Source organism: Mustela lutreola, chromosome 3 (assembly GCF_030435805.1).
Source record: "Mustela lutreola isolate mMusLut2 chromosome 3, mMusLut2.pri, whole genome shotgun sequence".
Taxonomy (NCBI): domain Eukaryota; kingdom Metazoa; phylum Chordata; class Mammalia; order Carnivora; family Mustelidae; genus Mustela; species Mustela lutreola.
Genome location: NC_081292.1, coordinates 101,905,666 through 101,977,754, shown reverse-complemented (window position 1 = coordinate 101,977,754; position 72,089 = coordinate 101,905,666).

The following is a 72,089-nucleotide window of genomic DNA, read 5'->3' as shown; positions in this document are numbered from 1 at the left end:
CGCAGCATCATCTTCCTAGGAACAACGCCAAAGGCAAGGGAAGCAAGGGCAAAAATGAACTATTGGGATTTCATCAAGATCAAAAGCTTTTGCACAGCAAAGGAAACAGTTAACCAAATCAAAAGACAACTGACAGAATGGGAAAAGATATTTGCAAACGACATATCAGATAAAGGACTAGTGTCCAGAATCTATAAAGAACTTAGCAATCTCAACACCCGAAGAACAAATAATCCAATCAAGAAATGGGCAGAGGACATGAACAGACATTTCTGCAAAGAAGACATCCAGATGGCCAACAGACACATGAAAAAGTGCTCCATATCACTGGGCATCAGGGAAATACAAATCAAAACCACAATGCGATATCACCTCACACCAGTCAGAATGGCTAAAATCAACAAGTCAGGAAATGACAGATGCTGGCGAGGATGCGGAGAAAGGGGAACACTGCTACACTGTTGGTGGGAATGCAAGTTGGTGCAACCTCTCTGGAAAACAGCATGGAGGTTCCTCAAAATGTTGAAAATAGAACTGCCCTATGACCCAGTAATTGCACTATTGGGTATTTACCCTAAAGATACAAACGTAGTGATCCAAAGGGGCACGTGTGCCCGAATATTTATAGCAGCAATGTCCACAATAGCCAAACTATGGAAAGAACCTAGATGTCCATCAACAGATGAATGGATCAAGAAGATGTGGCATATATACACAATGGAATACTATGCAGCCATCAAAAGAAATGAAATCTTGCCATTTGCGACAACATGGATGGAACTAGAGCGTATCATGCTTAGCGAAATAAGTCAAGCGGAGAAAGACAACTATCATATGATCTCCCTGATATGAGGAAGTGGTGATGCAACATGGGGGCTTAAGTGGGTACGAGAAGAATAAATGAAAGAAAATGGGATTGGGAGGGAGACAAACCATAAGTGACTCTTAATCTCACAAAACAAACTGAGGATTGCTGGGGGGAGGGGGTTTGGGAGAAGTGGGTGGGATTATGGACATTGGGGAGGTTATGTGGTTTGGTGAGTGCTGTGAAGTGTGTAAACCTGGTGATTCACAAACCTGTACCCCTGGAGATAAAAATATATGTTTATAAAAAATAAAAAATTATAAAAAAAAAACAACTGAGGATCAGCTCTATTGAATAACTCTGTGGAGGTCATAGTTATACTAATGGTAGAGGAAATACTTGAATCCACATCTGACCAATATTGTGTACATTCCAGTATGCACACTTCATAGTACCATTTCCCCACCAACAGAAGGGTTGGATATGGATAGGCTGAGAAAAGAGGAAGAACCATTCATGAAATGGTATATAAACAATACTTCTGAGGTGGAAATGGCCATGACAGGAGAGACAGGAAGATATATTTGAGTACAGTAGCAAGCCATGGGAAGGAAGAGAAGATATAAATTGGATTAAGCTCATCAATGGAATACCCTGACATTTTTGATATTTGGAATAAGACTGGATTTGTTCTGATAAAGAAATGCAAAAACATAAAAGGTTTTACTCTTTTAATTAAAAAAAAAAAGAAAGATTTTATTTATTTGACAGAGAGAGAGACAGCAAGAGAGGGAATACAAGTAGGGGACGTTGAAGAGGGAGAAGCAGCCTTCCCCTCTTCTCCTCAGGGAGCAGCCTGACATGGGGCTCAGTACCAGGACCCTGGGAACATGACCTGAGCTGAAGGCAGACGCTTAAGGACTGAGCCACCCAAACACCCCGGTTTTACTCTTTTCACCAATATTATGACAAAATAAAGATGTGAACTGAAAAAATGCATTGAGAGAATGCCCACATAACTGTTTGGATGAGAAAGCTACAAGTTTTGGAGAGTTCAGTCTTTTGAGGCAAGCGCTAAAATTAGGCTTATTTAAGGACAAGAGTAAAGGAAAAAGTGAAATTTGAAGGATCCAGACCTGAAAACTGATTGGCCATTAGGAGAAAGAGAAGGTTAAGTGAAAGTCCTTTTTGAGAATAAGAGCTTAGCTTGTGATAGAACAATGTGGTCACTAATAGAAAAGTGTCTGAAAAGGTTCAGTCCGCACACACATTAAACAAAAATAGTAATTATTTTTTCCATGGCCAGATGCAGAGAAGCAGTAAGTCAGCATTAACCAGTCATTCTTGTGAAAGAATCCAGCCTTTCATATATATTGGGAGATTTTCTCTTAATTCCTGAAATTGCTTTTGATCATAAGTGCCATATTCTGAACCACTGATTTAGTATTGCAAAATAACTTGACTTTTGGAACAAAGGCTATATACAAGATATCAATATCATTATTACTATAATTTTAAATACATTTCTTATAAATAATTGATGGCTGTTATTTATTCATCATTGAATTAGAAATTCATATTGAAGCTGAGTGAGCATCTGAAAAGAGAATTTCTATTCTTATGTCAGTTAAGATATTTGGAAAATCATAGGAGATTATGACTGATTGATTGTCTTAATATTCATAAAATGACCAAACTGTGTATATCCTCTAGAAGAGTACATTAAAAATGTAACAGCAATATTAACAAAGCAACTAATATAAAACATTCACTTCCTTGTGGGTGAAAGCAGTTGTCAAAAAAACAGCAAGTCATAGTTAGACTTAAAAAAAAAAAAAGAAAATCCAGGACCCAGATACTTATTTCTCAATAATTACCTTTCTCTAATTACTGCATGCATCTTAAAGACACAAAACAGATGTACATTCTTCATTATTTATTAGGAATTTGATCTAAATCTGTATTTAAACTCCAAATCTGTTTAATAAGATCAGACACTATAGAGAACAATTCTGTTCTCAATCTTGTATCCCTTTAACTCTAACGTATAGTTGGCAGTCAGACTTGATACCCTTTTTTCTGAATAGTTTGCTAATGCTACCTCCAGTGCCTCTCCATGACCTAAGCAACAAGAAGGTACCCAAGACCTCTTCTTGAGGCACTTGAATGTGGTTGCTAGAAGCATGAGCCATGGAATTAGGAAATAGAAGAGAGAATTTTGGTTTCACCATTAATTTCTTGAATGACTTTGATAAAATCACTTAAACCTCATTTTTTCTCATTTGCATAATGGAGCTATTAATAGTGCCAGAGTGTTAGAGCGTTTTTGTTCCAGCCAATAGTGTACTTAGCAAAGCCCAGCACTTAGAAATATTAGCATTAGTATTATTTTAAAGATGTATTTTTGTTACTCCTATAGCTGCATATGAGCTTTCTGCCAACCCAGGTGCAGGCCTAACTGTTCTTATCCCATTCCTTCTTGTCTCCAGCAAAGGTTCTCTTTGCATTTCTGACCTGCCAACTCTAAAAGAATGGAAAGAAAAAATGAATAAATATTCCTTTCAAGGAAAAAAGGGAACTCTACTCCATCTAAACCTGATTCCATACAGTGAGAATTCTTTGAGGAGTGACCACTGAGTATCCCAAAGCCCTTCACCTTATAAGAATTCTTTCTTCAGAGTTCAGGGGCTAAAATGGGACTGGTTTACACTTTGAATAAATACCTTGTAGTTAGAATACATCCAGCACTGGGTGGAGAGAGTCGTTCAATTCAGTTGTGATTTGGCTTTGACATCACTTTTCCAGGGCAAAAATGGTGCCCAGAAACAGGTCGGAATGAATACAGGTAAAAATCATAAGGGGAGTGTAGAACAGAGGTTCCCAAACTTTAATGTGCATAAGAATCTCCAGGAGAGTTTAAGGATTTTTCACTGCCCAATCCCAAGAGACTCTGATGCATGGGCTAACACCCATAAATTTGCATTTGCAAACTAGGGTTGGTGAACAGTCTTTGAGAACAACTAATTGAAGGACAAAATGACCACCCAGATGCCCCAGAATGACCCATCCTCCACCCTTTCTGTTTAAATAGTCTACCAATGCTTCTATGTAATATATCAGACATGATATTAATTAAGAAAAATAAATAAGAAAAACAAATATTCCTATTTAGAGAAATATTTTAGGGTAACCACAATCATACAAGCAATAGCTATTATTCATTTTGTGCCAGCCTCTTTTTATACATGAAATTTTATATGACAAGTCTCTAAAGAAGGTATTAAGGAACACTTTTTGAAGGGCAAATATTGAGATGTAGACAATTTTAGTAATTTGTTCAAAGTTACACAGCAAATAAACAGTGGAGCCAGGATTCAGATTCATGCTTTTCTGATATTAAAACTTACCCTTTCCAAACTGAGTAGTTATAAGTTGGTCATACTACACATGAGATTAGGATGGAGGAAATGAAACATTAAAGAGTCAAGGTGGTACACCACATTTCATGAAAGCTTCCAGTATCTGCCCTTCACAGACATTCTTGTTTATCTCAAAATCCCATGAATAGATGTCATAACATGCAGAAGGGACACAACTCACTTTTCTGATGTGTGTGTGTGTGTGTGTGGCACTGGACACTTCATAAAATATAGTTCTTTCACATCTATTTGCTTCTGGATGTATGGTTTGTGTGTGCATGTGTGTCTGTACAACTTTTTTAGGTAAAGTATTAAAAATCCATAAGGTATTTTATTCAGTTGTTTAAATCAAACAAATATATATGTATTTAACAGTGTGTAGAAAGTGAACGTTTCTGGTTTTCAACTTTTCCTCTAGAAGTTTTGAGAGAGTTAAGTCATAAAATTGTGCTTCCCCCCCACCATGCCTAAATTCCTTTAGATTTCTATTTAAATACAGGTGCCATGTCTATAACTATTTTTTCAGGATAGTGGCCAGCATATAAAAGTGACTTAACTGTTGACTGAGTAGACAAATAACTGTGTTAGCACTGCTAATGTTTAAAATGAATGAAATTAGATTAGTTCTTTCTTTATAAAAACAAAACAAAAAAAAAAAATCAAGGCCTACTTTATACTTTAGTTGAAAATCTCCATGGGGTACCTGGGTGGCTACTCAGTTAAATGTTCAACTCTTGATTTCAACTCTGGTCATGATCTCAGGGTGGTAAGATCCAGCCCTACACTGAGCACAGAGCTTGCTTAAGATTCTCTTTCCCTCTCCCTCTGCAGCTACTCCCAACTCACTCTCTCACTCTCTTAAAAAAAAAAAAAATAAAAAAATAAAAGGAGAAGAAGGAGGTAAGTAAGGAGATAAAAAAGAGAAGAGAACAGGGAAAGGAGAATTCATATTAAAACATTTGTTTTAATTAGTAGAAACCTATAAAATAAAAGCATATTAAAGGTAAAACATGAGATTAAGAGTCACTTAGAGTTTGTCTCCCTCTGGATCCCATATTGTTTCATTTATTCTTGTCCTAGCCCCCAACCCCCCATGTTGCATCTCCACTTCCTCATATCAGGGAGATCATATGATAGTTGTCTTTCTCCAATTTATTTATTTCACTAAACATGATACCCTCTAGTTCCATCTGTGTTGTTGCAAATGGCAAGATTTCATTTCTTTTGATGGCTGCATAGTATTCCATTGTGTATATATACCATTTTTTCTTTATCCATTCATCTGTTGATGGACATCTAGGTTCTTTCCATAGTTTGGCTATTGTAGACATTGCTGCTATAAACATTCGGGTGCATGCGCCCCTTTGGATCATTATGTTTGTATCTTTAGGGTAAATACCCAGTAGTACAATTGCTGGGTCATAGAGTAGTTCTATTTTCAACTTTTTGAGGAAACTCCATGCTGTTTTCCAGAGTGGTTGCACCAGCTTGCATTCCCACCAACAGTGTAGGAGGGCTCCTCTTTCTCCACATCCTCACCAGCATCTGTCATTTCCTGACTTGTTAATTTTAGCCATTCTGACTGGAGTAAGGTGATATCTCATTGTGGTTTTGTTTTGTATTTCCCTAATGCCAAGTGATGTGGAGCACTTTTTCATGTGTCTGTTGGCCATCTGGATGTCTTCTTTGCAGAAATGTCTGTTCATATCCTCTGCCCATTTCTTTCTTTCTTTTTTTTTTTTTTTTTTGATTTCTTTTTTATTTATTTTCAGCATAACAGTATTCATTATTTTTTCACCACACCCAATGCTCCATGCAATCTGTGCCTTCTATAATAACCACCACCTGCTACCTCATCCTCCCACCCCCCCACCCCCCCCGCCACTTCAAACCCCTCAGATTGTTTTTTAGAGTCCATAGTCTCTCATGGTTCACCTCCCCTTCCAATTTCTTGACTGGATTATTTGTTTTTTGGGTGTTGAGTTTGCTAAGTTCTTCATAGATTTTGGACACTAGCCCTTTATCTGATATATTGTTTGCAAATATCTTTTCCCATTCTGTCAGTTGTCTTTTGGTTTTGTTAAATGTTTCCTTTGCTGTGCAAAAGCTTTTAATCTTGATAAAATCCCAATAGTTCATTTTTGCCCTTGCTTCCCTTGCCTTTGGCAATGTTCCTAGGAAGACATTGCTGCAGCTGAGCTCAAAGAGGTTGCTGCCTGTGTTCTCCTCAAGGAGTTTGATGGATTCCTTTCTTACATTGAGGTTTAATCCATTTTGAGTCTATTTTCTTGTGTGGTGTAAGGAAATGGTCCAGTTTCATTTTTCTGCATTTGGCCATCCAATTTTCCCAACACCACTTACTGAAGAGGCTGTCTTTTTTCCATTGGACATTCTTTCCTGCTTTGTCGAAGATTAGTTGACCATAGAGTTGAGGGTCTATTTCTGGGCTCTCTGAGAGTTTCTGGGGAGAAGGGGGTCGGAAGAAGGGGGTGGGGTTATGGACATTGGGGAGGGTATGTGCTATGGTGAGTGCTGTGAAGGGTGTATACCTGGTGATTCACAGACCTGTACCCCTGGGGATAAAAATACATTATATGTTTGTAAAAAATTAAAAAAAAAAAAAGTAAAACATGGTACTGTGCTACACAAGATGCCTTTTTTTTTCTTTTTTGAGGATAGACATAGTACTACAGCCTTCTTCTTTCCAGCTTCATTGAAATATAATTGATGTGTAGCACTGTATAAATTTAAAGTGTAGAATGTGTTGATTTAATTTCCTTATATATTGCAAAGTGATTACCACCATAACATCAGCTAACATTTCCATCATAAAACACAACGACTATTTCTTTTTTGTAGTGAGAACATTTAAGGTCTACTCTATTAGTAATTTTGAAGTATATAATACAATATTATTAACTATGATCACTGTTCTGTACACTATATCCCCAGAATTTATTCATCTTATAACTGGAATTTTGTGCCCCATGATGAGTATCTCCTCATTTCCTCCAACCCCCACCCCTTGAAACCACCATTCTACTCTCTTTTTCTAACAGTTTTGCTTTTTAGGTACAAATATAAATGAGATCGCATTGTACTAACCTTTCTCTATCCAACTTATTTCACTTAGCATAATGCCCTTCAGGTTAATCTATACTGTTGCAAATTACAGAATTCCTTTATTTTAAAGGCTTAATAATATAATATTCCATATATTACCCATATATAAAATAATCATATTCATCCATTCATCCATCAATGCACATTTAAGTTGTCTTCATACCATGGCTACTATGATTAATGCTGCGATGAACACAGAAATGCAGATACATCTTCAAGATAATGATTTTGCTTCCTTTGTCTATAGCCCCCAAGAAAGTAGGATTGCTGGATCCTAAGGTTTCCATTTTTAATTTTGTGAGGAACCCCCATACTGTTTTCCATAGTCTCTGTATAATCCCCAAAACAATACACAAGAGTTCTCTTTTATACAAATCCTCAATAGGACTTGTTATCTCTTGTTTTATTGTCTAATAGGTATGAGATGGTATCTAATTGTGGTTTAAATTTAAAGTTTCCTGATGATTCATGACCTTAAGTATCTTTTCATGTACCAGTTGGCCATTTGTATGTCCTCTTTGGAAAAACGTTTATTTGGTCCCTCTGTCCATGTTTTAATCAATTATTTGAGTTTTTTGCCTTTGATTTATATAAGTTCTTTATGTATTTTGGATATTAACACTTTATCAGATATATGGTTTGCAAAACAACAAGATATCATCTCCTATCTGTTAGAATGGCTATTCTATTAAAATGTGCAGACACCTATGCAGGTCTACAGAGATAATAAGAAGGAAACATGACTCCACCAAAGGAATATAGCAAACCTCTAGTATCTAGTCCCAAAGAAATGGAGAGCCAACTATTGCCCAATAAAGAACTCAAAATAAATTATTTTGAAGGTAAGAGTAGAACATCTAGGTGAGAAAGAGTTAACTCTTTCAGACTTTATGGACTGACTTCAGTAAATAGAAGACTTTAATTTCTCCTATAGGTGGGGCATGCTAGAGCATGCTTTGACCCTGGGTCTCATGGTACAGGGCATCCAAATATAGGCGGGTACAGAGTCTGATGGGGCTTTATGTCTCTTCAACTCAGTCTGCTGGGGTCCATAGCACTGACACCTGTTGAGCACTATAGAATTTCTCTAATAGCTACAAAGGCCATTGGGGTCCTCAATGGCACCTCCAGGTCTGGAGCTAAGGACCAGGTCAGTCAACGGTGGTGGCTGGAGTCAGCAATGTGTAGGAGTTTAACTACTAGATCCAGTTACAGGTTCCTATGTGGTGGCAGAAGCCAGGAACAGACACATATGTAATAGAGGGATCCATACAGACTGCAGTGAAGAACCAGGGTCAATTACATGCTTACTGGCTGATGCAGGGGCCCTACCTGTCAGTGTCAGCTTTAGGGATGATGCATGGGGATGAAGCTGTCTTATCCCCTAGTTTTTTGTTCCACTGTGCCTAAAGTTTCTTGAGTGGACTCCACAGTTCTCACAGATGTACTTGTTCATGGATAGCTGTCTAGTTGTTCATCTTTTGGAGGGATGATAGCTGGGGTCCTATGTTGTCATGTCGATGGCATCACTCCACAAAATGAGTTTTGAGTTAAGATAATGAGAGTCTAATACCCTACTCAATCTTGGGTGATTACCTTGGGCAACTATCTTAGGTTTTTAAACATCCTCAATTTCATTATTTTTATTAAAAATATGGAAATATTATTCTCATATAGATTGTTGTAAAGGCTAATGAGATAATTACTACAGCACCTGGAAAAGTTGGCAAGCTTGGTACCTGTCTGATGATGATGATGATGATGATGATGATGATTAATTGTTATTATTTTGAAGTACTCAGCCTTATACTCATCCCTATTTTCATCCTGTAGATCTTGGGCTCTCTAACTCTGTCCGTCTGTATTCTTGAACTAGACTCTCCTGGCTGACCTCCTACTTCTAATCACATGTGTTTTCAATTCCTGGTAGACTATTTTAAAACATAAATCTGATCAAGATAGTTTTGGGCTTAAGGAAGGGAGCTATCAGTGTGTCATGTCACTCACTACCCTGAGCACCAGTACTCCTAAAGTGTGTTCAGCATAGCCGCATAATAGCCCTTTTTCATTATCAGCCTAGAAAGAAAAAAAAAATCAGTGCTTATACTGAGAGATGAAGATACCAAAATTTAGATAAGTTAAGCAAAGATTACCACAAGAATGGGAGAAGTGAGATAATAAAAATGTGGAATTTAGTAATTACAGAATGAAGCTTAAATTCCTTAGAAAAATGTAGACAGCATCTCTTGCTCTGACCTCACTTTATAATTATCACACTCTCTAGCCACTTAGGGCCTTGGGATAAATTCAATGGTGTCTGTGTTCTTGCAAATGGTGCTTTTCCTGTAACCATGTCCCTCCAACCCTTTTACCTGAATACCACCTATTTATTCTGTTTAGATCCAGCTTTGGATGCCTCGATGGCTCAGTCAGTAAGTGTCTGTCTTTGGCTCAGGTCATGATCTAGGTGTCCTGGTACTGAGTCCTGCATCTGGCTTCCTGCTCAGTGGGAAGTCTGCTTCTCCCTCTCCCTCTACACCTCCCCCACTTATGCACTCTTTGGAAGTTTCTTGTTTCTGGCTAGGTATATCACATAGGTTGTATATATACAACCCACAATTATTCTAAGTCACACTACAATTGTGAGTTTATGTCTCTGTCCCCCAATGAAACTTTGTGCTTTGTGACCACAGAGACTAGAATAGTGACCAAACTTGAGAGTATCTCAATAAAGGTGTGATTAGGAATCAACATATGAATACATGAAAACTGCAGAAAAATAAACTAGGCTCAGAGTTCTACTGAGATTTACCCAGATTTTAACAAAATGTGAAATTATGTCTCTGTATTCTTGGAATTTCTTTTTTTTTTTTTTTAAGATTTTATTTATTTATTTGACAGAGCGAGTTCACAAGTAGGCAGAGAGGCAGGCAGAGAAAGGGAGAGGAGGAAGCAGGCTCCCTGCCAAGCAGAGAGCCTGATGTGGGACTTGATCCCAGAACCCTGAGATCATGACCTGAGCCAGGGGCAGAGGCTTAACCCACTGAGCCACCCAGGCGCTCTCTCTATTCTTGGAATTTCTAATTGAGAGATGCAACTTACAAAAAAGTAATCTAAAAGATAAGATAAAGTAATTCAATAAGAACAGGCATTATTTTGTTACAGTTGTAATATAGTTTTAATTCATAGCTTCATTGCATAGATGACTAATTATTATATTGTAAGTTTCTCCAAATATTATAAAGCAACTAATTAAAAGTGGTTCTACAAATTCCTAGTTTAAGAGATCCTTTTATGAGCTGTATTTACAACTAAACACTATAACTGGGGCACCTGGGTGGCTCAGTCAGTTAAGCATCTGCCTTTGGCTCAGGTCTCAAGATCTCCTGGTCTTGGGATCGAGCCCTGCGTAAGGCTCTCAGTTTAGCAGTGAGATTTGCTTCTCCCTCCTCTCTCTGTGATCTCTCTCATTTTTCACTCTCTTTCAAATAAATAAACATCTTTAGAAAAATAAAAAACAAACACTCTAACATAGGAAACTGAACTGTAACTAAGGAAATCTTAGTAAAAAGTATATTCATAAACATAGATGAAAAATATGAAATGAGTAATAGTGATTATCAAATAATTTATGGAAGTAGGTTTAGGAGAAGGGAAAGCTCAGAACCTGGAAATGCTGGGGAGGGAAATCTTACAGCAGCATCTGAATCTGATACTGTTGGCCACTTAAAACTTCTAGGGGCACCTGACTGGCTCAGTTGAAAGAGCATGTGGCTCTTGATCTTGGGGTTCTGCGTTCAAGACCCTCATTGGGTTTAGAGATCATTTAAAAAATGAAATCCTAAAACAAACAAACAGACAAACAAATAAAAAAAAAAAAACCCTCTAAGAACAGTTCTTACTTCCCTTTTTTTAATGTAAATGGTTTGACAGACCCTGGAATCTGCCACTCTGCCCTCACTGGACTTTACCTTCACCTAGTGTACATTGTGGACCTTCTAAGCATTTCATCCACATAGTTAAAAAATCAATTTATCCAGTCTGCAAGGAATAAAGCAAATTAAGTGTTTCTTTTTTCTCAACAAAAGTAGGTCAATCTTCCTTGTCTAGAGGCTATTGAACTGAGCAGATCATACACCAAGAGCAGGAACTAATCTCTATGGATGCAGGTTGAGTTAGGAGAATAAACTTAAATAGTGTTTAAGAAAATTGACTTTATTTTCCTCCAAAATAATTTCTGTGCTAAGTAGAAATGCCTACATGTCAATAAATATACAAATGCATGCATATTAATAACTACTTTTTCATCTGCTGATTCATTCCTGGTTTCCTACTTGGGTCCATGGGTCCTAAATATCAAAATTAAAGCCATAATTTTTAGTAATAAAGGGCTAATGTTTTCAGATTAAGTTTAATTTGACAGTATATCTTTATCTCAGTGGTTTTTGCCAATACTGGGTTCTTTTTGGAAATAATGACAGATCTCCACATGGTGGTCTCTGGGGAAGTGATTTGGCTCCCAGTGACAAGAGAGAAAGTAAATGAGTGGAGTCAATCAAACAGGAAGTAGTCAGAGACTCAGCTTAACAGGGTATATTTTTTTAAGATTTTATTTATTTATTTGACAGACAGAGATCACAAGTAGGCAGAGAGACAGGCAGAGAGAGAGAGGGGGAAGCAGGCTCCCTGCTGAGCAGAGAGCCCGACGTGGGGCTAGATCCCAGAACCCTGGGATCATGACCCTAGCTGAAGGCAGAGGTTTTAACCCACTGAGCCACCCAGGTGCCCCAGCTTAATAGGGTATTAATCAGAGAGCATTTTTTCCTTCATGCTAGCTTATGATGATGCTGTGGTAACTGGTAGATTTATCATATTTTAATACCACTCTCTCTCTCTCTCTCTCTCTTTTTTAAAACCCTTCACTATTTTTCTTTCTATTCATGTTGACTACATGCATAATTCTTATACAATGTGCTTCTCATTATAATATGACATTCTAGTTACTGGTACTTCTTTAGTTGATAGGACAAAAATCAAATTAGGGGCAGTGAAACAGGATAAATTAAAGAGGAAAAATTAAATATTCTTGTCTGTGTCAAGCAAGAAGTGGTTTTCCAAAATGAAAAAGATAGAATTAAAGAAATATAAAAATATGGGAAAGAAAAAATAGAGAGGCAAGAGAAGGCAGTCATTTGATGTTGGTTCAATGAAGTGAATTAGTATGCTTGTCACAGGGGCAGTTAAACACAATGAAGCTTGAAATAGACCATGATCCCTACTGCTAAAATGCAACCACGCATTCCTGTCCCCCTTAATCACAGAAACCAATAATGTTCTCCCACGTTAGACTTAATAGCATTCTTAGTACATTTAAATAATCAAAACTCATGTTGCACTTATTTGAAGAGAGATAATAATAAAAAGCTGATACAGATATTGTTGATATTGGAGTTATTTGCCAAAAATTGATATGGAATTTTTATATCACCTCTGCAACAAGTGTTGTTAATGAAGTTTGGCATATATGGAGACAAAATTTCTCTATTAAAAAGAAAAAACATGGCATTACAAATACTACATGAGCCAGTATTGCATGTACAAGGGAATTTGATGTTCTTGCTCTTACTATAGTATCTCTGCAGTGGTGGTGAGATTCTAGACCATAGGTACTATTTCACACACTCATGTCTTCACATTTAGACCACATCAAAGGCATCAAAATCTTCACTGTTGCTCATTAGGCATCACAGACATCATGAATTAGGCACATCACTCTTTCTCTAAGTCATGTTTAACCCTTCAGGTTTTGATAACCGGGCAGATACTATCAACTGATTGGATATGGTAGTGAGATAAACTGTTTTTGCTACTTTGAGCCTCCAGTAATGACTCCTTGAGGTCAAGCACTGTTGTCTCCACGCCTTATGTTAAGCTTCCCAGCAGTGATAGTGGTGATGATCATGGCAATGAACAACACAATTCATCCAACATCTGTTTTGTAAGAGGTATTAAGATAAGCTGAAATAATTTCAAAAATAATATGATTTCCCCTTATGGAATTTATGAATCTTACTAAACAGAAATAATATATATGCATTTTGATTTTTTAAAATATTACAAGGCAATATTTTTCAAGTTACCAGAGACAGAATCTCATAGTACCTACTATAAGACACATAATCCTAGTTTAAGAAATCATCTAACAGTACCTTGAAATAAATATACGAATTCCTAGAAAGTCAAAACTACCAAAACTGACACATGAAGATACAGAAAATCTAAATTGAAATATAAGTGATATCAAATTGGCAATTTTCAGATGTCTCAGAACTGCATGGCTTTATTGGCAATTTCTAGCAAATTGCAAGGTAAATTAATACCAGTTCATCAGAAATGTTACCAAAGAATAGAAAAAGAGGTCTTACTTTCCAACTCAGTCTATGAATGACTATTAGTATTATTCTGATATCAATACCAAAGAAAGCCATAACAAGAAAAAAAACTATCAACAGATATTTCTTATGAATAGAAATCCTCTACAAAATATTAACAACCACAATTCAGGCAACATATTAAAATATGCAAGTAATCAAATAAGATTTATTCTAAGTATGTAAGCTTGATTTAACATCTAAAAAATCAATCATTATCACAAACTATATTAATATTGTAAGAACAAGTTTAGAACCACAATAAATAAAGAAGGAAAAACATTTGACAAAATTTGACACTCAAACTGAAAACTGTCTCTACGTGATAAAAGGCATTTTTGGAAAATATACAGTTAATATTATACTTAGTGGTCAAAGTATGAGAATTTTCTCTATAGTTGTCCATTCTCAATACTTTTATTCAACATCATACTGGAGGTTCTATCCAGAGAAATTAGGGAAGAAAAAAAAATTCAGATTAGAAATAAACAAGCAAATTCTCTATTCTCAAATGGCATGATCTATATAAAGAAAATCCCTTTTAAAAATCTTTTAAAAAACTAATAGAACCAACAAATGAGTTAGAATGGTGGCAAAATACAAGATAAGCAGAAGACCCTTCATCAAAATCAAAAGCTTCTGCACAGCAAAGGAAACAGTCAAAAAAACAAAGAGGCAACCCACAGAATGGGAGAAGATATTTGCAAATGACAGTACAGACAAAAGGTTGATATCCAGGATCTATAATGAACTCCTCAAACTCAACACACACGAAACAGGCAAACATATCAAAAAATGGGAAGAAGATATGAACAGACACTTCTCCAATCAAGACATACAAATGGCTATCAGACACATGTAAAAATGTTCATCATTATTAGCCCTCAGGGAGATTCAAATTAAAACCACATTGAGATACCACCTTACACCAGTTAGAATGGCCAAAATTAACAAAACAGGAAACAACATGTGTTGGAGAGGATGTGGAGAAAGGGGAACCCTCTTCCACTGTTGGTGGGAATGCAAGTTGGTGCAGCCTCTTTGGAGAACAGTGTGGAGATTCCTCAAGAAATTAAAAATAGAGCTTCCCTATGACCCTACAATTGAAATCCTGGGTATTTACCCCAAGGATACAGATGTCATGAAAAGAAGGGCCATCTGTACCCCAATGTTTATAGCAGCAATGACCATGGTTGCCAAACTATGGAAAGAACCAAGATGCCCTTCAACGGAAGAATGGATAAGGAAGATGTGGTCCATATACACTATGGAGCATTATGCCTCCATCAGAAAGGATGAATACCCAACTTCTGTATCAGCATGGACGGGACTGGAAGAGATGATGCTGAGTGAAATAAGTCAAGCAGAGAGAGTCAATCATCATATGGTTTCACTTATTTGTGGAGCATAACAAATAGCATGAAGGACAAAGGGTGTTAGAGAGGAGAAGGGAGTTGGGATAAATTGGAAGAGGAGGTGAATCATGAGAGACTACAGACTCTTAAAAACAATCTGAGGGGTTTGAAGTGGTGGGGGTGTGGGAGGTTGGGGTACCAGGTGGTGGGTATTATAGAAGGCACAGATTGCATGGAGCACTGGGTGTGGTGAAAAAATAATGAATACTGTTTTTCTGAAAATAAATAAATTTTAAAAAATTGAGAAAAAAATGGAAAAAAAAGAAATAAAATATTAGAAATGAAAATCTAAAAAAAAAGAACAGAGGAAAACAAAATCACCAAATTTTATCAATTCCAAGTTGTCGATATATGTAAACACACACACACACACACACACACACACACATTTATTATGATTAAATAGAGTTAACCTGGGGGGGACGCCTGGGTGGCTCAGTTGGTTGGGCAGCTGCCTTCAGCTCAGGTCATGGTCCCAGCGTCCTGGGATCGAGTCCCGCATCCGGCTCCTTGCTCCGCAGGGAGCCTGCTTCTCCCTCTGCCTCTGCCTTCCACTCTGTCTGCCTGTGCTCGCTCTCGCTCTCTCTAACAAATAAATAAATAAAATCTTAAAAAAAAAAAAAAGAATAGAGTTAACCTGGGGTATTCAATATTAGTTTAATATTAACTACTCAAATAATTTACAAATAATTTACAAGTTACCAAATTAAGAGACTTAAAGAAAAAAATCATATTATTTTCATATAAGAAGAAAATAACTTTTGACAAAATTCAACAGACATCTAAGTCCCCCTCCTCCAAAAAAAAAAAAAACCAAACTATGAGTAGCAAGGATTTTTCTTAACCTGTTTTTTTTTAAGTATCAGGTAAAATCATCATTTTCTACTCAGGTCAGGTATAAGGCAAGAATCTGTATTTTTTCCTCTTTATTTCAACAATAGCAGTTCTAGTCAGTTTAATAAGGTGTGACAAAAGAGAAAAAGCATTCAGATAGAAAAACAAGAAACTGAAACTCAATCTGTCAGATGACAGATTGTCCAAGTAGAAAATACCAAGGAATTTACCACAAAACTACTAAATATAATAAGTAAGTTTAAGGGTACCTGGGCGGCTCAGTTGGTTAAGTGTCTGATGTTTGGCTCAGGTCATGATCCCAGGGTCTAGGATGGAACCTGTACTGGGCTCCCTGCTCACCAAGGAATCTGCTTCTCCCTCTGCCCCTCCCCATGGCTTGCGCTCTCTTTTACTCTTTCTCTCTCTCTGACTGAAATAAATAATAAATATTTAAAAAAAAATAAGTGAGATTATCAGATGCATGAATTTCCTGTGATGCATAAAAAATTATCTCAAAGTTAGTAGCTTAAAATATAAACATTTATTGCACCACAATTTACTTTAGATCAGGAGCACAGGAATGGTTTAATGGGGTTTTTCTGTGTAGGGTTTCACGAGGAGGCAAAGAGTCATTAGTGCTGGATTCTCATCTAGGGAAATACCCATTTCCCTGTTCGTGTGATTGTTCACATTCCATTTCTGTCAGTTGAAAGATTTGTGGCAGTTTTCTCCTTCCAAACTAGGAAAGGAGAGAGAGACTAAGGTGAGTCAGCTGACAGAAAACAATCTTAAATAATAAACATAATCACGGGAATGACACTGATCATTTTTAACACACCCTATTGTTTAAAAGCAAGTCATAGGTCCCACCCATGCCAGAAAATGAAGTCAACTCAGGAATCTTTAAAATGACAACTTATGAAAGGAACTAATTTCTTGAAATATGCAACATCTTCTTTGAATCTTTGTCTTCTCAAGAATCTCTCCTGACCTATTGCAGATGATGGCAAAGAGTAAGAATCTGGGTGTCCCTAAGCCTTTTGGGCTCAGATGAAGGGCACCTCCTGCTTGAAAGAAAAGATCTGCTAGTTGCTAAAGCTTCTGGGATTCAACTACACCTTCACTAATGACTCTGACTGCTACCTGACTGAATTTGGTGATTTATGTGCCTCTGCGCATCAATCACCATTCAACAGTGTTCTAAGTCAGTGTCTATTTGGAAGGCTCCATACTCTTTTTTTCCCCATCCACCTTTGTCACTCTGTATCTGGAGGGTGGCAAACGCCTCTAGCTTGAACCCCTTGGAAAACGTCTTCAGCTGAGAAGTGGTTACTCAGTATCCATTAAATTTGTAGCTGTTCTGAACACACACACACACACACACACACACACACACAATCTCAAGACCCTTTAAAATTGCAACTTACAAAATAAGCTAAAAAGTTATGAATAAACTGAGCAGCCTTGCATCTATTAAAGTCATTGAATTTATAATTAAATCTTTCCCCCCAAAAAAAAACTCCAGGACCAAATAGAATCACTGGAGAATACTCCCAAATATTTAAGAAAGAAATAATACTCATCTTAAACAAATTCTTTCAGAAAATACAGGAAAACATAACATTTTCCAACATTTTATGAGGCCAGTATAAATAGAATACTAAAATCAGAAAACAATAAGAAAACTTCAGGCCAGTATTCTTCATTAATATGGATGCAGAATAATCTTAACAAAATATTCAAAACATTTACAAAAGTGATAATGCATAATAACCACACTGAATTTACCCCAAGAAAGTAAGAGTTCAAATTTTAAAAATAGAATAATTTAATATAAGAAAACTTTAAAAAAAATAATGAGTATCTCAATAGGTATAAAAATCACCAGAACCACAACATGATAAAAATCTTTAGCAAGTTAGAAATAGAAGACAATTTCCTTAATGGGATAAAAGGCATGTACAAAAACTTCCATCTGACTTCATACTTAATAAGTGAAACATTAAATATCTTGCCTTAAAGACCGAATAAGAGTAAGAATATCTGCTGTTACCACTTTTATTTCATAGTTTTGCTAAAAGTTCTACTGTAATAAGGTACACAGTAGAAATAAAAGACATAAAGATCAAAGAAGAAAAATCGTCTTTATTTTCATATGACTTGATTGTGCTCATAAAAATCCAAAAGAAGTTGGCAAATAACCAATAGAACTAATTTAATGTAGCAAGATCATAGGATACAGTGATAATAAAAAAAATCAACTGCATTTCTAAATATTTGCAACAATGTTTAAGAAAATGAAATTACATTTATTTTTAAAAAACATAAGAAACATTAAGTATTGAGGAATAATTCTAATGAAACTCTACCAGGCCTCTACATTAAAAACTATGAAAGATTGCTGAGAGAAGTTTTAAAAGGCCTTAAATTTCTTTTGATAACATAACATTAATATGAATACAGAAAGAGAGAAAGTCTTCTGATATTTAAACAGGGCATATATATACAATATATATGAAACATGGCATATTTGTGTGTGTGTGTGTGTGTGCGCGCATGTGCGTTTGGATATATATGCATATATATATATATATATATATATATATATATATATATATACACACACACACACACGCACACACACACATATAGTTAACATGCCTATTCTTTCTAGAAAATATGGCTCAGTTGTAAAATCTATATGGAACTTTTACAAAGAATCTACAATAGCTAAAATGTTCTTAAAATGAACAAATTTGGAGGACTATACTTCCTGAATTAAAATTTGACCTTAAAGTCACAACAGTCTAGACAGCAAGGTATTTTAGAGAACAACTAGATTAAGAGAAGAGAATAGGGTCCAGAAATAGGTCCACCCAAGATCCATCACCAAAACTCATGAAACTGAGCAGTGAAGGTGGCCACAATGTATCATATGTAATTGATATCTCAGTACAATAAAAGGAAAAATTAAAGTGAGAAATACTGAGTTCCCGAGGTAGGTCAGTTATTATTCTATTTAGTACTTTGATTTCAGTGACTATTTTGTAATTTTACTTCTATTACTTCCACAACCAGTAACCTTACTTGAAGTCTATCCCAACTTAACCTCCATAGTCATCTTCTCAAAAACATTCCCATGTCTTCTCCTGGCCTTCAGAATGAATCACAAATCAGTGGGAAACAGGATTTCTGGATCTGGATGTATGACTCTCTTTCCAATCACCACACCCCACCCATTTCTTTTACTGTATATTTGTATATACTTAGAGTCAACTCCTTGATTTTATTGCTCTATTCTGTGATACCCCACTTTCTCACTCCCCCCAATATGCATTATTGGTGCCAATTTCGTTCTGTTTCCCCAGCACAGTGCCCAGAACCTAATAAATGGGTCCTCAATGTAAAACTATCTGTCAGACAAAGCAGATCCTGGGATATAGATGAATTCTGATGTTGTATCTTCTGATCCCTTCTATCATGTCCTACATTGGTGTTACACACACAGGCAACAAAACTGAGCAGATCCAAGTTTGTACCTGCCTGCTCCCTTTTTTTTTTTTTTTTAACCTTTTTGGTTCTGAGCATTTGCAGTATGAAACCCAGCCTTTGTTTCCACTGATAAAACAATATTCCACTGTCAATTAACAGTGCCTACTTATTTCTCAATTTCCCTCTAAACATCTGGAAATTGGTTCCCAGGATAGAAGTATAGAGCAGAGAGTTAGAAGAAAAACAGTGAAATAAGGCTTTTCTTCAATTTATAATTATAGAAAAGTACTAAGACATGAGATACATTTCAGCTGCATGAAATTCTTTTTTCCTGCCAGAAATTCCCTCACTAAAATTTTACCCTTTGCTACTTATGTCAAACTGCTTTCCAAATCTCATCTCAGATGCCTCCTTTTCCAAGGAGGCTTTTTAAAATTACTATTATTATTTTAATTTCTCTAGATTAGATTGGGTGCCCTTCACAGTCACAAAGCTGTGCCTTATGATCAGAGTCTCATCTCATTCCATAATAATTTCTTCCTTGTCTACCTTCCTCACTGAACTATGAAGTTCTCCAGAGCCTGGATGCTGCCTTTTTCATCTCTGCATTCCACTGCCCAGCACAGAGCCTGGTGCATAAGGGACTCAAAAAAACTGTGTACCAAGTTAGTGTTCAAAAGAGTAATGATTACACACTGTCTGATTGCTACAACAATATTTTCACACACTTTCTGGGAGTTTTAATACTAATCAGGCTTGGGTAATCACTGGCATACCTAACACTCATAGAAAGATTTTACAAAACAGCCATAATACGCATATCCAAAAAAGGAGCTATCTAGGAAAAGCATTTTCTCATTTATAAGATTTTCAGGGTCATCCTATAAGTCAATTTATATGCATTTCTAATTAAGTTTTCTGATAAAAAGTAGATGATTTTTGAGCTTCCACTCTTATGTTTAAATGCATCGATTGCTTTAATATCTTGAGATAGCCCTCCTATGTAATCCCAGGTAATGCAATAATCTATTGCTTCTAGTTATGATGTTCAAATATGTAATTACAAATATTGAAAAAGAAATAAAACTCTGAATACCACACTATATTTATTTCAAATTCCCCTGTTTGTCTCATTTCAAGGATTATACTGCTTAAAGGCTCATAAATAGTCTTTCCTCATTTCCTCTGCTAAGATCTGGGAGGTAAGGGTTTGATTTGTACTTCTTGACACCTGAATTTCTTCTAGTACCATTTCAGTACATGTGTCTTCTTAATTTGTTCTTCTTTGTATATTTAAGCTTTCTGACTTGATGTGAATTTGCTGTCTGTATATCCATTGCTCTGTCAGAGACAAAGCCAGGAATATTGAATGTGCTTCACAGGATAAACATTTAGGAAATATTGTTTGCATAAAACTTTATTTTATGATGGGGATGCACAGATTTTATTTTCTACTTTCTTTAGTCCCCCCCCCCCTGGACTTACCTGCAGAACTTCCTATTGAAAATCCAGTTAAAGAGAAATAGAAATGAATGCAAATAAACATGGGGATTGCTATAACAAAAATATCATAGACTTATAAACCATGGAGATTTATTTCTCACAGTTTTTTTTAAAAGATTTGTTATTTATGTATTTTATTTGAGAGAGAGAGAGAGAGAAAGAGAGCAGGAGAAGTGGGAGGGGCAGAGGGAGAGAATCTTAAGCAGGCTTTTTCCCCAGCATGGAGCCTAATGGAGGGCTCCATCTCAAGACACTGAGATCATGACCAGAGGCAAAACTAAGAGATGCTAAACTGACTGAGCCACCCAGGTGCTCCCTATTTCTCACAGTTTGGGAGCATGGAGAGCCTGGACATCCAAGATCAAGGCCTAGGTAAATTCAGTGTTTAGTGAAGACCTGCTTCCTACATTGGTAGATGGCAGCTTTTTCCACATAGCCTGACATAGCCTAAGGAACAAGGGAGTTCTCTGAGGTTTCTTTTATAAAGGCACCAACCTCACCATGAGGGCACCATTCTCATGAATGAATCACCATCCAAAGCATTCACCTCCAAATATTATCACTTTGGGGATTGGGTTTCAACATAGGAATTTGAGGGGAAAACAAAAACATTTAGTCTAGAGCAACTGGTAACTGAGTATATATTGATCCAGAATCAAACTTGCTAATTTTGTAAGATGTTTCATACTTGGCTGTCATCATCCAAACAGTAAATTATATACTGAAAATAACCAATAATTGATGAGGTATAAGGCAATGGTTGTTGATTGATTTTGTTTTGCTTTTGCCGCACTTAGCTTTATTTGAAAATTTTATGTAAAACAATATATCTATTAAAGACTTAAAATTGACAAAAAGATGCTTTTTTTGTAAAATATCTATAAATCTGCCACATCTAAACACTATCTGTGCTATACTATAGAACATTTCATTCATATATATATATATATATATATAGTATTACATTATATGTACAAACTACTTTTTAATCAATTAAATTTGGAAATGTATATGTGTCATTAAAATATCCCACTGAAGTATAGATGAAGTTTTAGAGTATTAGTGAGGTTCAGTGGGGTAGAGTCTGGAGCCAATGACCAAGAAAGAATTCTTGAGACATCTTTGGTGTAAATTGGTAGTTTATTAAAGCAGTGACAGGACCCCTGGGAAGAAAGAGGTGTTGCACTGGGGTTGTGAGGGGTGACTGATAATATATATGGGGTTGGAGGAGGTAAGGAAAAAGGAAGGTTTCAAAAGAACTTTCATATGCTAAAGAGGACCTATGGGATTCCTAAGGAACAGAAAGATAGTTGGGAGCTTCTTGGAGGAATGTCACATTCATGCTATCACAGGTCCTTGGCAATGAGCTTTAGGTTTAGAAGAAATATAACTTCATTTTCATTTCCTTCTGCCTCAGCCTCCCTCAGTTTTGTGGAGGGGAAGATGGTGTTAAGGCTTCAGGAACTGAGTTATGAGTCTTTGGAAGTAAGGTTGTTAATAAGAAAGCTTCTTCCTTGTAAATCATTAGGACATTTGTAAACTGAGGGCCACTCAATTCTTGCAGGATTGTGATATCTATGAGTTAACTATTTGTTTTTCCTTTAGGGCAGCCAGGAATTCCTGAGGAGTGTCACTTATATCCCATGGGGTGCATGGGGAGTTGTGGGGTGTCAGCTTCTGCTTTGTCCTCAGCTTGCCTTCTGTTCCCTCATAGGTATCATTATTTGGCATTTAGATTTTTTTAAATAAACAAGTACACACATCTGGGTTAGAGCTCCACATTGGGCTTTCTGCTCAATGGAAAGCCTGCTGCTTCTCCCTCTCCTTCTGCTGTTCCCCCTTCTTGTATTATCTCATTCTACCAAAGAAGTAAATAAATAAAATCTTAAAGAAAAAGAAAGAAAAGAAAAGAAAGAAGGCATCGTGACTCACTTTCTACCTTTATTCATTTGAATCCTGTTGTAGGATATCAGAAAGCTACTGATGACAGCCTTAGCTGAAGTGGTTTACAAGGACCACGTTGTACTTGAGGGGACAGCATTGGTACTGGATGTACTAGACAGTGCAGTGGTAAGGATTCAGACAGGCCCGAGTTCTCATAGATGTGATATTTATAACTATGTAACTTAAGTTCTGGGACCGTTAGAGTCCCAATTCATGAAACAGAAATCCTTCCCTCATTCTTTGATCCACTCATTCTCTCAAACATTTATTCAAAATATGTAAGTGGCTTGTACATTCCAGGCACTATTGTAGTAGTGAGAAAACACTCAAATGCTTTGCACTCATGGAAGTTACACTGCATGGGGAGAAATAAACAAAAAAAGATAAACAAATAAAAAATAGTATGCCATGAAGCAAAATTTAAGAGTGAAGAGGTAACATGACGCAGGGTACTTTTATCCATGGTGTTGAGGTAAGGTAGTTCTGAAGGGCAAGAGCTACATGAATGGGATAAGGAAATGAGGCCATAGGCCTAACTAGAGTATCTGACATGCCCACCTCTGGATTTCAATTTTGCTTTAGTTTCAGTTGCCGAAGAAAAAGCTCTTGGAGAAAAATGACATTCACTCATACTACAGGCCTATGAGAGGCTCAACTTAAACTGGCTGAATTTTCTCGCTAGCCATTTATTTTTCTTTCTCTGTTGGTGCCTCCAGTTTCTGAGCAAGAAAGTAAATGAGCTAAATGGAGAAAATCACCGAGAATCCAGCTTATTCTCCTTTAAAATATATTAGAAAGTAAGATATCAGGATTCAGTACAGACTGATGGACTCCAGACACGGAAGGCAGGACAGAGGGTGGAATTAGGGTCTAAAGGTTGTTTGTCGGAACTGGGTTTGTTCACCGATGAGGATAAGGCCAAGACAAAGTGATCTCTCCTTTCCTAACATTATTTCTATTATCTACAGAATGGTGTCAATAACTGCCCCTTTTCACGGCTGCAATGGAGATTAAATAAAATACTGAGCGCTGACACATGGTGAATGATAAAAGATCATTAGCTACAGTTATTGTTGTTATGAATAAATTGGCCTAAGTCTGTATTTCTCATTGTAATGCCTCCCGAGTTCCTTTTTAGTCATGCGAAGGATGGGCTTGGAGGCCTTGGATGCCGTCCAGACCAACCACCTTATTTTGCCTTTGAGAATGCTGGTTCACAGGGGATGACCATGGCCCGTTGAGGGCCTGAAGGTCTCCTTCTTCTTGCCGCAGCTACCAGAGATTATCACTTTCCTAGGTGTCCCTTATCTGTTCTAATTAGGCCTTCATTTGGTATTCCTACTTAACAACTCCCAAAATGTTAAATGCTTAATTTCTAGTTAAAACAGTACAGTTTGCTCAAGCTGACAGCCTCACCTCTGCATATGGTTTCTGTCAGGATTCTTAAGAATATCTTTCTTGCTGCCTTTTGATCCTAATTATGGCCAGCTGTAAACTAATTAACCTCTCCAGGTGTCTCCCAGGAGGTTAGAGTGCCCGGCAGCCTGGGCAACAGCAGCACTGCAGCTGAGAATAAATGATAACACAGCATATTGATTCGCAGGCCTGCCAACCACATGGTAATTTCCTCACAGTCTCCTTGCTGGCTGAGATAACAAAAGCAATCAAGAGAAAGGCTTTTGTGATGGGGAAGACTTTAAATGTTCTTATTGTTTTAACTGTTTTCCACAGGCTAATGTCTAACCAGAGAAAACTGAATGAATGAAAGAATTAATTGATAAGTGAGTGAATGAATGAATATAGGTGAGTGAATAAAACAATACACAGCCATGGCATAAAATGAAGTAATCAACTCAAAGATATTGGTTTTTGTGTTGTCCACCATGTTGCAAGAGTTTTGCCTGGTCCCGGGGCCTCGGTGCTGGGGGGAAGAATATAAGGATTTTAAGGATGAACTGCAACCCTCAAGGAATGTGAAATCTAATTAGTGGGATAAGGGAATTATTCCTCTTAAAACTTCCACATTTATATTTTAAGACTTCCTTTGGGTTTTATGTTTTGATTTTAATCTCTCTCTCAATCTCTATGTGTCTCTGTCTCTCTCCCTCTCTCTCTATATATATACTATAATACACTGTAATATATATTTATACAGATATATTAACTTTCTTTTTCTTTTTTAATGTGTATTTCTCTCCTACCAGCTATTTCTAAAAAAAGCCATGTCTTTTGCAACATTGTATCTCCAGTGAATTTACTGGTATTTGTTCCATAGAGGTACTTGATTTGAATCACTGATTAAAGAACAAAAACAAAATATTCCTCTCTGCTGAATACAAGACATGAAAACGAAATTTCAGGGTTATTAGAATGAGAAGCATTTTAGGACAAACTCCCAAAGAATGAGTCTAACTACATTTCTGTCTTTGAGGAAATATGAACATCATTTTTTGCCCTCAGTTTCCATGGTATTTAAAACTAGGGCATGTCCTTCTTGTCCCTTTCCCATCTTGGAAGAATGAGGAAATTGAAGGAATGATTTAGAAAGTTCTTACTTCAGTAAGCCCCCAATTCCCACAGATATCACTTAATCTTTCTTTCTGCAACATGAGACAAATATAAGCCCAGATGACTTACATGAATCCTGCAAAATCACTAGGCTACATGGCAAATAAACTTCTTGAATCTAATCTTCCTTGTGGTATTCAGAAACTAGAACCTATAGTAGTGTATAACTGTTAGTTAAACCTTAACAAATAATGAAAATTTTGTTTTGTTTTGTTTTGTTTTTTGCTTTGGGCATATTGGCTGTATATTAGCTTGGCTATGCATATTATTTCAAAAGAACTTTTCATAAGAAAAGGTCATTAAGAAGATTTTAATCTTGTGATTCATTTTTATAAAGCTAGCCTTTCAGACTCACTCTCTTAGATATGTTCTGTAAAATTGATGTCACCAAATGCCTTAACTGTAGACAGTTAGACAGACTAATTGTCTGAAATATTTACTAAAATACAGAAATATGATTTTATACATATATACACATAAATATATATCAAAATGGATAGTAAAGTGTATAGATAGTTTATTATATGCATTTTAAAGGAATGCAAACCACCTAGCAGAGTTAACAACTCCTCATTACTCCTCAATGTTTATCCATCATTATTTAATGATTCTGCATAAGGATTCCTTTCTAGGCTGGTTCTAAGACACATTTTCACACTCAGCAGTTTCCCAAAAAGCTAGGTTTTCCAAGAACACAGGTCTTCAGATTGTTATTAAATATATATAAAGTTAGAAGTACCAAATCAGTTTAAGGCATGCTGGATTAGAGAAATGTAAACATATCTGATCAGATCATACTATCAGATCTTTAGTCTGATTATTGGTATTGCATATTGCATATCCTCATAAAGAGTGTAATTTCCAAACTTATTTGACCAGTATTCTCTCTTCCCTTGGCATACCTCATAACATTTATCATTCTCTTAAAAAAAAGAAGCAAAAAAAAAGCTCTCAAGGGGGAAAGCCTGTCCCAAATACCCCTACAGTGTTCAGGTTATTTGAAGGTCTAACAGTCTAATTCAAATAGACAGAATTTATTTTGCGCAACTTCCCTTTCTTCTGTCTAGATAAGAAGATGACGGTGACACTCCTATCCATTGCCTTCCTTATCTTGAGCATGAATTTTATTGTCACTCCCTGCATGAAAAACTACATCTTATTTAAATCTCTTGCAATTCTTAGGAGAAACCTTATGACTTGTTCCTTCCCTGTGACTTCACTAAACTATGTAATTTCTCAGAATTCCTAAGGTGTCTTCTTCTTCTTCTTCACTTTTGCCATTTTTTTCTTCTTCCTCTTCCTTCCTTTCTCTTCTTCCTCCTCCATCTCCTCCTTCTCCCTCTTCTTTTCCACAGGAAGGAGAGTGAAGAAGACAGAAGCATGGGGGCATCTGCATGAGCAGCATCACTTCCCTGTACCTTTTAACCAAAAGCTCTCCCAGCCTGATTTGCATATATTGCATCTGTTGACCCCCTGAGCACTACAATGAGGATTTTGATATTTGATAAAACTTGCTTCCTGGGAAAGCCTACTTTTCACCTAAGGAGGCAAGGAATTAGTAAAATTCCAGACTATACTGGACTTTTTCATATTATAAATACAAAACCAAGAGCTAATGATTTAACTATTTTTTCTCTATGAAAGATTACTTTCAAGCATTCTCTTATATTTTGCTATCATGTCAGTTTTGTTTTGTTTTTTTTTAATATCTCACATCTTATGCTACTGGAAGGAAAATGTACTTCTGAGTGATTATATTAACATAAACAAATGTTTAATAAAAAATAAGTATGGGAAGAAATCTTGGTTTTAATCATTAAAGTTGTTATTAAATGTAACTTAATTATTTGTAGGCATATTGCTAATGTCAAGTATTATTAAAAAATCAGTGACCAAAAACCTCACAAATATTGTTTTAATATGCACACCTATTTTCTTAATTAGCATGAATTCATATGCAAATTGTTTTTCAAGTTTTGTTGTTTTACTCTGCTTCCTAGGTTGGGTAAATATCCCCTTTGCTGTCCTTTTTATCTTATTAATTTGTTTAGTAAACTTTTTATATATAAAATGCTAAAATAAAACTCAGACTATCCTCAAATTTAATTTATTCTGATGCTCAGAAGCACAGTATTTGTTTGTGTTGTGCTCAACCAAAACGAGAATTAAATCTCCGATAAAATGATGTCTGTAGATATTCCTCAAATTGAATACAGGGACAACTTAGATATAGGAACAAGAAAGGCATTCAAGGACATATTATAATTTACTGACTTTATGTCAAATTTTACTGAACTTAGTCTGAGCATGCCTTGTGCAAGCAGAGGTCTAAAAAACTGTTTCTTTGACAGTCCTTTCTATTCATACACCTTATTAAGTGGCGCTGTAATTCTTTGGTTTGCGTATCTCTGATTCCAGTAGATTGGGCTGCTGGAAGATAGAGTCAGACGAAAAGAGATTCTTAGGAAAAGTTTATGGAATAAATATTTAAATAAATGAGGAAGACTTTTAATTAGAACTTGTAATCAAACATGTCCCTATGAGTCCCCCAAAGTTATCATTAAATATATATGGCCCAAATCATCCTGTAGTTGAGTTTTGTATATTTCCTGCTGTCAACTCAAGGAATTGTCATAGAAATAAGTGGTTACTTTTCCAAAAATGAGGAATTTCTACATGTATAGGCAATATGTGTATGTGTGTGTAGGTAGATACATAGGTAAATATATTCTGTATATATAGTATTTATATATAATTTTATATATTTTCATATTCTGTGTATTATATATCTATTTATATGCATCTATCTATTATTAAGGGACTATTTTCAATTGAAATAAGGCAAAAGGGGTAAAAGGAAGTTGGAAGAGAGTAAGAGAAATTCTAAAAACCAAAAACTTAAGAATTGTGCAAAACTACCGGATTTCCATTCTCACGAGAACTTACCAAAAGACAATTTTCCTACATTAAGTTTCTAGGAATACTTAATATTTCAAATATAAAGACTCACTTGAGCCTCAATATGAACATAAAATCAGACTTCAATTTATTACCGCCAATTAAATTGAAAGAATCAAAATGTAAATGAGTAACATTTTTCAGTGTCTCATATGTCAAAGCCAAAGCCAAAGACATAGCTTCATAGAAAAAGACATTTTGACCGATTAACTCATTTTACTGTGCTTCACATAAATAGGTAAGAACCTGGAAACTGCAGGACCTTGATCAGTTAATATGACTCCATAGTACTGGGTATCAGTCTGTGTCCAGACTAGGTTATTTACACTTACTTTGTGGTAGTATTCTACAAGGCTTAGTTGAACACACAAAGAGGATAAAGCTTAATCCTTAAACTGCTTGAAACTGCAAAGACAATATAGTGTGATATAAATATTTAAGAGAAAATATTTGCAAACCATATACATTATAAGAGATTACTATCCATAAATAGAGAGAACTATTAAAACTCAACAACAACAACAACAAACACAAACAACCAAATTCAAAAGTGGTCAAAAGACTCGAATAGACATTTCTCCAAAGAGGATATATACAAACAGCTAATAAGTACACAAAAAGAGGTTCGACATCACTAATCATTAGGGAAATGCAAATCAAAACTACAATAAGATATCTCCTCACAACATTAGGATGGTAAGGATATAGAGAAATTGGAACCCTTGTGTACTGCTGATGGAAATTTAAATTGATACAGCTTCTCTAGAACACTGTATGTCAGCTCCTCAAAAAATTAAAAATGGGGTTCCCCTGGGTGGCTCAGTTAAGCATCCAGCTCTTGTTTGTGGCTCAGGGGCGTGAAATCAAGCCTTGTGTCAATCTCTGCTCTCAGTGCAGAGACTGCTTGAGATTCTGTTTTTCCTTCTCCTGTCCCCCCCATCTCTCTCTCTCTCTCTTCCTTTCTCAAATAAATAAATAAATAAATCTTTAAAAAATTTAAAAATGGAATTACCATATGATGCAGCAATCCTGCTTCTGGGTCTTTACCCAAAGAACTGAAAACAGAGTCTCGGAAAGATATCTGTATATCCTTGTTCAGAGCAGCATTATTCAAAAGAGCTAAAAAAGGGAAGCAGCCCAATGTCAACCAAAGGATAAATAGATAAACAAAATGTGATAAATACATACAATGGATTATTATTCAGCCTTTTTTAAAAAAGGAAAGAAATACTGACATGTGTTACAACATGGATGAAACTTGAGGATATTAGGCTGAGTGAAATAAGCCAGTTGCAAAAAAAGACATAGTGTAGGAGTACACATGTATGAGGTTCTTACAGTAGTCAAAATTATAGAGAAAGAAAGCATAATTGTAATTGCCAGGGACTATGGAAAAGAGACGCAAAGATATTTTTTAACAATTATGGAGTCTCAGTTTTACAAGATGAAAACAGTTCTGTATACGGAGGCTGGTGATGGTTGCATCACATTATAAATGTATTTAATATCACTAAACTATACCGTTTGAAATGATTAAGATGGTTTATGTTATGTGCATTTTACTGCAATAAAAAATGGCTGTTCCATTTAGCTTAACCCAATAATAAGTGCTCAATACATTTTAACAATCATTATTAACACACTACCTAGAAAAACTGATTTTTTCAACAAATAATTAGAATATGAACCAATATTTTTACATAAGCTAAGAGACAAAGATATTAAATATTTTAAGTATTTACTGACATGAGATATGTATTAGCTATATCAAATAGTAAGAACACATTCAGCAAGAGCAGCATTTCTAAGCTTTCCTGTGCACCTGGATCACAGGGGTATTTCTAGAATGCAGATTCTGACCTTGTAGGGGTGGGTAGAGTTTGGGATTCTGCATTTCAAACCAGTTCCCAGGGGACACCCATTCTGCTTTTATAGGGCCACACTGAACATCAGGAACCAGAGGACACAGAGGAAAGAAGAAAGTGACTCTGAACTATTTGAGAAAAGGTGAGCACAACTTGAGGGCAGCCAGACACCCTTTCTTAACCACACTGGAGGAATAGAAAGGAAAGAGATAAAGAAGTTAGACAAGAAAAATCTGGTAGTTCCAGGAGAACTGTCATTTTATTTTATTTTTATTATTTTTTAAATGTTTTATTTATTTATTTGACAGTGAGAGAAAGAGAGAGAGAGACAGGGAGTGCACAGCAGGGGAAGAGCAGGCAGAGGAAGAGGGAGAAGCAGAACCCCACCAAGCAGGGAGCCAGACTCTGGGATTGATACCAGAGCCCCATGATCATGACTTGAGTGTAAAGCAAACACTTAAGGACTGAGGCATCCAGGTGCCCTGAGAAGTGTCATTATCATGGCCATGGGCAAACGGAGGAGGATCTTGGGCAGAGTGCATTATGATTAACTGTGTGGGACTTAAACTCTGGAAGTATACAACCCGGGTTTCATGCAGTTTGAGGTTTATTTTTCTAAGGAGGGTGGCTCCTTCAGAGGAAAACAAACTGTCCGTGTGAGATTTATATATCACATATAAAATTAGAATGAGAAAAGTAGATTTACGAAATTTGAAAGCTGTATATCATGAATATCACAATATAAAAATAATATAATGCAGAAATTAAACTACATAAATCCTCAACAACTTAATTTTTAACCCACAGCCTTTCCAGTAGCATAGGACATGTGGAAAAGTGTAATGGATAGAGAGTTGAAGTAGACAAATGTCAGTTATTTTAACCTTCTGTGGGCAGTATATCTTACTTTTGCAAATTCTGTTGGATATATGGCCATGTTAATACAGAGATAAGTAAAGAGTTTATGCAGATGAGGGTCTGGAAGTTTAAGTTTCATGGCTTAAGGAGATACGTGGTTCAGGTTGGGCTACGGTATTTTGCCCTCCCAGCATGTCCCCCAGTCCAGGTAAAGATGTGTGCCGGGAGACAACTGGAAAAATCAGAGTATTGGGTCTGATGTTTATGGCCATCATGTAAGTGACCAGAAGACAACTCTATAAAATGTGCAGAGAACATAATTGGAGAAAAACTTTATTGTGGATGCAATATTTAAAAGAGAACAGAGGGAAAGAGCAGATGGACTAAAATGCAAGGTAAAGCAAGTTGGATAAACCAGGAAAAGATGATAAGGTGATGCCCAGCATGGAGTTAAATCACCTTGCTTTTGTGTGTGTGTGTGTGTGTGTGTGTGTGTGTGAATTTTTTCTATTGATTTTATTTTTAAATAATCTCTACACCTAACATGGGGCTTGAGCTCAAATACTCAAGATCAAGAATCACATATTTTTCAACCAAACCAGCCAGATGCCTCTCTACTGACTTATTTAATGATTGAATGAAATAATGGAATTGCCAATGTCAAGGAATTTACTGGCAAAATACTGGCAAAACCAGTTTCTCCAATTATCATAAAAGCTATATAGATATATATGTATCTACAACAATATGTATATTGTTCATTCTGTACTTTTTTACCCCCTAAAAGGCAGACTTTATGTTGAATATGGCTTAACATGAGGCCCTTACATAAGATTTGTCAACTATATGTGTGTGTGTGCCTGTGTGTAAAAACAAAATAAAGAAGCACAGGATGGGTAGCCTTCTGTGTTTTAGCTCAGTTTCTTGATTACAATGTCTAGACACACTGGTTGAGTTGAATCATTATGAGTTGTATCATAAATAATTTGTTACCAATAATTGTTTAAGTACCACAGCTTGGGAATAATTTTGCTTTGAATGTGAGAGGTTATTCCTATTGTGATACTATCATTCACCTGCATTAAAATATAGTGACTTTAATGAAGAAGAAAGAGTTGAATTTAGAAATACCATGCCTACTCTTTGAGCATAACTCTGGGTAGATCATATGAGCTAACTGAGCACATGAACATAATTCCTTACATGCTTAATCACACAGAAGCAGAATGTCCCTGATCATTTTCCAGAAACTTAGGGGATTTAGAAACTGAGTTTGGAAAACCAACCAAAAAATTTGGGAGATAATTTTAAAATGAGAACATACCACAAAGAACTTACCAATTTTTTTTTTTTTTTTTATATTCCTATATTTTTATTTTTATTTTATTTTTTTTTATTTTTTTTTATTTTTTTTTAAATTTTTTATTTTTTATAAACATATATTTTTATCCCCAGGGGTACAGGTCTGTGAATCACCAGGTTTACACTACCAATTTTTAAAAAGCTGTCATATTTCAGTCCTTTACATCTCTGACTTTCTCAAGCTTTCAAAGGGAATCATCTCAAGTACTATTCTGGTCAAACCTGAGGTTGCTAGATGATGTCTCCAAGAGTCATCAGAGTCTAAATGACTTTTTTCAGTCCCACCTCACTTCTGTTAACATTTCCTTCGGGACTTGAGTGTTGATACTGTCAGACTTTTTGGCATGCCAGTCTTGCTACTGATGAATAGCACAGGGAGGTTATTACACAGTCTACTTAAGAACCAACAAGCAAGAAGAGTGTTTGGGCATGAAAATCATGTTAGGTCTTGTTTTATTTTCAGCTCTCCTTATGGTTCCTTTCCCCCAAAGAACTGATTATTCAATCCATTTCTGAAATGTCTACTCTATGTATACAGTGTTTTGGAAGAATCCCTTCATAGATTTTTAGTTAGAATCTATTATAGGTCCTAAGCTAGCTGTTCAATATTCATGGAGGATAGTTAGCATGTTGGCAACAAGGAGTTTGCAGTCTAATGGGAGAGAGAGTACATACCAGATAATTTCAATGCAGTATGGCAATAGCAATTCTTGTGCTATCTGAAAGATTTGCTGTAAGCATATTGTACCATTCAAACATGGAGATCTCAGTGAGAACTACCCAAAAGAGGTAACAGGAACATAACACAACTATTATAGTCAGAGAATGGGAAATGATGAAGAAAGTGGAATAAAGTGTAGTTGGAGAAGTTGATTGTAACAAGAACTTTCAAGACATATCAATCACATAAAAGACTTTGGAATGTATTCAAAGGTATGAAAATTCATTGAAAAATTTAAGTGGAAGAGTTTAGTGATGTTCTTCACAAATTTGATAATTCAATCCAATTAGAATAATATTGCATTGGTCCAGAGAAGAGGATGTGGAAAGTTGGTTTAGAGGTAGTAGTCTTGGTGTTGGTGATAAGTGGATATATTCTGTATAAGTTTTGGGGAAAAAAACACAGGATTAGGTACCAGATTGTATGTGGAAGAAAGAAAACATTGAAAAATTAAGTAAGAATAACAAAGTTATGCCTTAAGTAGCTAAGAGAATAATGGTACTACTTACTGATATGGTGAATGGTTGATAACAAGAAAGAATTCAACTTTTACATAATAAAGTATTAGATGACTGTAAGTCATACAAATGAGAAAGATACAGTCAATTATTCATTATTTGAGGTAGTATGCCCTATCATTTTTCCACAAAGACTGAATTAATGAATACAGACCTCATTGCCCATAGGGGAAATACAGGGTTATTTTCTTGCCAGACTTTGGTCATATTTTCATCAATGAATCAGTATGTGACCTTATGTTTTACGTGTTCCTACTCAAAAGCATATCATAGTTTTCTTGTACTAGAGAGCACTTCAGCACTATTCTTGGGGGGGTAATTTTATACTGTGAAATCACAAACAAAAAATCACAAAAATGTCAAAAACATGGCACTAAATATACTGCAAAAGGGAAAATCATTTACACTATAAGAGTTGAAATAAGAAGACTGAGCTTTGCTTCGTTTGACCTCAAGTGGGAATGTGTGTCCGTGAATGACCATGAAAGTGCCACAAGTACTGACTGCAGGGTTAGAAATAGATTCTAGTGAGTAGGTTAATTCATAAGCATGATACCATAAATAATGAATCTTAACTTTATTCAAATCTAGAGCTCAAAAAAGTCTGGGAAGAAGGTTGATCTTTGGCATCAAAGAATTAGAATTAGAATTATTTTTAATTCTAGAAATAGAGAAGATTAGAAAAACTAGAAATAGGAAGTCCCAAAGCAAAAGCTGAGGAACTCTAATATTTAACCTGAGTCAAAAGTCAACACTTAGAGGCAGGTAGAGGAAGGGAAGGTAGAGCCAGCAAAGAGCATTAAGATAGAGAGGGAAGAAAGAGAATGTGGCATTGTGGCAGCTTAAAGAAAGGGTTATTGTAAATGGAGAACACAGTCCTGTGTCAAGTGTTGATAATGAGGCTAAACAATAAAGGATGCAGGTCAACTGTCTAAAAGAGGTTTTGAGGAGTAATGGTGAGTTTTAATAAAGTAAATTATTTCAGTTGGCTCATGGTCTGATCTTTGGGAGGCATGTATTTCCTCAAGGAAATAGCATGCCATTTTTGGCTGGTCCCAGTTGAATCAAGCTCATGGATAGGGAATTATGGTTATTTTTTGTTGGTTTATATGATTTGCTAGAGGAAGTCTGTACGTTGTTTGGAAGTGCTCTCATAAAGTATAAATAAAGCAGACAGTGGAGATAATGACAGCTGGGAGCCCCCGAGAAAGTAAGAATTCAGGATCTGTATTCAGAACACAACAGAAGCTCTGATGTGGGGGAGGGGAGGAGATCTTCTACAGTAAGAGGAAGGCAGTGAGACCAAGGGTGGAGGTTCAAGAGGATAGTAGACTCTGGGTCCTGTATTTCTCCCAAAGTCTCAAAGAATGAAGGAAAAAAAGTCAGTCGGAGCAGGGGGGAATTATAGGAACCCTATCTTTTGCTATCTTTAAGAAAATTATTTTCAGCTGGACAAGTCAAGCTTACTGGACTGCAAAAGCAAGTTGAATCCCTTCCTTTATGTTTTTTGTCCTGTTCTAGATTCCATTCAACCAACGCCTGCCTCAACCTAGTCCACAGTTATATGAGGATATTAAAAGAGATAAGGTACAGAGGATGGTCAGACACAGAGCTATACACATAGTAGATACTCAGTAAAAGTTAGGTTCTATTCTTCATTGATTTTACTTTTTAAAATATTTCATTTATTTGACAGAGAGAGGGAGAGAGTACAAGCGGGGGTGGGGAGTGGCACACACAGGGAGAGGAAGAGGGAGAAGCAGGTTTCCCACTGAGCAGGGAGCCCAATGTGCAACTGGATTCCAGGACCCCGAAATCATGGCCTGAGCTGAAAGGGCCTTATTTGTTCTTTTCTAACATATTGTGCCTCTTTCTTCATTGCCTTCCTTATTTTCTAGTTTCCTTCCATCTTTTTCTTGTCAGCTGTCTTCCAAGGAGTAGAATATTTTTCCCGCACATCAGACCTTTTCAAGGCTGGGATATCAATTTTGCAAAACCCACAAAGGTAACCAACCTGTCTTATACTTTAAAACCCTTTATTTTGTAATTCCTGCTTCTGTACTCCAGTTGTTTCTCCAAGCCTCCCCACCACTTCCCTACAAATCAGATAATAACACAAGCTAATATGTTTGTGTCTTCATGCAGTGTGTTATATGCACACCCTACAAATACACCGCATTATACCACCCACCACTTTCTCCAGTATATTCCACCCCTCAAGATACCTGGTTCATTCTAAAAATAGGTCTACTGCATATGTTGATATTTTTCAGACTTTATTGACCAATCTATGCCTAAAACACTCTTGACAACTAGGAAATAAATCTCAGTCTTAAGCTGGATTAAAAAAAGCTTCCTAAAACAATTAGTAATTTATTTTAAATACATTTGTATTTTAACTCTGTTAGAACATAAAAAATTCTGGGCAAAGGAACTGCGGTAACATTTGCAAGAACATATCAGGACTGAATACTTATATCAGCTAAGGTATAGACAGAGCCTGAAAAAAGAGATCTGGAAAGATCTGGAAAGATCCAAAGATAAGGGCTAACAAATGTGTCTGGAGTCCTAGTTCTGCCACATATGGGCTGCCTGACTTCGGAGGAGACACTGATATTTCATAAGTTGTTTCCTACCTCGAAATTTGAACTAGAATATTTACTTAGTTAAAGATATTTTTGAGTTTTAGGGAGATGAAGAACACATTTGTAAGTGCTTTGGAGGGGTGCCTGGGTGGCTGGTGGTTTGGGCCTCTGCCTTCAGCTCAGTTCATGATCTCGGGGTCCTGGGATCAGGCCCCGCATCGGGCTCTCTGCTCAGCGGGAAGCCTGCTTCTTCCTCTCTCTCTTCCTTGCCTCTCTGCCCACTTGTGGTCTCTGTCTGTCAAATAAATAAATAAAATCTTAAAAAAAAAGTGCTTTGGAATCAGTAATGTTAATCAAATGGAAGTTATTATCAGTCACAATAAAACCTAACTACTCGATTTCCAATTTAACAGTTTACTTACTTAATATTTTTTTCCAACTGGGATAAATTAGAAATAATGCAGAAAAAATATGAAAATCTTAACTTGAAAACAGGACCCTGCATCTTAGTCTCATCTTGCCATTCTACTAGCTACAGATATTTGTAAAGTTACCAAGGCTCTCAGAGATCCAGTTCCTTAACATAAACTGAGGATCATAATATCTATTGGAGAAATATGGTTTGTGGATGAGTTATACTTTATAACTAGCAAAGATGTTCCTAGCAGGGAAACAGGTACATAGAACTCAGTTTTAAAATTGCCACTAGTACTAAGAAGATAACTTTTCCTTCACCTTTCAGCAACTTATGTGAGATACTATGGATGCCTGATAAAAGTAGAGTTTTGTCAGAAGATTTACAACAAAGGAGAAAGAGAATTAACATCTGTTTGGTGGCTCTCATTTACCAGGCATACAATAATTGCTTTCCATATTTTATTTCATCCTTTTATTTTGTAAAACTCCCATAAAAGAGTGAGTACTCTAATTCAATGTATGAGGAAACGAATACCTGAAGAGATTCATGACATTATCCAGAGACATTGAATGGATGAGCAAAGATTATAATTCAAGTTTGTTTGGCATTACTAATCCATGCTTTTTTCAAATATACTTCCCATATTTTCTAGACAATAGAGATATTCTTTATTATCTGCTCTCTGTTATCTAAACCAGTCCACCACTGTATGGGAAGATAATTCCACAATTTTAATTGATATACAATGCCAGGCATTTTTGTAATATATTAAATATATTAATTATTAATACACTCAACAAATGATTAATGGATATATGAATATATTAGTACTTATCTTGGCTGTAAAAAAACAGAAAAGCTCACACTCAGTGGTTTAGATTGAGGGGTTTATTCTTTTCAAGTCAGAGAGAGCCTTGACATGAGCAGTCACCATGTGTGCTGTACCTTTGTCCTGGTGGTCTATTTATCACATATTCAGAGTGTTTCTTTTTGTTTTGTTTTGTTTTGTTTTGTTTTTTCAGAGTGTGTTTCTTAATCACCAGCTCATGATTGCAAGATGGGTGTCAGACTTCTGAATTTGCATTCAACACTGAAGAAAGGGTAGAGAGAGGCAAAAGTATCATGATTTGGCTAAAATCAACAGTACAGGAAACAAGAGATGTTGGTAAGGTTGCAGATAAAGGGGTACCGTCTTGCACTGTTGGTGGCAATTCAAACTGGTGTAGCCACTCTGGAAAACAGTCTGGTGGCTCCTCAGAAAGTTGAAAATAGAACTACCCTACAGTCTGACAATTGCACTACTAGGTATTTACCCAAAGGACACAAAAATACTGATTCAAAGAGGTACATGTACCTGGAGGATTATAGCAGCATTATCAACAATAGCCAAACTATGGAGAGAACCCAAATACCGATCGACTGATAAATGGATAAAGATGATATAGTATGTATATACAATGGAATATTACTTGGCCACAAAAAAGAATGAAATATTGTCATTTGCAATTTCTTGGATAGAGTTAAGGTGTATTATGCTAAGTGAAATAAGTCAGTCAGAAAAAAGACAAATACCATACGATCTCACTTATATGTGGAATCTAAGAAACAAAGCAGATGAAAATAGGGAAAGAGAAAAAAAAAGAGAGAGGGGAGAACCATAAGAGACTCTGAAGTATAGAGAACAAACTGAGGACTGATAGAGGGAGGTGGGTGGGAGATGTGCTAAATGGGTGATAGGTATTATTAAGAAGGGAACTTGTGAGGAGCACTGGGTGTTGTATGAAAGTAACGAGTCACCAAATCTTACTCTTGAAATCAATATTCCACTATAGGTTAACCAACTATAATTTAAATAAAAACTTAAAAAAAAAAAACCTTGAAATACTGTAACAACAAAAAAAAAGATGTTTTGCATTTAAGAACTCTGCCTTTAAACAAAACAATAGGTAATCTCTTTAATATTGCTACCCAAACTATAAATGTTAACAAAATTTTTAGGGATAATATATATCCATTTTTTAAATATATATTCAATTTTGTAGTATTATATTTTTCCTTTTGCTAATTGCACATCATTGATGATAGATGGGCCACCATGAGTTTAAATCCTTGAAGTACCATTATGTAGCATTCTGAATTGCCAGTTTGCAATATTATGTTACAAGGTCTGAATCATTTTTTCTATTGAGATTTCAAAGATAGAGAAAGATTTTCCAAAAAACAGACCATTTCTTTAATGTGTTTGCTTCTAATAACTGACACTTATAAGATCACATTATTATTGTGTAATAAAAAAGAGAGAAAGAGAGAGAGAGAGAGAAGTGTGTTTTCATGTTTCATATCTTTTGACCTAACCAACCAGGATCTTGATATATGAACATTCGTAATGTCAAAAATAGAATTAACTTCTTTGAACTTAGAATAATAACTGCATTTTTGTTTCTTCTTCATTCTGTAAATTCTTTATACTGTGTTTTTGGTTCATTGGAATTATGCTTTAAAAATACCTACTTCAGGAGCCAGTTAGTGGGGAAAATGAGGAAGGGGTCAAAAGGTACAAATTTCCAGTTATAAGATAAATAAGTCCTGGTGATATAATATTCAGCATGGTGACTAGAGTTAACAACACCATATTTTTGAAAGCTGGTAATAGAATAGATCTTAAAATTTCTCATGACAAGAAAAAAGTATCACATACATAAGTATTTCTCATGACAAGAGAAGTATGTGAGGTGATGCACATTAACTGAACTTATTGTGGCAATCATTTCACAATATATGCATGTATCAAATTATTAAACATAATGTTACATATTTTAAAAAATAAGAGTAGCTTATAAAAGACATGCTTTAGAATAAGAACAAATAGAAAAAGAACATTATATGCAAACAATGAATCATGGAACACATCAAAAACTAATGACATGCTATATGGTGACTAAAAATACATAAAAAAATTAATTTTTAAAAATGAGCATATTTTTAAGAGCAGTGTTAGTGGTGCTTGGGTGGCTCAGTCTATTAAGCATCAGACTCTTGATTTCCACTTAGATTGTGATCTTTAGGGATTTATGATCAAGCCCCAATCTGCGCTCCATGCTTATCATAGTCAGCTTGAGATTCTCTCTCTCTCTTTCTGTCTAAAATAAATAAATAAATATGTGCATACATACATAAATAAAATCTAAAAAAAAAAAAGGGAACAGTGTCAGATTTACAGAAGTACAGTAAAAATAGTATGGAAAGTTCCCAAATACTCCAGAGATTCTTAGGTTCCACTATTACCAACCTCTTATAGTTGTTTGAATTAATGAACCAATAATAATACCTTATCAATATGTGAATTTCATAATGAGTTCAGATTTATTTAGTTTTCCCTATCTTTTTTTCTGCTCCATAACCCCATCCAGAATACCACATTATATTTAGTTGCTGCATCTCCCAAGGCTCCTCTTGGCTCTGACAGTGTGTCAGAATTTCCTTGTTTTGAATGACCTTGACAGTGTTGGATGTTCTTATCAGGAATTCTGGAGAATGTTCTTCAGTTGAGATTTTGCTGATGTTTCTTTTTCTTATGATTAGATTGGAGCTGTGATCTTCATGAAGACTATGGAGGTGAAAGGCCATTCTCAACACATCTTACTAAGGGTGCACACTATTAATATGGCTTATCACTGTGGATGCTGACCTTCATTGCCTAGCTGAAGTACCATCTGTCAGTTGTGCATGTTTGTTGGGTATGTTCCACCTCTTTGAGGGCAATAGAGCCACATAAATTATTTGGAATTCTTCTTCATGAGAAATGTGTTTCTTCATTTTCATTTATTTATTCAATCATTATATCAGTATGTACTCATGGATATATATTTTATACTTTGGGTTATAATATATTACTTCATTTTTTAAAAAATTTTTTCCATGCAAATCTGGAGAAAAAAATTTAATATGTCATTATTTGTAATAGAGACAGATTTAAAAATTGCTAAATATTTAGAAAATGTGAACAACATGATGAACAATTTTGTCTAATTCTCATATGTAAGACTTTGCACCCAAAAAATGAGAGAATGTTTTCAAGAGTAATTAGAATATTTACCAAAATTGTCTATAGAATGGCTGATAAGTCTGAAGAAACTGAAATAACTCAGTGTGTTTACTGATCACAGTGTGAAATTAAGTTAGTATTTAAAAAAGCAGATAACAAGATAAATTACTATTTTGAATTTATGCAAAATATTTCCCAAAACACAATTGTTTAAAAAATAAATTATCCATTATTTAAGTGTAGGTTGTATGTAGTAATTTTATCCCAAAGAGTTAATTCTGTAAAAGGCAGAGGTAGTAACTTTAGAGTGGAAAAACCCAACAAATACTACTTCAACCAGGGTGATCAAAGTCGCTCTCAGTAGTCATAAGTCATGTTGGTAACACATACTCCTGAAGTATCATTAAATGTTATTTCACCTCTGTGAACTTCCTCTAGAAACAATGACCTTGCTTTAATTATGAGAAAAACATAAGAATAATTCCAAAAGGGTCATCTTATTTTTTTCTGACCAGTATTCCTCAAAACTATTAAGATTAAACAAAACAATGAAGTCTGAGAAACTGTCCCATCCAAGAGAAATCTAAGGAGACATGATGGTAAATATCACATATCCTGGAAGAGAAAAAAGATTAGGTAAAAACTAAGGAAATCTAAAGAAAATATGGAATTAGGTCAATAATTATATATCAATATTAATTAATTGCACCAGAAGTACCACCATAAGGTAGGATGTTAATAATAGGGGACTGCATATATGTAGGTTGGGATAATATGAGAACTCAGTACTATTGACTAAATTTTTCTGTAAATGAACACCATTCTAAAACATATATTTTTATAAGGTGGATAGCAGCAAATATTTCAGCTGAATAAAAGTTGAGTTAAGTTTTGTTAGAGCTAATGGGATAAAGATGAAATTAGGTCAGAGGACATTTCTAGTTTTAAATGCATATGCTGTAAAAATGCTGAAAATTAATGGTAGATATCCATCTGAAAACAATAGAAAACAAAATAAATCCTCAAAAGTAGAAGAAAATAAATGATCAAAGAGAAATAAATAAAGAAACACCAATTAAAAAGATAAATCAACAGTCTCAAAAGCTAGTCTTTTGAAAAGTCTAATAAAAAGTATATACTAAAAATGATAAAGAAAAAGAGAAGTGACAATTTAATAATATTAAGAAGAAAATGGAATATCACTATAGATCCTAGAGACTGTAAATAAGAAAGCAAATTTTTAAAACTGCTATTCCTGGGGCACCTGGGTGGCTCAGTGTGTTAAGCCACTGCCTTTGGCTCAGGTCATGATCTCAGGGTCCTGGGATCGAGTCCCACATCAGGCTCTCTGCTCATCAGGGAGCCTGCTTCCCTGCCTCTCTGCCTACTTGTGATCTCTCTCTGTCAAATAAATAAATAAAATCTTAAAAAAAAAAACCCCTGCTATTCCAAAGAAAGTGGAAATTTGCATGATATAAATTAATTCCTTTTAAAATCACTTAATAAATCTGATAAAAGAAGAAGCAAAAGTTCTGAAGAATGACTAAAGAAACTGAAGGTCAAATAAAATAACAGCAACTTCTCAAAAAGAAAGCCACTATCAGAATAGTTATAGAAGAATGAACATAAACTTTGCACAAAGATTTTCAGAAATCCCTTGCTAAGAAAAGAGAATATTATCTGTGTATGAAACCTTTCTAGAAATATTTGCCCTTCTCAAGATTCCAAGCTCCTTTATTCCTAGTACCTGTAAAAATGATGGGGTATCACCCCTGTGACCCTGTGATTGCTTTATGTTACATATCCCAGTTTATTGAAGAAAGAGGAGACATATAAGTAAGCCTAATCTCATTATAGTACCAATAAAAAGGAGGTGTATTTTTCAGGTTGGTAGCAGAAAAGGAAGGCAGAAATGGAAGTCAGAGACACAAGAAGTATGAAAACAACTGACACACTGTTGTTAGTTTTAAGAAGAGGTCATGTGAGAAAAAGCTCGTACGGGGCTTGGGAGAGGCGGTCTTATGAGCTGAAGCAGACCCCTAAGAGGCAGGGAAGAAAAAGGACTTGACTTCTACAACAATCATCAGCCAGAATGAGTTCCGAAGTAGGTTATTATAACAATGTCAAATCTACAATTGGTTTATACATTAATACCATTCTGATCAACTTTTTATTTTTTTAAAAGGTTTTATTTATTTATTTGACAGAGGGAGAGATAACAAGTAGGCAGAGAAGCAGGCAGAGAGAGGGAAGCAGGTTCCCTGTTGACCAGAGAGCCCGATGTGGGGCTCGATCCCAGGACCCTGAGATCATGACCTGAGCTGAAAACAGGCTTAACCCACTGAGCCACCCAGGTGCCCCTCTGATCAACATTTTAGCTGTTCTTTGTGTGTGTGTGTGTGTGTGTGTGTGTGTGTGAGTACAGATGTGTGTTGAAGACGGACAAGCTATTCTTCTAATTCAGTAAGATGGGATGATCTGCACTTCTAGAAACAAAGTTATTACAAAGCCATTCTAAGTAATAGATTATTCTACTGGCAAAAATTCAGACACATGGGACTCCTGGGTGGCTCAGTCGGTTCAGCATCTGACTTTGGCTCAGGACATGACCTCAGAGTCTTGGGCAGGAGCTGAGTCAGGCTTCTTGCTTAACAGGAATTCTGCTTGTCCTTCTCCTTTTGCCCCTCTGCCCACTAGTGCTTTCTCCTTTTCTCAAATAAATAAATAAAATCTTTTTAAAAAAATTCAGACAAATAAATTAAAAGACAAGTATGGAGAATACTAAAAAATACCCACACATATATGACTACTTGATTTACGATAAAGTGGCTATTGCATTGCCATGGGGGGGGGGGAAACACATTCTTTCCAATAAGTAGTACCAACTCTTTTGAGTATCAATATGAAAAAAATATTGATCTCTGTTTCACCCAATCCTCTAAAATAAATTCTAAATGAATTGAAGATTAATATGAAAAGTACAAAAGTAATTTTCTACAAATAATAGGATCATACTTTATGACTTAGGAAAAGAAAAAAAAACTTCTTAAAAAGAAAAGGCTTCTTAAACTAATCAAAAAATACTTATTACTAAGCAAAATGTTGCTAAATTATACAATATTAAAATTAATAGAAGGTGTTATCAAAATATACCATTGAGAGAATGAAAAGATAGCCACTAAGTAGATTATATTTTCAGTACCTAACATAGAATAGGTCTTGTATACACAATTTAGAAATAATTTTAAAATGAATAAGGAAACAACTGCTTCAAGGAAAATGTATTTATATTTGGTCCAATTTTTATTTTGCCCTATTCCTGCTAAATACTGGATATTTCCTGATAAATACTGCTAAATACCTGGATACCCTACACATACACATACACAAGAAGCTCTGAAGACTGAGAAAATAAAGAAAGCAGAAAAGCAGACTGGCTGGAGACTTCAGGACAGAAGAAGATCAGATTGTAAATTCCCTGGGTTTTCTTTTTATCTCAAATATCTCAGACTTGCCAGAGACTGAGTTGGCAATACATAAAGGTGGAGAGAAAGGAAAGAAAGAAAAAGAAAAAACAAACAAAACAGAAGAAACCTGCTTTCTCTACACAAAGGACCAGAAAACAGGCAGTCTAGGGAAACAGAAAACTTGTGGACATGACTGCCCTAATCCAGCTGAAGGCCATAGGAAAAGCTGAGCTGGACTCCCGCAAGCCTCATGAGGAGGCTTGGCTCCTCCCACCCTCCCAAGATTGTAAGAGGTGGCCAACACTCCCAGGCCTGTCCCCTGGGGAGGTGTCAGAGAAGACTGATATTTGGAATGAAAAATTCTTCTACTCTCCAGGTCTTCCAGCTAAAGAATTCAATTTACATGTGGCAGATTAACATGAGGAAAAAAAGTGTTACATGTACCTAAAGGGCCAATAATGACACCAAGTTCTCAAAAAAGACCAACCTGGCAGTTTTATGTTTTTATGACAAAGAGACAATAAATGCGAGGAATTGATAGGATAAAGAAAACATATGTTTGGGAGCATTATTTAGTAAAGAATTCTAAGTGGAATTTGGACTGACGTAGTAGATTCGTAAAAAAGTAACAAGGTTGGGCGCCTGGGTGGCTCAGTGGGTTAAGCCGCTGCCTTCGGCTCAGGTCATGATCTCAGGGTCCTGGGATCGAGTCCCGCATCGGGCTCCCTGCTCAGAGAGCCTGCTTCCTCCTCTCTCTCTCTCTCTGCCTGTCTCTCTGCCTACTTGTGATCTCTCTCTGTCGAATAAATAAATAAAATCTTTAAAAAAAAAAAAAGTAACAAGGTTTATTTCTAAAGATTTCTAGGATTTAAAATTCCTGTCTCTACTGATAAGGAGCTAGCTAGCTTGCTTGCTTGCTTTCCTTCTTTCTTTCTTTCTTTTTTTTTTTTCTTTCTTTCTTTCTTTCTCCTTCTTAGTAGGAGAAAGGTAACTTTCATATGAAAGATTTTATATCCGGCTTTGAGGGAGACAGAGGAAGGTCCAAGTGTCCTTGCATTGGCTCTTCCTCAAATGGCTTCTAGTCAAAATAATCAATATGTCAGAATGGTACATTCTGGTACATGGCAGCCTATATGGTCAAAGTCGTACATTTTGGCCCCTATACCAACTATGGAGATGGGAGTTTCTTCCTCACAAGGGGGTAATGAATGTCCCAACATCCACACAGCCTCACCCAAGGTGTCAGTGAAACCACATTGGGAGCTGTAATAAGGTGACTCCTCCCTCTCTTCCTAGGTAATGACACAGGAGGCCTAGAGGGGAGTCAAGAATTTCCCTATTTCCAGGGGAATTAATCCATGTTCTTCCCTTAACCAAAATGGTGTCAGTGGAGACCATTTCTCGGCTATAGGGGTATCATGAGAGGCCTGGTAGGGCTGGAACTCCCAATCCAGCTGAGCACTTAGCAGAGGCCAAATGGGAAGCCTGGAATTCTAAACTACACTCACACATGCATGGAATCAAGACATCATCTCCCCTTCCCCATCATCTGCAGGAACACTATCAGAGGAAGCCACCTACACAGAAGGTTTAAATAGATCCAATGTCCATGTTCCAGTAGAAAATTATCCATTATACCAAAAAAGAGGGAGATCTCAAACTGAACAAGAAAAGACAACAGATGCCAATAGTCAGAGGACAGACTGTCAGAATTTCAGGCAAAGATTTTAAAGCAGCAATTAAAAAAAAAAATGTTTCACCTTTAAAACAAATTAAAAAAAAATCAGCAAAGCAAGAAGAGACATTAAAGAGACCCAAATGAAAATCTTAGAAGAGAAAAATGTAATAAACAAATAAGATGCTCACTGGTTGGGCTCAACAGCAGAATAGAAAGGATAAAGGAAAGTCTCTGTGAATTTGAGGATAGAAAAATAACCATGATCTATGTGAAAAACCCAGAGAAAATAGATTGAAGAGAAAAGAAGAAGAAGAAGAAGAAGAAGTGAAGAGAGCTTTGTGCCTTGTGTGAGTGTAACAAAAACTCTAATATTCATGTCGCTGAAATCCCTGAAGGTAAGGAGAAAGTGAGTAAGATCGGAAAAAGTCCTCAAAGGAAAACAAAATGGCTGAAAATTTCCAACGTTCCCCTAAAGTTAGCAGTGGACATAAACTTACAGATTCAAGAAACCATGTGGAAAAACAAAACAAAACGAAAACATGTGAACTCCAATCACCAGAAAAGATACCACACCAAGACACTCCATAACCAAGTTTCTGAAGCTAATGAGAAAACAAAACAAAACAAAACAAAACAAAAAACTTAAAAACAGTGAGAGAGAAAGATGTCTTTACTTCCATTCAATATACCTTTGGCTATTCGAGGTCTTTTCTGGTTCCATATAAATTTTAGCATTATTTGTTCCATTTCTTTGAAAAAGATGGATGGTACTTTGATAGGAATTGCATTAAATATTTAGATTGCTTTAGGTAGCATAGACATTTTCACAATATTTATTCTTCCAATCCAGGAGCATGGAACATTTTTCCATTTCTTTGTGTCTTCCTCAATTTCTTTCATGAGTACTTTATAGTTTTCTGAGTATAGATTCTGTGTCTCTTTGGTTAGGTTTATTCCTAGGTATCTTATGGTATTGGGTGCAATTGTAAATGGGATTGACTCCTTAATATCTCTTTCTTCTGTCTTGCTGTTGGTGTAGAGAAATGCAACTGATTTCTGTGCATTGATTTTATATCCTGACACTTTACTGAATTCCTGTATAAATTCTAGCAGTTTTGGAGTGGAGTCTTTTGGGTTTTCCACATATAGTATCATATCATCTGCGAAGAGTGATAATTTGACTTCTTCTTTGCCGATTTGGATATCAAATTACAGTGATTTTTTTTAAAAAATCAGAAACCATGAAGGCCAGAAGAAATTGGCAAAGGATTTTTCAAACACTGAAAGAAAAGAACTGTCATTTATAATTTTTTTACCCAAATTAAAATAACCTTCAAGAATGACACTAATGACACTAGACACTCTCAGGTAAAAGAAAACTAAGGCAATTTGTGGACAGCAAATGTACTCTAAAATAATGGTTAAAGGAAATTCCATAAACAGAAAGAAAATGATAAAAGGAGCAGATGTGGGTTGCCTGGGTGGCTCAGTCATTTAAGCATTACCCTCCAGCTCAAGTCATAATCTCAGGGTCCTGGGATTGTGTCCTCAATCAGGCTCCCTACTCAGTGGGGAGTCTGGCTCTCCCTCTGCCTTTGTCATCTCTTTTTCTCTCTCTCTCTCAGTCTCTCTATCTCTCAAATAAATAAATAAAATATTTTTTAAAAGCAGGAAATGTGGAATATTAGGAAGAAAAAAAAAAGTTAGTGAAATCTCTGTCTGTCTGCTTTATAGTGTCTTAAATCATAGTTTGACTATTCAAACACTAGTATTGTAACAACACAGCATCCACAAGATAGTTTGTTGGTCTACATCTACATTTTCTTCATCCTGTAAGCTATATGTGAAAAGTCATTGTGAGGTTAGAATTCAATGAAAATATCCAAATCCAATAGAATTAGGCCAGGCTTTGCATCTTATACCAGTATAAGTGTTCTTGACAAATCATTCGTTTGAGAAGGGATCTAAGTCATTTCTTGGTAACAGCACACTAGTTTTTCTCCCCTTCTCTCTCTCTCTCTCTCACACACACACACACAATTTAAATAGAAGATTTTGAAACTGTTTATTCTTGTATTTTAATGTGTAATTTTATTCCTTGAAGGTAAGAGCATCTAAGTGTGCTGGGTCATTCCAGCACATATCACAGAAGGTGTTTTTAGAGAGTAAATATGTAAGCTACTCGTGTCAAAGAGAATTTGAGTTGGAGATGATGGCTTTCATGGCAAATCTAAGTAGAAAGAATACTTATCACTTGGGGACCTTAAATTATATTTTAATAGTTTAGGCTGAGGAGGAGAAAAGGCAAAAAGGTCAAGGAACTAAGAGCATTTGTTAAATCAATTGAATGTGCACACAGTGACCTGCTTCTCTCAAGGGTATAATGTGAAGAAGGCTTGAACAGATGCTCTTGAGCACAGCACAATTATTTTAAAACACAGATAAACAGTTAAAAGGAAAAAGAAAATGTATGTCAATATTGCAGAAATATATTTGACTGACATTTTCTGTTCTTTTCCTAGAAAAAGTTGTGAGTCAATAAAGTATAATAAAGCAATACAGCATATGCTTAATATATGAGTTAAAAATCAAGCATTTATGAGCTTTATGGTGTCTGTGAAAATTTTGTACATGGAGATGGTGCTACAAAATAAAAGAAATAATTTATAGGAACTAAGGTGAAATATGAGAGTTCATTTTTAAAAGTCTCCTTGTTTGGAAGTGTGCTCACTTGTTTGACAGCTCAGTTCCCAAGTGTCCCTTGTGACTTTTGTCTCTGTCTGTCACACAAACACACAACACAAACACAAAATAAATATACATTCACATTCAAGATAATCTCCCCATGAAAGTTTAATGACTGCATTTTTTTAAATTTATCTGAACGTGCCCAGTTTTTGTAGAACACTTTTAGGCTTGTTTCCACTGGAGAAATACTTGTGTAAGCATCTGGTGGAGGAGCCACCATTTGGTAGGGAATGGACGAAACATCATGAACAAATGGCCTAACACCGTTAACTTCCTTTCTACATTCTGGTGACGGCAACATCTCCTAATGTTTTTTATATGTTCCACGACTGATTTGAGGAAAAAGATGGAAAAAAAGGGGGGAGGCTCAATCATGGAAAATCATGTAGAGAGGGAAAAAGAGGAAGTAAAAAATACACCCAGGTAGTATTCCAGTGGGAACTACAGACCAGGCTGAGAAAGCACATGGATGAAACCAAAGGTAGGCTGAAACACAGAAAGTTTCCCTAATGGCTCAGGTTTGACTGACTACCCAAGCAGCCCTGAAGAAGCATTTCAGATGTGAGTGTCAAAAGAAAGGCAACATAATTTGCTATGTTCGGGGTGTGACATTTTAGTAGTATTTTGGTATGTAAAATAGTATTCAGGGGCACCTGGGTGGCTCAGTAGGTTAAGCATCTGCGCTAGGCTCAGGTCATGATCTCCAGGTCAGCAGGGATCTGCTTCTCTCTCTCTTCTCCCTTTACTCCTCCCCCCTGCTCAGTCTCTCTCTTTCTTTCAAAAAAAAAAAAAAAAAAAAAAAACCTTAAAAGAAAAAAAGTATTCAATATGAAGAAAATTTTGATTTTGGTATTCTGAAGATGTTTCTAGTTAAATTTCTTAAGATTAACTCTCTGTTTCTAATATGCTCTCCATTGATTCACTTAGATTTCCTAGTAGACAGTTTTGACATCTGGAAATAGGACACCTCTAACTTTTAATTTTCAGTAAGTATATCCCATGATTATTATTTTTTTTACCTCCTTCTATGTTGTCATTAGGACTTACCAAAAATGTTGAATCAAGAAAGTAATAGCATACAGCAACATCTTCCCTTAATAAGATTTTTTTTTAATATTTTATCACCAAGAATGTTCTCTTCTGTTGGATACTCCTTAACAGATTCAGAAAAGTCCCTTTTATTCATTACTTGCTATGAATGTTGAGATTTGCTGCTTAGTATGGAATCATGTATTACATTTCTGTATGGCTTAAGTACTAATTTTGTCATATTCAGGTAATAATATTTTCCCATAATTTATTAATATAGAAGTTTCCCTTTTTCCCCCCCTCTAACATTAAAATAGTCCTGTGATTCTGGGAAAGCTAGAATTGGCTTTCTGGGGACTTCTTTCACTATGCTCAATTTGCCAAGGTTTTATTAGGAAATTTTGCCTTTTTATTCACAATCATCTTAGTCCAGAGTTTTCTTGTATTTTCCTTTTCTATATTGGGAATTGGTACTATGTTAGCCTTATAAATGACTTAATTAGCTGTGTCTTCATCTCTAGCCTCTGAAACAAGATATGAAACATGCATCTTATCTGTTTCTTAATGCCAAAGTGAAACATGTTAAGTAAAATGTACGGGGCAAGCTGGTATGTACTCTTGTGCTTCTGTGTGTATAAAATAGAAGTACAAAACTTTCACTGAAATTTATTTTATCTGCCTGACCTGATTTTATATTTCCTCAGGAAAAAAAAGTGTTGTGAATTGTCTAATTTGTTTATTTTTTGGAAAGTCAATTGTTACCATAACGTTTTTTAAAATGATAGCTTAAATATCATCCATTTTTCATAATTTAAGAAATTATTTATATCTTTAATCTATTGCTTCTATTTATTTGTAACATTTTAATTGTATCTTCTGTTTTTGTCTTCCTTTGAATTTCTAAAATGTATAATCATGTCATACTTATCAAATCTACCATTTTCCTAATCTTTGTTTTTTTTTTAAAGAAAGAATTCTAAGAATTGTTTTTCTTACCCTTTTAGTTGCTTTTATTATTTAGAAATAATAAAGCTTCTTGGATTGAAGCTTAGTTCACTTTTTTCCAGTTTTTCTTGACTTTTATTAAAAATATTTTAGGCTATCACTTTTCTCTGGTATGTTTAGTTGCATATGGAAGTTTTGTATTTATTATTTTTCATTGTTAATTATTTCTAAATGGTTAGTACTATCCATCCACATTTTTTCCTTTAAACTAAGAATTCTTTAGGAGGATATTAGAGAATTTTTTAGATCTTTTTCTTTTACTTTTGTTTTTCTTTCTTTTTTTTTAATTTTTATTTTTAATCTTGATGCATTTGATTTGTGGTTATGGATTTGCATATTTTTTTAATTTGCAGATATTTCAACAAATTTGTTATTGATGTGTTTCTGTGTGTGAATGTTCCATCCATGTTTAAAATGTTAAATACTTTCTATTGAAGGATGCAAATATTTACTGTGATTAAGCTTATTTGCAGTGTTAGTAGAATCATTTTTATCCCTTTGGCTATGAGTCTTCTCAATGCCCATTTTTTATCTAATAAGTTAATTAATGTAGGGTTATTTGGATTTATATGAAAGAAAATCAATTAATCAATCAAATAATTTGTAAGAACCCTTCCCCCCAAAATTTCTAGATTTATTTAAAGATAACAAATTATTTTCTAATGTTTATTATTCTTTGTTCTTGTCTGAGTCCCAGATAGTCAACAAGAAAAGAACAATTTTTGATACTTTCTGTCTTTGGTCATGGGAAAGATTGGGGGATGTCAACTCCAGGAAAATTTCTCCAAGGTTATAGTTCAATGGTTAATAACATTATATGAGCACAAGGTTGTATTACAAACCACAGTGTTTCTGAAACAAGAAAAATATTTCTTTAAGACCAGTCAAGGTCCTGTAATTCAAGGCTAGCACTGTAATTCAAGTTAAACAGAAAGTGGCATATACACTTCTTGCCTTCTAAAAAGTAATTTATTTCTAAAATTTAGTGTTCTTTCTCAAAAATTAACTTTAAAATGTTTAAAAAGAAAATGTAAACTGAACAAGGAAAACTGGAGTGGGAACTGATTTCCATGGGGCTGTTGAATTTCATTTTTTTCTTTTACTTTCCTTTGTTTTTCTTTACAAAAAGAAGACAAAGTTTACTTTGTGGTCTGTAATTTCTATAAGGAAAACCCTTTTTTTCTCCACTATTTTATCCTTAGCAATGAGCCTGTTATACAGTTTTTAAATTTTTTAGAATTAAAGGGTGAGTGAACAAAAATGGTTGGGTTAAATCATCTGCCAAAGAGGCAAGGAAATGGATTAACTCCTTTTTCAGTAGTTCCTAGACCTCTTTAGCTATGATGGTATTGTAATGTTCACAATCCCACTAATGTATTATAGAGTATTATCAGGGGCCGAAAAAAATAAATAAATAAATAAATAAATAAATAAATGCCCTTAGATACATGCTTTCAAGAACCAGCCTATAAATAACTCTATATCCTTTCTTACCTGAAACATACCCCTTGTTTTCACTTTTAACCACATCATAAGGCTGTTTGCAGGTTAGCTACTTAGTGAGGTGACATGAAAACTAGTAACTGTTTTCCTACGCTATCAACTGATTGATACCGTTTTTCTTCTCAACATTTTCCCTGGCTTGCTTTCCCTTTGGCTAAGAAAGTTTTCCCTGGGTTTCATAATATCTTACCAATTCCAACCCACCATTTGCTGCTCCATGGGTTTTCATCACTTGAATGTATGCTTAGCTGCTGCAGCAAGTTGCTAAAATCTTGGGACCAGCATAAAACAATTTATGAGAGTTCATAGGCACTATAGGTCATACTATATCTCCCAGAGTAAGAAATTATAGTTGTATGTAATTGAGATACTTCTTCTTTCTCACCATCTAAAGTAAAGCTGCAACCACAGATAATTAGAGCAGGTTTCCAAGGCTTGGTAAATTAGCATTGTAGACTTCAGGAGCTAAATGGCGGGGGGGGGGGGGGGAGTTGGCATTTAAATAGACAACCTTATATTTTGAGTATTATACATTGTTGCCAGATATTCTAATTGCCTTTCCTGCAAATCCAAGTTCCCTGAACAAAGGAGATTAGAGGTTGCAGACACACTGGAAGTTTCACCACATGAAATGAGTCAAAATGAGAAAGAAGTAGAGTTTATCTTTGGCACAGTCAAGCTCTCATACTCTGTGATGGTTTTTCTTCTGGAGCTCGGTATTTTTTATAACCTATAGATACATAAGCATGTGTTTATTATGCTAATAATTATTATTGCTTATTGGTTGCATAGGATTTATTTATAAGGATTCTGAAAGGTAGGCACTATTTTGTCAATTTTTAACTCACAGGGTAAGAGGCACAAAGCATCAAGTGGGGTAGCCCTCAGCTACACAACTATTACTGTAGCCTGTAATAGTAGCACCCTCTTTGGTGATTACTCTCTCAAAGGGAATAGTTTCTTATATTTGAGTGTGAAACCAAATCTTCATCTACATGTTGAAATAATTTTAGTCTTGATTTGTAGGATAGTCCCTGTACTCCTAAACACACAAGAACATTTAGTCCCCTATCCTTCTGCTGCCCAGATGTGGCAACCCATTTCTCTTGTGTGCATTTTCTTAGTGGTGCCTTGAGTATGTGCTAAAGCTGAAGGGGGTTCTCAGGTCAGGGCTGTTTGTATCTAGGCAGACAAAGCATGGAAGAGCCACTATAGGCATGAGTGGTTCGACAAATATTTTAAAGATAATGGATAGTACTATATTTTAAGACTTTAAATACTTCTTTCCTTTTATTTTCTTTCATTTCATTTTTTAAAATATTTTATTTATTTATTTGACAGGCAGAGATCACAAGTAGGCAGAGAGGCAGGCAGAGAGAGAGAAAGGGAAGCAGGCTCCCCGCTGAGCAGAGAGCCTTACCTGGGACTCGATTCCAGCACCCTGGGATCATGACCTGAGCCGAAGGCAGAGGCTTTAACCCGCTGAGCCACCCAGGTGCCCCTCTTTCATTTCATTTTTATTAAGATTTTAGTTTTAAGAAAACTCTATACCCAATGTGGGGCTCAAACTCAAAACCCAGAGATCAAGGGTCTTGTGATCTATGGTTTGAATCAGGGGCCCCTCCTTTCCATTTTTAAACAAGGATTTGGAGTAAGACAGCTACAGTTGGAGAAGAATTAGTTAAATTTAGCATGAGATTAGAATTATAGAGTCAGGGCCTCTGTCCTCAGAGAGATACTCAAGATGGGACATCAAAGTGCATTGCAATTTCCCAGCAATGAAAGCAGAGGAAAATTGATCAATTTTCAAGCATTCATGGGTCCTAAAATAATATAAAGCACACTGTCCCTAGGACTAAGACTTGAGAAAATTCTCAACATACACACATGATAGATATATTGGATTTTTTTTAATAATTATCACAACTTTCATGAAGTAATAAATTGAAGTCTATATTTTTGACATGACTATTTTATAACTTACATTAATGCAACATAGTGATTTAAACCATAGTTCAATGAATGTTTATTTTCTTTCTTTTTTCTTTCTTTCTCCACTTGATGGGATACAGAGACAGACAAGAAGAAACAGAGAGAGAGAGAGGGAGGGAATACAAGCAGAGGGAGGGGCTTCTCACTCAGTGAGGAGAGAGGCAGAGAGGCAGGCAGAGAGAGAGAAAGGGAAGCAGGCTCCCCGCTGAGCAGAGAGCCTTACCTGGGACTCGATTCCAGCACCCTGGGATCATGACCTGAGCCGAAGGCAGAGGCTTTAACCCGCTGAGCCACCCAGGTGCCCCTCTTTCATTTCATTTTTATTAAGATTTTAGTTTTAAGAAAACTCTTATGGGACTGTATCCAAGAACCCTGGGATGGTGACCTAGCTGAAGGCAGATGTTCAACCAACTGAGCCACCCAGATGCCCCATCTTTCCTGACTTTTATTTATTATTTCTAACTTAAAAAAAAAAAAAAAAGAAGAAGAAGAAGGTTATTTTCAATGATTAAATACAGTCTGGTGCCCATAAAATGTGTTTTATTTGCTTTTATTTTTCTGTAGGTATTTGATATGAATTGTTAGAAGTAGCTATGAATTATAACTAAAATCATTTACCAAATTAAGAATAACCCCTCTCACACATTCAACTGCTGCAATAAGTAGTTAAAATCAAATGTGTATGCAATTAAACAGCATTGTTACATTCTGGTAACTTTTTTTTTTTTTTTATTCTGGTAACTTATTTTTTATTAAGGTTTATTTATTTATTTTAGAGAAAGAGAAAGAGAGAACAGGGGGAAGGGGAAGAGGGAGAGAGAGAGAATATCAAGCAGACTCCACACTAAGCTCAGAGCCCCATAGGGCTTGATTTCATAACTCTGAGATCACGACATATGCCAAAATCAAGAGTTGGATGCTTAACCAACAAACCATCCAGGCACCCCTCATTCTAATAACTTTTTGATATGAAAGAACACTCAGAAGTTAAATAATATAATGAATTAGAGTAATTTTTAATCTAGCATTCATCACAAAGCTTAGATATCATTATATGCGTGCCCACTCAATATACTCTAGAGCAGTATCATCCAATAAAAATAAAATAAATGCAAGCCACATATTCAATTTAAGATGTTCTTACATTCATATAAAAAGTAAACTGAGACAGACTAAACTCATGGTATTATTTTTATTCTACTCAAAATATAAAAAAAATTAAGTCAATATGAATTTAATATAAAAATAGTAACTTTACCATATATATATGTAAAACCTTCTATATGTATATATTTATATATGTATGCATATAAAGCCTTCAGAATGTGTTATGTAATTTTATTTTATAGTAATTTTTACATCTCAGTTTGGATGAGCCACATCTCAGATGCTCCACAACCACCTGTGATAGGTGACTACCATATTGGACAGCACAAATCTTGGAGATAAACATTACTCCTCTTCAAGATGACTCACAGGAATTCTCTCTCTTGCTAGCACACAAGTAAAGAAGGGTCCTTTTTCTGAATAATTTTTCTCAGTCCATTGCAGATCCTAATATATGGTTTTATGTGCATACATAGCACATCAAGATTTACAACTACCTGAACTTTGGACCAGTTCATTAACTCCACTGGGTTCAGCAAGGTGGGGTGTGGATGCTGTGGCTGTGCTTAGGTGTTCAAAATCTTCCTACATGGAGCCTCTCAGTCCTAGCGTTGGTCTCCTAGTTGATCAGTAAGGAGCAGTTCTGGGACTCAGTCTGATGCAGACCACTCTGAGTAGAACAGCTCCACCAGAATCCCAGCAGTTGAGAGGTTATAAAAAGAAACACATTTTTATAGCAGAAAGATATTCATTAAGTAAATGTACTAATCATAAAAACAGTACCATTCAATGTCACATAATCCACATCTCTCCTGTCCACCACATCGTTAAATTGTCAGAATGTAGTATTTATTAAATGCTATGAAAACCATGTAACACAATGTAGATTCAGAGGAAACTATATCAAAGTTCAAGTAGAAAATTCACAGAGAAGCTGAAGCATGCAACATTTAAGAAATTAAAATAAATATAAATAAATATATAAATATATACTTACATATATGTATAAATATAAAAATAAGCAGAGAAGACTCAAAGGACAATTATTTAACTATCAAGGAATTAATAGATATTTATGGGACTTGAAAAATCCAAAAATTGATCATACTTTTCTGGTTGTGTATTAAACAAAAGTTGCAGTAACATGTTCTTTTCTTATAATATTTGACCAGAAAACTCTATACCAATGGGGACCTGGGTGTCTCAGTCAGTTAAGCATCAGACTCTTGATATAAGCCTAAGTCATAACCTCAGGGTTGTGAGACCAAGCCCTGCATAGGGCTCCTTACTCAGTGAGGAAGCTGCTTGAAATTCTCTCTCTCTCCCTCTCTCTGCACCTCATCCGTGTGCATGCACATGTGCTCACTCCCTCTCTCAAATAAATAAATAACAAAACAAAAACAAACAAACAAAACTTATATACCAAGATAGTAACATTTGGCATCCTTTGTTTATTCTAGTAATTTCACAGAAGTGATTACAATTGATTTGATTAAATATTTTTAAAAACTAATAATTTCTTACTTTTATAATTTTAGTCCTTTTGTAACAAAGGCAGACTTATAAAATATTGCCTGCAAGCAATAAAAGCTATAATCACCCAAATCATTTTCTTCTCTTTTATTTGAAATTCTTTTATTTAAAATTCTTGTATTAAAGAAGAAGCTGTTTTCCTTTTGAACACCCAGAAAAGGTGATGCTTACACATGGGCACTTTAAAAATGGTTTATGATGTATGAGCATCTGCTCTCCTCTGTTCAGAATATCAACAGGGAAAGTATGATCGAATATTAAGTGTTGCCCACATCATTACTGTTAAAATGAATAAGATAAATATTTTAACATAATGGTGTACTTTATCATAAAAACATATTGAGGTTATTTGGGGAATTCATAATGTTTCATTTAATCACAACAAAAAGTAAGGGGCATGAAATATACAGAGAATGGGCTTGCTGATGTGGGAGCTATTTTCCTTGCTGTGATCTTCAGTGGAATTCTATTAACTCAGACCCTATGCAGTTTGCAAATTAACATTATTTAGACATGATACATTTGATTCCAGATTAGTAAAAATTTGGGAGTAATGTATTTATTTATGAGGTATAAACTATTGCTCTTGAGAAAGGTGAATGTGGAATAATCAAAACAAATCTCAAAAAAAAAAAAAAATCTATGCTGTAATTCTAAATTCAGAGGTAATTTTGGCTAGACAGGGACCAAGGCCTCCAGGGTAGACACCGGGGCTGGTCTCAGCCCTTCCTACTCCCCAGCCTGTGTCCTCCGGCCATCTCTGGAATCCTGTGCTTTCACAATCTCACCTTTAATAAAAAAGGGTAAAACTGATGGTTATTAACTTTCCTGCCAGCTTTAAGTGTTTGTGAATCTAATTTATATGAGTTAAATGATATATGTGCCTAGCATATATTACCATGTAATTGAGAGAATTGAGCATTCATTCTTATATAATAAATTAGGGCTTATGCAGCATATCCTCTATATTCTAAGGCATTTGTTTGTTTGCTTTTTCCTATTTTCTCATTTTTCTCCTTCGTAATTACAGAAATCAGCCAACAGGTAGACATTAGTCTCAGATTATAATTTTGTCCATCTCACTACTTTTATTTTCCATAGGCTTGTTCAGTAAAATCAAAGACCATATTTTATTTTGTATTAAATATTTTAAGTGATTGTTATGCATAAATATTAAATAGATTTAACACAACATTATATTTAAACTCAATATAATATTCAAATATGTTTTCAAATGTATTTATATGTAAACACTTTTCTTGAATTTTTTTTTTAAACTATCTGGTCTTTTAAACCTGGCTGAATCACCTACATAAGACTTTCTAGTGTGCTTCTAAATTGTAGAGAGCACAATTGTTTAGCTTTTATATTTTAAAATATTTTATTTATTTATTTGAGAGAGAGCAGGAGAAGAGAGAAGGAGCAAAGGGAGAGGGAGAAGCAGACTCCCCTCAGAGCAAGGATCCTGACGCTAGGTTCTATCCCAGGACCCCAGGATCCTGGACCCAAGGTGAAGGCAGACGTTTAACCAACTGAGCCACACAGGTGCCCCAATTTTTTTAGCTTTTAAAATTTCCTTCATATGATCCACTGAGATCTGGAAGAAAGAATTTGAATTTCTATCTCATTTTATATTTCTAATTTTCTTTCCCTTTTCAAATTTTTTCTCCATATGTTTTATAAAGTATACTATCTTTTTATACAACTTGACATATTTATTATTTAAAATTTTTGAATTTTATTATTTAAAAAGTTTTGAAGATATATTTAAAGTGTGTTTACCAATAAAGGATACATGTTAAAAAAAGTTGGGAGGATAACGTCTCAAGCCCATGCTGTGTAGTAGAAATATAAGCAACATGTATAATTTTAAATTTCCTAGAAATCACATTAAAAGAAAAAAGTAAACCATATATCCAACATATCAAAAATATTATCATTTTAACATATAAAAACATAAACATGTTAATGATAGAGTTTGCATTCTTTTTTATACTTTTTACTCTATCTTGGAAATCCCATGTGTATTTTACACTTAGGACACATCTCTATTTGGACCTGTCACATTCCAAGTACTCATTAGCTACATGTGTCAAGGGGTATCATCCTACACAACTCAGTTTTCATAACAACACAAGGAAGTTCTTCCTCCAGTTGGTTTGTTCTTTTGCTATTTTGTTGTTGTTGTTTTGTTTTTTCCTATCCCTAGAATGTCATATGGTAGTCCTATTCCCATACCTGGCTCTGTACCTTTGATTTGGGTTGCACATAAAATATTTAGCTTCTTTTTTTTTAGTTGTGGATATTATTTTATTCTATTTTATTATGTTCAGTTAGCTGCTGTGTAATATCATTAGTTTTCTTTTAAATCTGCTTCCTATTTTTTAAAAAGATTTTATTTATTTATTTGAGAGAGAGAGAGAGAGAGAACATGAAAGGGGAGAAGGTCAGAGGGAGAAGCAGACTCCCCATGGAGCTGGGAGCCAAATGTAGGACTCCATCCTGGGACTCCAGGATCAGGATGTGAGCCAAAGGCAGTTGCTTAACCAACTGAGCCACCCAGGTACCCTACATCATTAGTAGGTACCCTACATCATTAGTTTCTGATGTGATGCTCAGTGCTCAACACAATACATGTCCTCCTTAATGCCCATTACCAGGTTACCATATTCCCCCATCCCCCTCCCTTCTGAAACCCTCAGTTTGTTTTCCAGAGTCCAGGGTATCTCATGGTTTATCTCCCTCTCAGATTTCTTCCCACTCAGTTTTCCGTCCTTCCCTGTGGTCCTCATTGCTATTCCTTATGTTCCACACATGAGTGAAACCATATGATAATTGTCTTTCTCTGCTTGACTTACTTCACTTAGCATAGTCCCTCCTGTTCTGTGCTCCTCCCATGCCCTTGTTCTGCTGCCCATTTGGATTTTGAGGACTGTCCCCAGCTACCTCCAGGAACACCTTAGCTGTGGGTTCCTGTGACAGGAATCATTTCTGAATACTGGTATTCTTGCTCAATCAGCAAACCCAGCTGATGCAACACTTTCCCTAACTCCTTAGTTCTCAAACTATGCTTCTCCAAGCAGGATCAAGGTTTTCCTTTACTTGAATACAACAATAATGGGTGTTTTCTATTTCACAGAAAATAAATAAAAATCCAATAGAAAGAATTAATTTTCCCTATGTGCCTTTAAAATGTTTGCCCTAATAACATTTCTAAAAATTTTGTTTCCTGCTAATAGTTCTCACCAGTGAGTTCTCACAGATGGTGAAATAAATTTAATATAGAGAAAATATTGTTGACAGCAAACACTAAAAAGCATCTTTTGGAAACATTATTTGCAATTTCTTTATGGTAGTGTATTTTGGCCTTCGCCAACCCATGTTGGTTTATTAGCATATAAGCCCCAGACTATAGGATTTTTTTTCTTTCTTTTTTTTCTGTAGTACCTCCAAGGTCTCCTAGAGTGTATGACATACATTTGGACAGTAATTAAATATTTATTAGCCAAATGAATTTTTAAAAGTCATCTTTTTTAGTCACAAAATAATTCCTATAAATGAAATACTTCATTGTGCAGTCTACAAATAGTGCAATGACTAAAGGTACTTTATAACTGAACCAGTATGAGCATCAGTTGTGAAAAGTCCCTCTGGATTTTATAGAGAGCTCTACAAGTGCCACATCACTTGAGGAATTCAGTATTGTTTACCTTGAGGATGACTGTACTCCAGCATTTAGTGTCTATCTTGCTTTCAAGCTGGAGAACTACCTCTGCCCAAAGGGTCTGTATTCTTCCATGATCCATTCTCATTCACATGGCTTCACATCTCTTAGGAGCAAAATCAGATAGAGAAACAAAACATGGGAGTCAATCTCCTGATCTAAGTTAAAAATTTCAAGTATGATGTTCTTTGTTCGGTCCACACTTTCTCCAATACATCCATGATAATTATCTTTCTTGTTGCATTTTTTGCCAACTTAAGAAAAAAAATTTTACTTTTACTGTTGTTTTCATTTTCTGGTCAGTGTAATATTTTTGTTTTATTTTGCTATATTTCTCTCCCTTATAGTAGTTACATCCTATTCCACTTTCATATTAGCAAAATTAGTATGTATAACAGAGCTTTCTGTATAGTTAGATAGAAATATTGCACATTTGACAAATTGTGATTACTACCATTATTATTAGTATTATTAGTTATTTAATTGGTCTGTTGAAAGTCTTTCTTCCTTGCCTCTTTGCCATATTATATTCTTTTTCCATTCTGTTTATATTAACTTTATATTCCTGACACAAAATAACTTTCTTATGTGAAAGGAATGCTATTTGGAGTTGGAGAAAGGAAACCAAATCCCATTAGAAGACTTACAGAAAATAAAACATTCTAAGACTGCATTTCACAATCACACTGGAGTAGCCTCCAAATAATTGAAGTCAATTATTTCTAGTCAGTGCTTGAGGTCAGTGAGCCAGGTGGGAGTTGGGAGATATGGTCGGTAAACATGGGTGGTTTATGGGCCTTTTAAGCTAGAGAAATACAAAGGCAGAATGCTTTACACATTACTGTTTGCTGGAGAACTGAAGTATCATGTGGGGATTTAGTGAATTAGTGAAATGCATAGTTGATCTAAATATTTTTTTTTTTTGTAAAATAGTAAGAATACCTTTAAAAACTTTTCCAGCTTTCATCTTTGATTTCTTTCTGTGACCTCACCGTTATACTCAAAATATCTGGAAAGGCAAGTTGACATCATCTGTTGCTGACCAAGAAAAGAGGCTGCAAAGCATGGGGCGCCTGGTGGCTCAGTGGGTTAAGCCTCTGTCTTTGGCTCAGGTCATGATCTCAGGGTCCTGGGGTCAAGCCCTGCAGTGGGGGTCTCTGCTCAGTGGGGAGCCTGCTTCCCCCTCCTTCTCCACCTGCCTCTCTGCCTACTTCTGCTCTCTCTCTGTCAAATAAATAAGTAAAGTCTTAAAAAAAAAAAAGAGGCTTCAAAACAAAAACAAACAAACAAACAAACAAAACCCCAGCAAAACAACAATGAAAAGTATTTATTTAGAGTCTTTGGGACTCTAACTGGGATAAACAGAATCCATAGAGTTCCAAAGTATGTTCAGAATTGTGAGTAGGGACTGGACGTGTATAAAGGCAAAAACTACAAGGTTACATAATTTGTTCAGGGCTGTCAGAGTTAAACAATCAAGTACATGATTGACTTTTAGCTAACAAATGTTATATCATTTCTGTTTCAGTCCAAAGTAGGGTTTTTTCAAGGGGTTTGTTGCAATTGACAAGTTGCAATCCACAGATGTCAGGAGTCTCTTGGTGTTCCCAGAATTGAAACAGGAGGCAGGTACAGGCTCTACTTCCTCAATATCCCACCAAAACAATATTAAATGGCTCTTTTATCTTCATTTTTGGAATCTCCTTTCACACCATGAACAGAGCACCAGCTAACTCATCACCCACATAGGGGGTCTAGAGAGCATACAAGGTATTTAATTTTCCAGAAGCATGATCATTCGGCTCCCCTGGAGTCAGTCCCAGATGAACTTTCTCCTCTCTCTGTGTCTATCCCCCTCTTCCATTTTCTGCATCTTTACCCAGGCTTCTTGCTGCACACTCCTTCCCAGTCCCATTCTGGTCAAATGCTGTGATCCTGACTGTTAATGTTTCATTCTTCCTTCTCACAGCCTGAAAGTTCTTCATAGTATATGTGAGTCCATAGTTCTCCATGGAAGAAGTATTAGCTATTCTAGACTGGCTAGTAGAGATCCTCGGTGGCACAAACTGTCTCCTTGCCAATAGACATCATTTCTCATAGCCTAATTTCAAAAGGCTATTAGATTAAAGCACTCCCTTTTCAAAAGGAATATGAAGGAGAAGGAGAATAAATGTGGCTAGTGAGAGAAAACCCTGAGCGACTATTCATTTATTCATTGAGAATTTAATGGGACTCATCTATGCACCTATAATTATCCAATATATTAGAACATTAAAATAAATCAAACACTATACTTTTTTCCTCAAAATTTCTTTTTTTAATGGAGAAGACAGACACACAAGTGATGAATTAAGTTGCAAAAGTGCTATGATAGATTCTAAACAAAAGACTGTACAATATATATTATTTCGAAAGGACAGACATTGAAAGCTGAGTGTTTCAAGTAGCAATTTACCTGGAGAATGGGGCAACATAGAGGTAAAACTTTCCACCTGCAATGCCCACATGGCTTATTTGAAAGAAACTATGGTGATGGATCAACCCATTCCTGCTCTACCATGTTTAAAGTATTTATAGAGTATACCAGCAAATACAGGATGGCTATATTAGTATTGATAAAACTTGAAATAGACTTGTGTCAATGGTCACTACATAGAAAATAGGGAATAATTTAAGGAAGAATTGGTAAAACACTAAATTGGACTTTGTGGAGTCCTCAAAGAAAATTCTTTGTGTGCTGATATCTTCTGTGACAGCTTAAAGAACGGTTTCTATGAGGTGTTGACAATGTGTTAAATTATGGGCAGTGGCTTTATGGAAAGAAATGGAAATCTTAGTGTATCAAAGAGTGAACATTTTAGGAAGAAATATTCTAAAATCATTTTAAAGATCTTTGTTATGTAAAATAAAATAATACTCTGGAAAAATGCTTTATTTATAATTTTCCAGTTCTTCTCATTGCTAACAGGATTATTTTCCTTAAAATGAACTGAAGACTTTGTGAAATGCCAAATCAAATATAGAGTTGGATTCACTGAGTTGATGTCACTTAGCATACCTGGGCACTGAGCATGTCTAAACTTCTTTCAATTTTTTTTTTCCTTCCAAAGTAGGAATCCTATGTACCTCTTATGGTATAATGAAGAGTTGTATTAAATTCCTGATATACTGTCTGTGTAGTGTTTGTATCATCCTATGTACTTCATGATCATGTTGTTCTATGAACTTCAGTTACATAACTCTATCTGATGATCTTTAGAATACCTACCTGATAGTTTGGTATGAGAGTTGAATGGACTGACCAATGGAGAGCACGATGTACAAACCTAGACATTCACCTGAACTTCCATGAATTGGTCCCAACTCCTTCTTTCTATGACCTCCAAGCTTTGAATTAGATGACCAGTTAGATTAAATTTTGTGTCAAGTGGATGAACTAGCTCTTGTTCTTCAAATATTTTTATTGCATATACCCTTTGAGACAGGTTCAGGAAATTTTAGCATTTTGTAGAGAAACAAGAATTGATAAATCCCTTTGGGAATAAGTACTTTCTTTTCCTCTCCTATTATAAAGGAAGACTAAAGATAAACGAAATTGATAGGAACACAGTATTTTGAAATATGATAATTACCAGAATGGTTACATAGACTGGCTAGAACAAGTAGTAGCAACCTTAGCTTCTGAGGTTGAAAGCTTTGCATGAGCTGGGTTTAGAAGGTGAGAGGCACTTTTACTAATGTTCCGATGTAGAGAAGTATCTAAGAGCATTATGGTACTGCAAGCATGGGACAAACTGCCATTAAAATGCAACCTCCTTCATTTATACAACCTGGGTGAGAACATCTTGAGGTATATTATTTTCCAGGATCCTTTAAGATGGGCATCCACTAATCTTGAAAATTCTAATGGAAAACCTTCCACTTATGACAAGGGCATACTTGAATGTTGGCATGTTATACACACACATAAGTAGATATGTCCTATCTGTGGAAAGTTATGCTGTACCCTGAAGACCTGTGGGCCAACAAAGGAGTTATGGTTGCCCATTTAAGGCCATACTTCTGGTGAGCTGGGAAGGGCAGAGATGGCATGCCTACATCCATCACATTTTTCCTTCTTAGAGTTGGACAAGCTTAAGGGTTGAGAAGGCTAGGATATCACTAGAGATAAGAAGAGTAGGGTGAGAGTCTTAAACTCCAGAGAAAGAAAAGTGAGCCCAGGAACCTGGAGGAACTGGTTGAATATTGAGAAGTTATTCAGGAACTCCATGGCTGCTGTGTTTGGATGGATCCCAACTGACAGAGCCCATTTCAAACTCCACCCAGCTTTGGCTTTGCACCAGTCTCCTCTGTGACCAGCCACCTTCTGATAGAGGTAGGAAAGGAAATCTGATGTCTAGAGTCCTCTGACTCAGGGTTAAATGTTGTATTGTATTTCTGGAGATTTGCCTATTAACTGAGCATTTGCTCTTTGGATTTGCACTGATTCCTCCTTCCTTTCCTTCTTTTTAGATTTTATAGACTTGATCTTAAAATTGAGGTAGAATTGAGGTAGAATTGAGCCTGAGTGGCTCAGTCAGTTAGGCAACCAAGTCTTGATTTTGCCTCAGGTCATCATCTCCCGTGGTCAGATCAGCCTGCCTAGTGCTCTATGATTCATGTGGAGTCGGCTTGAGATTCCCTCTCTCCTCTGCCCCTTTCCCCACTTGCACTCTCTTTCACTCAAAATAAATAAATAAAATCTTTAAAAAAATTGAGCTAGAATAAGTTTTGTGGCAAGTCAAGAGTCAGTTTTCAAGGGATCTGATAAGTGATCCAACCAAATGAGCTTTAATGTTTTTGCTCTAATATCCTCTAAAGAAATACGAAAAATATTTCTTGCAATTTTAAGTAGATTTCAAACATTTTCCTCTTCAGTTTAAATACTATAGTTACAAATGATGTATATGTTAATGTTTTAAAATACTAATATTTTAAACAAGGTTGTCATATGACTTGTAAATGTATGCAATGGAATAATAATACCATAACAATTAGATACCGGGGCACCTCGGTTGCTCAGTCCTTATGCCTGCACCTTCAGCTCTGGTCATGATCCCAGGGTACTGAAATCTAGCCCCGGCATCAGGCTCCCTGTTCTCTCCCTCCCCCACTCCCTGTGCTTGTGTACTCTCTCTCACAGTCTCTCTATCTCTTTCTGTGAAATAAATAAATAAAATCTTAAAAAAAAAATAACAATTAGATACCTACAACTATTCATTTAAAAATGAAAGCTTCTCTAAGAGTCATAAATTTTATAGTGTTTCACTTTTCCCCTTATCTTGTGCTTCCCTTCTATATTTTCTCACAGAATTTAATCCTAATGTAGCATATTTTATCACTGAAATTTTTTTACTTATCACCACTTTATGAATCTCTGCCATAAAATATGTCTACATGTATAAATTCATATGCTTATATATCTTGTAATCAAAAAAGCATGAAAGTAGTTTTTTTTTTCTTTCTGGATAAAGCTATCATTACAATTATTAGTAGCACATAACTGATTAAAACATTATAATACAAATTTGGATTAATAGTTATTAAACATAAAAAGTAAACTTTCAAATGAAACCTATCTCTTAATGAGATGTATTTTTTCAATTAATTTATGTATCCATAAACATTACTAATTGCTGGAATGAGACAGAATTCAGTGAAAATTAACAGGAAAAAAAATTTAGACCACATTAACTCTAAGTCCTAAAAAGATGAATTAATAATTGTTGCTGATGTATTATTTACAGTAAAATGAATACATGTTCTCCTTAATTATTCCAGATTTAATTAGTCTATGCCAGAAATGAATAAATGAGCAGATAAAAGTTTGGGTAACAATAGAGTGGTAAGAGATTTGATAATAAGTAAAAATGAGTATAAATTTAGAGACTGTGATAATCTTTGGGGAAAAGTTCATAAAATACCAAATTCTCACTTATTTCTAATATATGTTCCTATGACTAAGTAACTTATGTTGATTTGAGGAAAGTAAACATGGGATTTTTTTCGTCCCTCTCTCTGGTATGAGGCAAAATTTTCAACTGAGATATGAACCAAGACAGAATAATTTTAAAAATGCACCAAGATGCAAAAGTTAAAATACAGAGAAGACACACTTTCTAACAGGTAATTTTTAGCATATTTTTAAATAATTCTTGACTATTTTTATCTAGCTATATGGATATTCTCCATTAATAGGTTGATAAGGACACAGGTTTCCTATGTTTGTGTTGTCTGGAAGAAATAAAGTATTCTCACATTCAATATTTTGGGTTTTTTTTTCTTCTGATGCACATGTGCTACAACCTGGATAAAGTATGTTTATCAACTTTATTAGCTGTAACACTAAATTAGCATGTAACATTATATAAATTTCAGGCACATAACATTATAAGTTGACATCTGTACATTATAGCATATAACATTATATAAATTTCAGGCATATAGCATTATAAATTGACATCTGTATTCATTACTGTGATTACCTCCAAAAGTCTAGTTTCTGTCCGTCAACATGCTTCTGCTCTCCTTCATCCATTTCACCCACAAACCCCATCCACTTCCCTTCTGCTAAGGGCTAATCTGTTCTTTGTATCTATGAGTTTGTTTCCATTTGTTTGCTTTGCTTTTTTATGCCTTTTTATTTTCATTAAAAAATAGTTGACACATAATGTTATATTAGTTCCAGGTACACAACCTGTGATTTGACAATTCTATCATCATGCTATGTTCACCCCAAGTGTAGTTACTATCAGTCACCATACAATGTTATTACAATACCATAGAAAGTATTCCCTGTCCTGCACCTCTCAATCCCATGACTTATCCATTCAATAACTGGAAACCTGTATCCCCACTCATCTTCATCCACTTTGCTCATCCCCCATGCTCTTCTCCCATAGTAACAGTTTGTTCTCCATATTTATGAGTCTGTTTCTGTTTTGTTTTGTTTTTGTTGTTTGTTTTCTTTTCTTTTATTTAGATTCCACATATGAGTGAAATCCTACTGCTTTTTTTTTTTTCTTCTGACTTATTTCATTTAACATAATACCCATGAGGCCCACCCGTGTTGCCACAGATGGCAAGATTTCATTCATTTTTATAGCTGAGTGGTATTTCACTGTGCATATGTAACATTCACTTTTTCTCTATTCATCCATTGATGGACATTTAGGGTGTTGCCATTTCTTGGTTATTGTATATAATGTTTCTAAAAATATTGGGGTACACTTATCTTTTCAAATTGGTAAAATATGATTTTTTTATATTCTTTAGAAAATTCCCAGAAAAGAAATACCTGGATTGTGTGGTAGTTCTAGTCTTAACTTTTTAAGGAATCTCCATACAGTTTTTGATAGTGTCTGCACCAATTTACATTCCCACTAACAGTGCATGAAGGTTCCCTTTTCTCCACATTCTCCCGAGTGTTTATTACTTTTTATCTTCATGATGATAGCCAAACTAAGCAATGTGTGGTAATATTTCAGTATGGTTTTGATTTGCATTTTCCTAATAATTAGTGATATTGAACGTCTTTACATGGTAGCTGTTTATCTTCTTTGAAAAATGTCTACTCAGATCCTTTGCCCATTTTTTTTAAAATCAAGTAGTTTGATTAATTGTTGTTAAGATGTATGTGTTCTTTACGTATTTTAGTATTTACCCCCTGTCAGATATATAATTTTGAAATATCTTCTCCCATTCAGTAGGTTGAGTTTTCATTTGGTTGATGGTTGCCTTTGCATTGTAGAAGAGTTTTAGTTTGACATAGTGCTGTTTGTTTATTTTTGCTTTTGTTTCCCTTGCCTTTAGAATCAAATCCACCATAACATATCTAAGAACAAAGTCAAGGAACTTAGCATTGGTGATTTCTTTTAGAAGTCCTATGGTTTCAGGTCTTACTTTAGTCTTTAATACATTTGGAGTTACTTTTTGTGTATGGCAAAAATGGAGGTCCAGTTTCATTATTTTTCATGTGGTTGTCCAGTTGTCCCACCACCATTGATTAAAGATACTCTTCTTTTATATCTTGTATGTTCTTTTTTTTTTTTTAAGTTTTTTTGTTTGTTTGTTTATTTGACAGAGAGATGTAGAGCACAAGTAGGCAGAGTAGCATGCAGAGGGAGAGGGAGAAGCAGGCTCTCCGCTGACGAGGGAGTCCAACATGGGACTCCATTCAAGGACCTTGAGATCATGACCTGAGCCAAAGTCAGACACTTAACTTCCTGAGACTCAGGTGCCCCAATTTCCTGTGTGTTCTTGGCTCCTTTCATAGAAACTGAGTGTCCATATACGTGCATGTCTATTGTTGGGTTCTCAATTCTGTTCCACTATTCTGTGTGCATATTTTTATGTCAATACCATACTGTTTTGATTACTATAACTTTTAATAAAATTTTAAGGCAGGAAACATAATTCCTCCAGTTTTTCTTCATAAGATTAATTAGGTTATTTAGGATTGTTCATGGGTCTATACAAATTTTTCATTTATTCATTATAGTTCTGTAAAAATTGCCTTTGGAATTTTTTTGGAATTTTTTATTTTTTATAAACATATATTTTTATCCCCAGGGGTACAGGTCTGTGAATCACCAGGTTTACACACTTCACAGCACTCACCAAAGCACATAACCTCCCCAATGTCCATAATCCCACACCCCTTCTCCCAACCCCGACCCCCAGCAACCCTCAGTTTGTTTTGTGAGATTAAAAGTCACTTATGGTTTGTCTCCCTCCCAATCCCATCTTGTTTCATTGATTCTTCTCCTACCCACTTAAGCCCCCATGTTGCATCACCACTTCCTCATATCACGGAGATCATATGATAGTTGTCTTTCTCTGCTTGATTTATTTAGCTAAGCATGATATGCTCTAGTTCCATCCATGTTGTTGCAATGGCATGATTTCATTTCTTTTGATGGCTGCATAGTATTCCATTGTGTATATATACCACCTCTTCTTTATCCATTCATCTGTTGATGGAAATCTAGGTTCTTTCCATAGTTTGGCTATTGTGGACATTGCTGCTATAAACATTCAGGTGCACGTGCCCCTTGGGATCACTACGTTTGTATCTTTAGGATAAATACCCAATAGTGCAATAGCTGGGTCATAGGGCAGTTCTATTTTCAACATTTTGAGGAACTTCCATGCTGTTTTCCAGAGTGGCTGCACCAGCTTGCATTCCCACCAACAGTGTAGGATGGTTCCCCTTTCTCTGCATCCTCGCCAGCATCTGTCATTTCCTGATTGTTGATTTTAGCCATTCTGACTGGTGTGAGGTGACACCTCATTGTGGTTTTGATTTGTATATCCCTGATGCCCAGTGATATGGAGCACTTTTTCATGTGTCTGTTGGCCATCGGGATGTCTTCTTTGCAGAAATGTCTGTTCATGTCCTCTGCCCATTTCTTGATTGGATTATTTGTTCTTTGAATGTTGAGTTTGCTAAGTTCTTTATAGATTTTGGACACTAGTCCTTTATCTGATATGTCGTTTACAAATATCTTCTCCCATTCTGTCAGTTGTCTTTTGATTTTGTTAACTGTTTCCTTTGCTGTGCAAAAGCTTTTGATCTTGATGAAATCCCAATAGTTCATTTTTGCCCTTGCTTCCCTTACCTTTGGTGGTGTTCCTAGGAAGATGTTGCTGCGGCTGAGGTCGAAGAGGTTGCTGCCTGTGTTCTCCTCAAGGATTTTGATGGATTCCTTTCACAAATTGAGGTCCTTCATCCATATTGAGTCTATTTTGGTGTGTGGTGTAAGGAAATGGTCCAATTTCATTTTTCTGCATCTGGCTGTCCAATTTTCCCAACAACATTTATTGAATAGGCTGTCTTTTTTCCATTGGACATTCTTTCCTGCTTTGTTGAAGATGAGTTGACCATAGAGTTGAGGGTCTATGTCTGGGCTCTCTATTCTGTTCCATTGATCTATGTGTCTGTTTTTGTGCCAGTACCATGCTGTCTTGACGATGACAGCTTTGTAATAGAGCTTGAAGTCCGGAATTGTGATGCCACCAACGTTGGCTTTCTTTTTCAATATCCCTTTGGCTATTCGAGGTCTTTTCTGGTTCCATATAAATTTTAGAATTATTTGTTCCCTTTCTTTGAAAAAGATGGATGGTACTTTGATAGGAATTGCATTAAATGTGTAGATTGCTTTAGGTAGCATAGACATTTTCACAATATTTATTCTTCCAATCCAGGAGCATGGAACATTTTTCCATTTCTTTGTGTCTTCCTCAATTTTTTTCATGAGTACTTTATAGTTTTCTGAGTAAAGATTCTTAGCCTCTTTGGTTAGGTTTATTCCTAGGTATCTTATGGTTTTGGATGCAATTGAAAATGGGATTGGCTCCTTAATATCTCTTTCTTCTGTCTTGCTGTTGGTGTAGAGAAATGCAACTGATTTCTGTGCATTGATTTTATATCCTGACACTTTACTGAATTCCTGTATAAGTTCTAGCAGTTTTGGAGTGGAGTCTTTTGGGTTTTCCACATATAGTATCATATCATCTGCGAAGAGTGATAATTTGACTTCTTCTTTGCCGATTTGGATGCCTTTAATTTCCTTTTGTTGTCTGATTGCTGAGGCTAGGACATCTAGTACTATGTTGAATAGCAGTGGTGATAATGGACATCCCTGCCGTGTTCCTGACCTTAGCGGAAAAGCTTTCAGTTTTTCTCCATTGAGAATGATATTTGCGGTGGGTTTTTCATAGATGGCTTTGATGATATTGAGGTATGTGCCCTCTATCCCTACACTTTGAAGAGTTTTGATCAGGAAGGGATACTGTACCTTGTCAAATGCTTTTTCAGCATCTATTGAGAGTATCATATGGTTCTTGTTCTTTCTTTTATTGATGTGTTGGATCAGATTGACTGATTTGCGGATGTTGAACCAACCTTGCAGCCCTGGAATAAATCCCACTTGGTCGTGGTGAATAATCCTTTTAATGTACTGTTGAATCCTATTGGCTAGTATTTTGTTGAGTATTTTCGCATCTATGTTCATCAAGGATATTGGTCTATAGCTCTCTTTTTTGATGGGATCCTTGTCTGGTTTTGGGATCAAGGTGATGCTGGCCTCATAAAATGAGTTTGGAAGTTTCCCTTCCATTTCTATTTTTTGGAACAGTTTCAGGAGAATAGGATTTAGTTCTTCTTTAAATGTTTGGTAGAATTCCCCCAGTAAGCCGTCTGGCCCTGGGGTTTTGTTTGTTTGGAGATTTTTAATGACTATTTCAATCTCCTTAGTGGTTATGTGTCTGTTCAGGCTTTCTAGTTCTTCCTGGTTCTGTTGTGGTAGTTTATATGTTTCTAGGAATGCATCCATTTCTTCCAGATTATCAAATTTGTTGGCATAGAGTTCCTCATAGTATGTTCTGATAATAGTTTGT